This window comes from Pristiophorus japonicus, unplaced genomic scaffold, assembly GCF_044704955.1.
Source record: "Pristiophorus japonicus isolate sPriJap1 unplaced genomic scaffold, sPriJap1.hap1 HAP1_SCAFFOLD_89, whole genome shotgun sequence".
Classification (NCBI taxonomy): Eukaryota; Metazoa; Chordata; class Chondrichthyes; family Pristiophoridae; genus Pristiophorus; species Pristiophorus japonicus.
In genome coordinates this window covers 2,537,245-2,609,333 of record NW_027254813.1, presented here as the reverse complement: position 1 = coordinate 2,609,333, position 72,089 = coordinate 2,537,245, and the positions used below count along the sequence as shown (strand labels likewise).

Genomic DNA, 72,089 nt, shown 5'->3' with positions numbered 1-72,089 from the left:
TAAACCCACGGGGCGATACCAACAGGCGCCTGGCAGCAATCAGCGACAGGAAGATGCAACTTAAGCAGGCCCGGCGAATTCAGTCGGAAGAGTATTAGAATTTTAATCTCCGGGTCGTGGGTTCGAGCCCCATGTTGGGTAAATTACTTTCCTTAAACTTTTATGGTGATTTCACAGGAAAATATAATTAATGAACCCACAATCTTCTTTTGCACAATGAAAGAAATGCGAACTGAGGGAGAGTTGAACATTTGATCATTAGTTCTGTGCTCTGTCAGAACACAAGAACCAGGAGCAGGAGTCGGCGATTTGGAACTTCGAGCCTGCCTTCTTTTGCACTTCAACAAACTATAAGCGTGTTTTTAAATGAGCAGTGCGAGATATTTAGAGGGCACATTCCAATGCTTCACAAAACCATTCCTTTCGCGACAGCCACCCAGGATCGATTCCCGCTTTGAGAAGTAACTTTGATATCATTGTTTGTCATTGAAGTGGGGTCATTTTATTCAGTTCGATGGATGTCCCAAAGCAGTTGAGAGTGGTGTGCAAACAAATGAGTTTGTAATTAAAAACACTGAATGTCCCGAGTGGGATTTGAACCCACATCTCCAGAGGATATTTTGACCTGAGCACAACACCTGAGACCGCTTGACCATCCTGACTGGTAGAAGCTCCACTTGCAAGTTATTACTCTGGAAATTTTCAGACCGGGCACTTGTTCAGTCTTACTGGAAGGCCCAGTGACCGGGACTGCCTCTCCCCCGGGGTTTTACTGAGCCTGTGCTCGGTGTCCGGGGAGATTTGGTCCGGGTCCGAGGGAGCTTGCATTATGTGACAATGCACCCCGGACTGCTCTTGTTCCATTTTATCGCAAATTATTTTTTGGTTCAAAAATAACATCAGAAGTGGGACATGAAACAACATCTCCAGAGAAGATAGTGACTCAAACACAGCACCGCAGAACGCTCGGCCATCATGACTATTCCGTGCTGTGAATGGCCACCTGCAGGTTGATTTTGAACTTTTGTGTCCTGTCACATGTAATAAATGAGGGCAGCAGGCGTATCTCTTCCTGACACCGGGGAAACAGTGAGACAGACATTGCATTGTCCTCAGGTTTAATCACAGCAATATTCGCAGTCAGGAGCTGAAAAGGACGAAGAGCTGAAAAAACACAAGAAAAAAGCTAAGAAATGTCGGCAATTGTGGTAAACCTTTTAATGTGTTTCCTGCTCGTTTCGAGATGCGGCGCTCACAGAGGGAGCACGGATTCAGAAAGTAACTCTTTCATTCAAAATCTTTAAAATAATGACATGCAACTAATTAAACTGTGTGTCGGGTGATGGGGTTTGGTGAAGATTATTTGTTTTATTCCCCATTCATGAACCGACAGCGTTGTTTTGTAGAATTGTTCCTGAGGGACAGTGGAAACTTCAAGAACTGAACTTTAATTATTTAAGGATTTTGAATCATTGATGAAGCTTTCTCCCCTATCTGACTTTACACACTCTGTAAGTTGGAGACTGGTTTAAAATGTTCAGTGCTCATGCGACAAGGAACCTGGGGCGACGTTGGTTCAAATTATTTCACAGCAAAAATAGTCTCCAAAGTAATGTTTCCACCCGGGCTCGAACCAGGGACCTTTTGCGTGTAAGGCAAACGTGATAACCACAACACTACAGTTAAAGCAATCTTATATATATAACCAGACCTTTAACCTCCACAGCTGGCCGATACTTCAGGTGCTGGTTTTACGAGAATAGAATGACGGTGCTATATTTAGAAAGGCTGTGAGTGTGGCAGGAATTGATCTCGTGTTTCCCAGACTTTACACATAGGAACAGGCGATGGCCATTTAGCAGCGAGTGGTTACGATCTGGAATGCACGGCTTGAAAGGGTGGTGGAGGCAGACTCAATCTTATCTTTCAGACTGGAGTTGGATAAGTGTCTGAAGGAAAAACAATTGCAGGGCTACGGGGAAAGGGCAGGTGAGTGGGACTCGCTGAGAGTCGGCACGGGCTTGATGGGCCGAATGGCCTTCCGTGCTGTAACCATTCCATGATTCGATAAGTTAGTGGCACATTTCATAGTGTGGGTGGGAGCACAACATTGCAAAGGGACATGGATTGAGTCGGCAAAACTAAAGGCATCTGATTCAGGAGATTCGCGGGGCACGGAAATTTGGGAGTTTAATGGCTTTGAAAGGAACATTTCTGTTTTGTGCAGTTTCGGTGAGAACTTTTCCATGAAAGCAACATAAATGAAAAGAAATGCAATCGCCCAACGTGGGGCTCGAAGCCAGGAAAATGAGATGAAGAGTCTCATGCTCTATCGACTGAGCTAGCCGGGTTTCAACCCAACGCAGGTTTTTATCGCACATTACAGCCAGGCGACTATTGGCTCCGCCCCAGATGTTTTAACTTGCTGTTGAAGAACTGCCAGGGTCTTCTTGAATAGTGGACCAAGCTCGAGGGGCCGAATTGCCAACTCCGGCCCCTAATCCTTACATGTTTATGTTTACGTCTTTATGCGGAGCTCCTTCAGGGTAAACGAGTCAAAGGAGGACAGCGGAAACGTTACAAGGACACCGTCAAAACCTCCCTGGTAAAGTGCGACATCACTACTGACACCTGGGAGACCCTGGCCGCAGACCGCACGAGGTGGAGAAAGTCCATCCGGGAGGGCGTTGAGCTCTTTGAGTCTCAATGCAAGGAGCATGAAGGGACCAAGCGCAGGCAGCGGAAGGAGCACGCGGCAAACCAGTCCCACCGATCACTTTCCTCGACGTATGTCTGTCCCACCTGTAACACGGTCTGTGGCTCTTGTATCGGACTGTTCAGCCATCAAAGGACATACTTTGGGAGTGGAAACAGGTCCTCCTCGAACCAGAGGAACTGCCTCTGATGGTGTCTGTCATTTGCTTGTGAGGCGAACTTGTTAACCGCTACAATGCGGAAACATCTCCACTTTCAGCACGAGATTACCAGAATTAAACCCAATGGGATCGGGAGAAAAGTTCCTCATATGCTCAGAGCAAAATATATCATATGACAATGGAATTTTATGAATTAATTAATGACGTTTTAATCAATAATTTTTTTTACGCAGGAAATGCATAAAGATGTGTAAAATAGATGAACTATTTTTTTATAAGGTTTTGAATTAATAGTACAATTTCCCTGACCAGAAATCGAAACAAGGCCGCGGCGGTGTGAGCGCCAAATCCTACCCACTCGACCATCAGGGAACCTGGCTTGGACAGACATGCAGTGGTTGTGTCGAGGTTCATATCGAGCAGCTCTGTAATACAGGACTCTGTGCTATCCACGGGCTGTTCCCACGGGGACACACCGAGACAGACATCACCTGCTGCTGGAGGGCCATCAACTCGGTCAAAGATGCTCTTTGGTCTTGCCGAAACTTGCTGGTCTTCCAGAGCAAGGAGATGTCCACGTCTGCGTGTTGCAGACTGGCGCAATCCAATATCCAGGATTACGTGATGAGGGACGCAATTAAAATTGGTGTAGTTGCCGTAAAGGCACGGTGGGGAAGGGCCACAGTTGAAAGCCCTTCTGACACGGTAAACCCCGGGGCAGCAAACAGTATAAAACTCCCCTCGGGCCGTACTTGTGACTTCTTTATTGTGTACATGGAGCACCTTGATCTGCAAACACCTATGTCGTGCCATGTACAATGTAAGGTCTGTTTCTTGATGCACGTTGAAAAAAAGTGTAAATGTACCGTCACCCATTCCATGTACTGTATAGTGACACGTGTGATGTAGTTTGTTGAATGTACGACAAGGTATTGTACCGAAATGTACTGGAACTCGAAAGCAAGGGAATATATCGAATGGAACTGCCGTCAGCACCCAAATGTAGTGTATGGTATTACTGACCGCAGCAAAATGGACTGAACTGCTTTTGAATGTACTGCACTCATTTTTATATGAATAAAGTATTTTTTTAAATAAAAAAAAAATCTCAGCCTGACACCGGGGAAAGAGTGAGACAGACCTTGGAGCAAGGCTCTGGTTATTGCCAAATAGTAAAGGAAATATTAATTCTGGCAGAACAATATTCAAAAAAACAATGACCCTGACGTTTTTTGAACACGCAACCTTCTGATCGGGAGTCAGACACACTACCGTTGCAGCATGCTACCTACATAGTGTGCTCGAGATGTTCGTCTATATGAAGGTTCTGTAATACAAGTGGCTTTAAAATCCCCGCCCATTCCCACCAGGTATCACAAGCAGCGCTCACCTGACAGGCACCGTATGGTTTCTTCTTAAACTTTTCTCTTGCTATCACGGGAATCCATCATTAATTGACCCCTCAACTTCTTTTGCACAATCAAACAAATGCTAACTCAGGAACACTCCATATTTCAATCATTTGTCCTGTGCTTTGCATCTTAACTCGAAAACCATATCCCATTATACTCACTGTATTATAGCTTTCTGGTTCAAAATCTTCATTGCCGATGACACCTCGAATCTGGGGCAACTTTTATCAAATTTAACAGCACCGGGTATTCCTACCGTGCACACAACATACAATCAGTAGTGAAGATAAAATCCCAACATGCGTATTTTCAGATTCAACGCAGTAGCATTTCAAATAAAGTGAAAGAATTTTACACTGAAAGGATTGGCAAGTGTTGCTTGTATTTGTGTCTTTAATTAAACTTTGTGGCGTCTAACTCCCGTTAATGCCACTGCTGCATAAGGAAGGAGGGTTTGACGTTGACCAGACTGCACTGCCCCTGATATTTGTCAGCTCATCATTTATATTCAGTGGTTTCTCGCCCTTTGATGGGCTGCAGTGTAGCGGATATCACGCTGGCCTCATCTTGAGTACTGTTGAGGGGGATGACTCATCAGGGGAGGGAGCAGCATCCAAGTTCGTGACACCGTTGCTGGCTCTACTGCACTGGAGGGCAGGAAAAAGTGTGGGACAGCGATAGTGATTCGATTGTAAGGGGTATAGATAGGCGTTTCTGCGGCCACAACTGAGACTCCAGGATGGTATGTTGCCTCCCTGGTGCAAAGGTCAAGGATGTCTCGGAGCGGGTGCAGGACATTCTGAAAAGGGAGGGTGAACAGCCAGTTGAAGTGGTGCACATTGGTGCCAAAGATTTAGGTAAATTAAACCGATGAGGTCCTACGAGACGAGGTTAAGGAGCTAGGAGCTAAATTAAAAAGTAGGACCTCAAAAGTAGTAATCTCGGGGTTGCTACCAGTGCCACGTGCTAGTCAGAGTAGGAATCGCAGGAGAGCTCAGATGAAGACGTAGCTTAAGCAGTGGAGTGTTTCAAATTCCTGGGGCATTGGAGCCGGTTCTGGGGGAGTTGTGACCAGTACAACCAGATGGTCTGCACCTGGGCAGGTCCGGAACAAATGTCCTAGGGGGAGTGTTTGTTAGTGCTGTTGGGGAGGAGTTAAACTAATATGGCAGGGCGATGGGAACCAATGCAGGGAGACAGAGGAAAAAAAATGGAGACAGAAAGGAGATGAGTAAAAGTGGAGGGCAGAGAAACCCAAGGCAAAAAACAAAAAGGGCCACTGTACATCAATATTCTAAAGGCTCAAAGTGTCATAAAAAGGCAAGCCTGAAAGCTCGGTGCCTCAATGGGAGGAGTATTCATAACGCAGGAGAGGGCTCTGAGCTAGTTAGATTGGGTCAGAGCGCAGGTAAACTGGACCCCAATAAAGAATGAAAAAGGCAGCAGGCAACAGAGCAGAGTAGCACTGGGGTAAGTGTAAAACACAAGGTGATAGGAAGGGACAATATGTATGAATATAGAGGGGCTGCAAGAGGGGTCAAAACTAAAAATCATGGTTTAAAAACTAGTATTAAAAACTCTACCTAAACGCACGCAGCATTCAAAATAAAGTAAATGAGTTGATGGCACAAATCATTACAAATGGGTATGATTTGGTGGTCATTACAGAAACGTGGTTGGAGAGTGGCAAAAACTGGGAATTAAACATACAGAGGTAGCTGACAATTCGGAAAGATAGACAAGAAGGGAAAGGAGGTGGGGTAGCTCTGCAAATAAATGATGATATTAGGGCAGTTGTGAGAGATGATATTGGCTCTATTGAACAAAAGTTTGAATCATTGTGAGTGCAGATTAGAGATAGTAAGGGGAAAAAGTCACTGGTGGGCGTAGTTTATAGGCCCCCAAATAATAACTTGACGGTGGGGTGGGCAATAATCAAGGGAATAATGGAGGCATGTGAAAAAGGAACGGCAGTAATCAAGGGGGATTTTAACTTTCATATCGATTGGTCAAATCAAATCGCACGGGGTAGCCTGGAGGAGGAATGCATAGAATGCATCCGGGATTGTTTCTTCGAACAATATGTTACTGAACCTACAAGGGAGCAAGCTATCTTAGATCTTGTCCTGTGTAATGAGACAGGAATAATAAACGATCTCCTAATTAAAGATCCTCTCGGAATGAGTGTTACAGTATGGTTGAATTTGTAATACAGAATGAGGGTGAGGAATTAGTGTCTCAAACGAGCATACTATGCTTAAACAAAGGGGACGACAGTCGGATGAGGGCAGAGTTGGCTAAAATAGACTGGGAACAGAGACTAAACGGTGACACAATTGAGGAACAGCTGATGAACTCTTAAGGAGCTCTTTCATAGTGCGCAACAAAAATATATTCCAGTGACAAAGAAGGGCAGTAAGAGAAGGGATAAGCTGCCGAGGATAACCAAGGAAATAAAGGGGAGTATCAAATTAAAAACCAATGAGTATTAGGTGGCCAAGGTTAGTGGCAAACTAGAAGATTGGGAAAATTTTAAACGACAGCAAACAATGACTAAGAAAGCAATAAAGAAAGGAAAGATAGATTACGAAATGAAACTTGCGCAAAACATAAAAACAGATAGTAAAAGCTTTTACCGATATATAAAAAGGCAAAGAGTGACGAAAGTAAATGTTGTACCCTCAGAAGATGAGAAGGGGGAGTTAATAATGGGAAATCTGGAAATGGCTGAGACCTTAAACAATTATTTTGCTTCCGTCTTCAAAGTGGAAAACACAAAAACCTTGCCAGAAATTGCTGGTCACAGTAATGTGGGAAGGGAGGACCCTGAGACAATCATTATCACTAGTGGGGTAGTGCTGGACAGGCTAATGGGACTCAAAGTAGACAAGTCCCCTGGTCCTGATGAAATGCATCGAAGGGTATTAAAAGAGATGGCGGAAGTTAAAGCAGATGCATTCGTTATAATCTACCAAAAGTCTCTGGAGTCTGGGGAGGTACCAGCGGATTGGAAAGCAGCTAATGTAACGCCTCTGTTTAAAAAAGGGGGCAGACAAATGGCAGGTAACTATAGGTCGGTTAGTTTAACATCTGTAGTGGGGAAAATGCTTGAAACTATCATTAAGGAAGAAATAGCGGGACATCTAGATAGGAATTATGCAATCAAGCAGACACAGCATGGCTTCATGAAGGGAAATCATGTTGAACTAATTTACTGGAATTCTTTGAGGATATAACGCGCATGGTGGATAGAGGTGTACCGATGGATGTGATGTATTTAGATTTCCAAAAGGCATTCGATAAGGTACCACACAAAAGGTTACTTCAGAAGATAGAGGTACGCGGAGTCAGAGGATATGTATTAGCATGGATAGAGAATTGGCTCGTGAACAGAAAGCAGAGAGTCGGGATGAATAGGTCCCTTTCAGGTTGGAAATCGGTGGTTAGTGGTGTGCCACTGGGATCTGTGCTGGGACCACAACTGTTTGCAATATACATAGATGACCTGGAAGAGGGGGTCAGAGTGTAGTGTAACAAAATTTGCAGATGACACCAAGATTAGTGGGAAAGCGGGTTGTGTAGAGTACACAGAGAGGCGGCAAAGAGATGTGGATGTGTTAAGCGAATGGGCTAAGGTTTGGCAGATGGAATACAATGTCGGAAAGTGTGAGGTCATCCACCTTGGGGAAAAAAACACTAAAAACGAATATGATTTGAATGGGGAGCAATTACAACATGCTGCGGTGCAGAGGGATCTCGGGGTCCTTGTGCATCAATCCCAAAAAGTTAGTTTGTCGGAGCAGCAAGTAATCAGGAAGATGAATGGAATGTTGGCCTTCATTGCAGGAGGGTTGGAGTACAAAAGCAGGGAAGTCCTGCTGCAACTGCATAGGGTATTGGTGAGGCCGCACCTGGAGCACTGCGTACAGTTTTGGTCACCTGACTTAACGAAGAATATACTGGCTTTGGAGGGGTTACAGAGACGATTCACTCGGCAGATTCTGCAGATGAGGGGGTTACCTTATGATGATAGATTGAGTAGACTGGGACTTTACTCGTTGGAGTTCAGAAGGATGAGGGGTGATCTTATAGAAACATTTAAAATAATAAAGGAATAGACAAGATAGAGGCAGAGAGGTTGTTTCCACTGGTAGGAGAGACTAGAACTAGGGGGCACAGCCTCAAATTACGGGGGAGCCAATTTATAATCGAGTTGAGAAGGAATTTCATCTCCCAGAGGGCTGTGAATTTGTGGAATTCTCTCCCAAAAAATCAGTTGAAGCGAGCTCATTGAATGTATTCAAGTCACAGAGAGATATATTTTTAACCACTAAGGGAATTAAGGGATATGGGGAGCGGGCGGGTAAGTGGAGCTCAGTCCACGGCCAGATCAGCCTTGATCTTGTTGAATGGCGGAGCAGGCTCGAGGAGCTCGATGGCCTACTCCTGTTCCTAATTCTTATGTTTCTTTTGTTTCTTATGGAGTAGGCGTCTACTACAACCAAAAACATTTTTGAAAGGCCCTGCATAGTCCACATGGTTGCGTGACCATGGCTTGGTGGGGCAGGACCAGGGGCTAAGGGGGGCTTCCCTGGGAGCATTACCCAGCTGGGCACACGTGTTGCACCTGCGAACACAAAGTTGCAGATCTGCATCTATCCCTGGCCAACAACCGTGTGACCTGGCAATTGCCTTACTCAGGACAATACCCGGGTGTTCATTGTATAGAACTCTGATGAACACCTCTCTGCCCATCTAGTTTCTACGCGGTTTCCACACAGTAGGCAATCGGCTTGAATCGAGAGTTCATCCCTGCGCCTCTGAAATAGTTTAACTTCCTCAGGGCATGCCCTGTACGTGGCTGCCCAGTCCCCATTCAGGACACATTTCTTGACTAGAGACAATAGCTGGTCTCTATTTGTCCAGACTTTAATCTGATGGGCTGCCACGGGTGAGCCTTCGCTTCAGAAAGCTTCAACAACAATGACCATCTCAGCACCATGCTCGGTAGTCCCCTCAGTGGTGGCTAGTGGGAGCCTGCTGAGTGCATCGGCGACGTTTTCGGTGCCCGGTCTGTGCCGAATTGTGCGGTCGTAGGCAGCTAACGTGAGTGCCCACCTCTGTATGCGGGCCGATGCGTTTGCATTTATGGCCTTGTTGTCAGCCAAAAGGGAAGTTAGGGGTTTGTGATCTGTCTCCAGCTCAAATTTCCTGCCAAACAGGTACTGGTGCATTTTCTTTACCGCATATACACATGCGAGCGCCTCCTTTTCTACCATCCCGTAGCCCCTTTCTGCCTGGGACAGAATTCTGGAGGCCTAAGCTACCGGCTGCAACTGACCCTTGGCATTGACATGCTGCAACACACACCCGGCACCATAGGAGGACGAATCGCACGTTAACACAAGTTTATTACATGGGTCATATAGCGTTAACGGATTGTTGGAACATAACAAATTGCGTGCTCTATTAAAAGCCCTTTCCTGGCTGTCCCCCCAGACACATTCTTGATGTTTGCGTAGGAGCACGTGTAGCGGCTCTAGCAGCGTGCTCAATTTGGGAAGAAAGTTACCAAAATAGTTCAGGAGCCCCAGGAACGAACGCAGCTCCGTCATGTTACGGGGTCTGGGTGCTCTCTGGATCGCTTCCGTTTTGGAGGCAGTAGGGCTGATCCCGTCTGCTGCTACCCTCATCCCCAGGAATTCTACCACTGGAGCTAGGAAGACGCACTTCGCCTTCTCCAGTCGCAGCCCTACCCGGTCCATTCTGCGTAGCACCTCCTCCAGGTTGTGGATGTGTTCTTCAGCATCGTAACCCGTGATGAGGATGTCGTCCTGAAAAACCACCGTCCCTGGAATCGATTTGAGGCTTTCCATATTTTGTCGGAAGATCGCGGCAACCGAGCTAATCCCGAACGGACACCCGTTGTGTGACGTGATGGTGATCAGCTTCTTCGACTCACTCGCCAGTTCCTGGGTCATGTAAGCTGAGGTCAGGTCAAATTTGAAAAAAGATTGCCACCAGATAGCGTCGCAAAGAGGTCCTCCGCTCTCCATCACGGGTACTGGTCTTGGAGTTACACCCGATTGATGATGGCTTTGTAATCACCACATATCCTGACCGACCCATCCGCCTTGAGCACCGGCACAATCGGGCTCGCTCAGTCACTGAATTCGATTGGCGAGATGATGCCTTCCCTCAGCAGGCAGTCCAATTCGCCTTCTATCTTTTCTCGCATCACGTACGGCACCGCCCTGACCTTGTGGTGTACCGGTGTCCGGGTTTATGTGAATCACTACATTGGCACCCATGAAATTGCCAATGCCGGGTTGAAATAATGAGTCAAATTCGGCCAGGATGTGTGAGCATGATAGTCACTCCACAGAGGAAATTGCATTGACATCGCCCCATTTCCTGTTCATGACAGAAAGCCAACCTTGTGGGTCACGAATCCAGATGTGGCGGATACTCAGACAGGAATTGAGAGCGAGTTGGATCTTCATTGTTGTCTCTTCGGACACAACGAGAGCCGCAGACAATGGGAGGGTGAAAGCTCTTGTTAATCAGTGTCATTAAAGCTGGCCAACGCTCCAGGGAAGTCGCTGAGTTGTCTGAGCTGAACATATTGTCTGTCAGCTCACTCTCTGCCTGAGGTGTCACTGAGAGAAAGCAAAACAATACGGAAAGACAGACAGGTGCAGATAGGGCGGGTGTATCCTGGATGAGCATCAGCCAAGAATATAAAGGAATGTGCAGTGATTTTAGATAGTGGAGAAAGCATGCTGGCCTTCATCGCGAGAGGATTTGAATATAGGAGCAGGAAGGTCTAACTGCAGTTGTACAGGGCCTCCGTGAGACCACACCTGGAGTATTGTGTACAGCTGTAGACTCCTAATCTGAGGAAGGACATTCTTGCTATGAGGGAGTGCAGCGAAGGTTCACCAGACTGAGTCCAGGGATGGCAGGATTGACATATGAGGAAAGATTGGATCGGCTAGGCTTATACTCTCTGGAATTTTGAAGAATGAGAGGGGATTTCATGAAAACATATAAAATTCTGACGGGATTGTACAGGTTAGATGCTGGAAGAATGTTCCCGATGTTGTGGAAGTCCAGAACCAGGGGACAGATTCTTAGGATAAGGGGTAAGCCAGTTAGGACCGAGAAGAGGAGAATCTTTTTCACTGAGAATTTGAACCTGTGGAATTCGCTGCCACAGAAAATTGTTGAGGCCAGTTGATTGGACTTATTCAAAAGGGAGTTAGATGTGGCCCTTAGGGCTAAAGGGATCAAGGGGTATGGAGAGAAGGCAGTGGTGGGGTACTGAGGTTGAATGATCAGCCATGATCTTATTGAATGGTGGTGCAGGCTAGTACGGCCGAATGGCTTGCTCCTGCACCTATTTTCTATGTTTCTATCTTTAATATGTGACCTACTCCTGGAAAAAGCACGGCCGGTATATGAGGAGTCTCTAACCGCGGAATATGGAATTATTTTTACTGCAATGTTTTGCTTCGATCAATAAATACAGGGTAAGTTAACATGGCACTCTATTTCACACCGATAATATTGTTCTCATTTTCTGTCCTGATTAGATCTCTCGGTGAATGTAGGAGTGCTTGAGAAAATTCCAGCTGTGGACCTACCAGGGATTGTAGACTGAGGAACAACACTAGGTGGAACCAGCCCAGGATTGTGCGAGCACCAAACAGAGAAAACTATTGCTTCAAAGGGCTTCCATACATCGATAGGGGCGAAAAGTAAGAGAGAGTCTCATGGATTCAGATACAATCTTGTCCTGGGGATAGACTGTGGAGAAATGTCAGAGAGAGTCCCATTGACTCAGATACACACTGGTCCTGGGGATGGACTGGGGAGAAATGTCAGAGAGAGTCCCATTGACTCAGCTATACACTGGTCCTGGGGATAGACTGGGGAGAAAGGACAGAGAGAGTCCCATTGACTCAGATAAACACTTGTCCTGGGGATAGTCTGGGGAGAACGTTCAGAGAGAGTCCCATTGACTCAGATCGTTACTGGTCCTGGGGATAGACTGGGGAGAAAGATCAGAGAGAGTCCCATTGACACAGCTATACACTGGTCCTGGTGATAGACTGGGGAGAAAGGTCAGAGAGAATCCCATTGACTCAGATATACTCTGGTCCTGGGGATAGACTGGGGAGAAAGGGCAGAGAGAATCCCATTGACTCAGATACACACTGGTCCTGGGGAAAGACTGGGGAGAAAGGTCAGAGAGAGTCCCATTGACTCAGATAAACACTGGTCCTGGGGATAGACTGGGGAGAAAGGTCAGACAGAGTCCCATTGACTCAGATGCACACTGGTCCTGGGGATAGACTGGGCAGAAAGGTCGGAGAGAGTCCCATTGACTCAGATACACACTGGTCCTGGGGATAGACTGGGGAGAAAGGTCAGAGAGAGTCCCATTGACTCAGATACACACTGGTCCTGGGGGACTGGGGAGAAAGGTCAGGGAGAGTCCCAATCCACGTCACTTTATCAATATTTATCTAATTTTCTGTCTCGCATAATTAGATCTCGGGTAAATGATGGAGTGATAGAGAAAGGTCTACAGCTGGAAGTCAACAGGGGTTGCAGATTGAGGGACAACAACAGGTGAACCATCTATTGCTGAAAACCTTATCTCTGCCTTTGATACCTCGAGACTTGAATATTCCATCATTCTCATGGCCGGCCTCCCTTCTTACACCCTCCGTAAACTTGCACTCATCCAAAACCCTGTCGCTCATTTCCTAACTCCTCAGAAATTAATGCCAGAGAATAACTTCAACTACTGTTTGGAGAAATTCCTGATATAAGACTGAATCGCTTGCATTTCCACAGTGTGGAAAGGACGTTGACAGTTCACGTGCATGAGCGTGTGTCTGCACACGCACAAGTGGAGAATTGTGATTGTAAAATATCAGCTAACTCTACCAATTATATATTTATGTTGTCTTCAGATTGTAAGACACCTAAACATAATGAAACAAATCCATGTTATGTATCCCCTGACTGTGAAGGCACACAATTCATTCTACATTATGTTATCAGTGGGAAATGTCCTCACCCGCTAAAGTGCTCACTCATCATCATCGCAGGGAGTCCGTCAGAATCGAGGAAAACTTGCTTCCACTCTAAAAGTGAATCCTTAGGTAACTGAACAATCTAATATGAGAACCACAATCTCTGTCACAGGTGGGACAGACAGTGGTTGAGAGAAAGGGTGTGTGGGACAGGGTTGCCGCACGCTCTTTCCGCTGCCTGCGCTTGATTTCTGCATGCTCTTAGCGACGAGATACAATTTGCTCAGCGCCCTCCAGGATTCACTTCCTCCACTTCGACTGGTCTTTGGCCAAGGCCTCCCAGGTGTCGGTGGTGATGTTGCATTTCATCAAGGATGCTTTGAGGATATCCTTAAAACGTTTCCTCCATCCACCTTGGGCTCGTTTGCCGTGAAGGAGTTCCGAATGGAGCGCTTGCTTTGGGAGTCTTGTGTCAGGCATGTGAACAATGTAACCCGCCCAGTGGAGTTCATTAGACAGGTGCTGACACCATGAGATCAGGTTAATATATTCCAATAGAAGCAGCAACCAGGTCACATCTCCCTGAACACACGGACAATATCACTGCCCATAGAGACCAGAGGAATTACACCCAGCTATATGTTCTGTATGTGGATAGATATAATATTCATAAAAGGCCATAAATTAATATCCAAACTCAAAAATATTAAACACACATCTGTGAATAAAAATAATACAATACCGCCATTAAATGTCGGAGCAGGCTTGAGGGGTCAGATGGCCTACTCCTATTTCTTATGTTCTTATGCCAGACTATGTAAAACTGAGTAAAGGATCATTTAATTCATCAATGATCACCCGCTCCACATTTCCCTTCTGAATATTCCCTACCTCGGGAATGAGGGTTTGGGCCTGCACTGTGAGTAAATCTCACCAGTGGTCGCTCCCAGTGGGGAGTCTTGGCCGACGGGAGCCCGTCTGGAACTGGGTTGTGGAGATCAGTGGGACTCATTCGATTTCATTGGACAGCTGTCTGTGTCACACCTGATGTGGAGAGTTGATTGTAACACTCGGGAAATGCTCGATCCCAGAGCTAACCGCTGTTGTACTGGTGGGAGAGGAGGTACTGGTTATCATGTTTAACAAGGCAATGTCCTCCTTCCCATTTTAATATTTCCCTCTAACCCTCCTATTAATATTATATTTATTACAGAGCATCACAACCTGGGAACGCCTGTCACCACCATGGCTGAAGGTCCAAACAGGGGAGAAGATCCAACATCTTCAACAAGAATGAGAATGGACACAGCTAGGTTCACATCACCACTCCCAGAGCATGTACAGCATGTGTTATATACGGAGTAAAACTCCCTCTACACTGTCCCAGAAAACACTCCCAGAGCAGGTACAGCATGGGTGATGTATGGAGTAAAGCTCACTCAATGCAGTCAAACCAAACAACTATAGGTTTGTTGCAGCCTGGGTTAAATAGAGTTAAGCTCCCTCGACACCATCCCTTCAACACTCCCACGGCCGGTGCAGCTTGGGTAAGATACAGAGTAAAGCTCCTCTGTAATACACCATCAAATACTCCCAGTACAGGTACAGCATGGATTAGCTATACAGTAAAGCTCCCTCTACACTGTCCCATCAATCACTCCCACGGCTGGTACAGCTCGGCTTAGATACAGTGCAAACCTCCCTGAATACTGTCCCATCAAACACTCCCAGGGCAGGTACAGCAGGGGTTACATACAGATTAAAGCTCCTCTACACTGTCCCATCAAAGACTTCCATGGCAGGTACAGCACCGTTTGGATACAGTATAAAGCACCCTCTGCACTGTCCCATCGAAGACTTCCAGGGCAGGTACAGCACCATTTGGATACAGAATAAAGCTCCCTCTACACTGTTCCATCATACACTCCCATGGCAGGAACTGCTCGGGTTAGGTACAGAGCAAAGCTCTGTCTATACTTTACGATGAATCACTCCCAGATCAGGTATAGCACTGGTTAAATACAGATTAAAGCTCTCTCGACGCTGGCCCATCAAACAATCCGAGGGCACCTACCTCAAGAGTTCCATACATAGTTAGGCTCCCTCTACACTGTCCCAGCGAATACTCTCAGTACAGGTACAACATGGGTTTGATACACAGTATAGTTCCCTCTAAAATATCCCAACAATCACCCCCAGGGCAGGTACAGCAGATGTTAGATGCAGAGTAAAGCTTCCTCTGCATTGCCCATCAATCACTCCCAGTTACGTACAGCACGCTTCAAATACAGAGAAAAACTCCCTCTAAACTGTCCTGTCAAGCTTTCCCAGGACAGGAACAGCACTAGTTAGATACACAGTTAAGCTCCCTCTACACTGTCCCATCAAACACTCCAAGGGTAGTTGCAGCCTGGGTTAGATACAGAGTAAAGTATCCTCTATACTGCCCCATCAAACACTCGGGAAGGTACAACACGCGTTGGATTTAGAGGAAAGCTCCATCTGCACTTTCCCACTAAACAGTCCCAGGGGCAAATACAGGATTGGTTGGACACAGAGTAAAGCTCCCTCTACACTGTCCAATTCCCAGGACAGGTACAGCAAGGGTTAGATACAGAGTAAAGCTCCTTCGACACTGTCCCATCAAACACTCCCAGGGCAGGTACAGCATAGGGTTAGATGCAGAGTAAAGCTCCCTTTATACACTCGCATCAAACATTCCCAAACACATACAGCAGGAGTTACATGCTGAGTGAAGCTCCCTCTATAATGTCCCATTAAACAATCTCAGGCCACCTACCCACAGGTTACATACATAGTAAGGCTCCCTCTAGACTAACCCATCAAATACTCCCAGTGCAGGTATAACACGGGTTAGATACAGAATAAAGCTCCATCTGCATTGTCCCATCAAACACTCCTAGTACAGGTACAACGTGGGTTAAATACAGAATAATGCTGCTCAAAAGTAGTAATCTCAGGATTGCTACCAGTGCCACGTGCTCGCCAGAGTAGGAATAGCAGGATAACGCAGATGAATACGTGGCTTGAGGAGTGGTACAAAAGGGAGGGATTCAAATTCCTGGGACATTGAACCGGTTCTGGGGGAGGTGGGACCAGTACAAACTGGACGGTTTTCACCTGGACAGGACTGGAACAAATGTCATTGGGGGGGAGTGTTTGCTCGTGCTGTTGGGGAGGAGTTAAACTAATATGGCAGGGGGATGGGAACCTATGCAGGGAGACAGAGGGAAGTAGAATGGGGGCAGAAGCAAAATGTAGAAAGATAAAAAGTAAAAGTACAGGGCAGAGAAACCTAAGTCAAAAAGGGCCACATTACAGCAAAATTCTAAAGGGGCAAAGTGTGTTCGAAAGACAAGCCTGAAGCCTCTGTGCCTCAATGCGAGGAGTATTCAGAATAAGGTGGAAGAATTAACTGCGCAGATAGCAGTTAACTGTTTTGATGCAATTGGCATCACGGAGACATGGCTTCAGGGTGACCAAGGCTGGGACCTTAACATCCAGTGGTATTCAACATTTAGGAAGGATAGACAGAAAGGAAAAGGAGGCAGGATGGCATTGTCCAGTAAAGAGGAAATTAATGCAATAGTGAGAAAGGACATTTGCTTCGATGATGTGGAATCGGTATGGGTGGAGCTACGGAACACCAAAAGGCAGAAAACGCTGGAGGGAGTTGTGTACAGACCACCAAACAATAGTAGTGAGGTTGGGGACAGCATCAAACAAGCAATTAGGGATGCATGCAATAAAGGTACAGCAGTTATCATGGGTGACTTTAATCTACATATTTATTGGGCTAACCAAACTGGTAGCAATGCGGTGGAGGAGCATTTCCTGGAGTGTATTAGGGATGGTTTTCTAGACCAATATGTCGAGGAACCAACGAGGGAGCTGGCCATCCTAGCCTGGGTGATATGTAATGAGAAGGGACTAAATAGCAATCTTGTTGTGCGAGGCCCCTTGGGGAAGAGTGACCATAACATGGTAGAATATTTTATTGAGATAGCGAATGACAGTTATTTCAGAAACTAAGGTCCTGAACTTAAGGAAAGGTAACTTCTTTGGTATGAGACGTGAATTGGCTAGAATAGACTGGCAAATGATACTTAAAGGGTTGACGTTGGATAGGCAATGGCAAACATTTAAAGATCACATGGATGAACTTCAGCAATTGTAGATTCCTGTCTGGAGTAAAAATAAAACTGGGAGTGTGGCACAACTGTGGCTAACAAAGGAAATTAAGGATAGTGCTAAATCCAAGGAAGTGGCATATAAATTGGCCAGGAAAAGCAGCAAACCTGTGGACTCGGAGCAATTTAGAATTCAACAGAGGAGGACAAAATGTTTAATTAAGGGGGGGCGGAATAGAGTACGAGAAGAAGAAGCCGGGAACATAAAAATTGGCTCCAAAAGCTTCTACAGATGTGAAGAGAAAAAGATAAGTGAAGACAAACGTAGGTCCCTTGCAGTCGGATTCAGGTGAATTTATAATTGGGAACAAAGAAATCGCAGACCAATTGAACAAATACTTCAGTTCTGTCTTCACGAAGGAAGACACAAATAACCTTCTGGAAGTACGAGGGAACAGAGTGCCTTGTGAGCAGGAGGAACAGAAGGATATCCATATTAGCTTGGACATTGTGTGATGGAAATTGATGGAATTGAAGGCCGATAAATTCCCGGGGCCTAATAGTCTGCAACCCAGAGTACTTAAGGAAGTGGCCCTAGAAATAGTAGATGCATTGGTGATCATTTTCCAGCAGTCTATCGACTCTGGATCAGTTCCTATGAACCGGAGGGTAGCTAATGTAACACCACTTTTTAAAAAAGGAGGGAGAGGGAAAACGGATAATTATAGACTGGTTAGCCTGACATCAGTAGTGGGGAAAATGTTGGAATCAATTATTAAAGATGAATTAGCAGCGCATTTGGAACGCAGTGACAGTATCGGTCCAAGTCATCATGGATTTATGAAGAGGAAATCATGCTTGACAAATCTTCTGTAATTTTTTGTGGATGTAACTAGTAGAGTGGACAAGGAGAACCAGTGGAATTCATGTATTTGTAGTTTCAAAAGGCCTTTGACAAGGTCCCACACAGAGATTGGTGGGCAAAATCAAAGCACATAGTATTGGAGGGAATATACTGACGTGGATAGAGAACTGGTTGGCAGACAGGAAGCAGAGAGTCGGGATGAATGGGTCGTTTTCAAAATGGCAGGCAATGACCAGTGGAGTGCCGCAAGGCTCAGCGCTGGGACCCCAGCTCTTTACAATATACATTAACGATTTAGATGAATGAACTGAGTGTAATATCTCCAAGTTTGCAGATGACACTAAAGTGGGTGGCAGCGTCAGCGGTGAGGGGGATGCTAAAAGACTGCAGGTTGACTTGGACAGGTTAGGTGAGTGGGCAAATGCATGGAAGATGCAGTTTAATGTGGATAAATGTGAGGTTATCCATTTTGGGGGCAAAAACGCGAAGACAGAATATTATCTGAATGGTGGCAGATTAGGAAAAGTGAGGTGCAACGAGACCTGGGTGTCAAGGTTCATCAGACATTGAAAGTTGGCATGCAGGTTCAGCAGGCGATCAAGAAGGCAAATGATATGTTGGCCTTCACAGCTAGGGGATTTGAGTATAGGAGCAGGGAGATCTTAATGCAGTTATACAGGCTCTTGGTGTGGCCTCACCTGGAATATTGTATTCAGCTTTGGTCTCCTAATCTGAGGAAGGACGTTCTTGCTATTGAGGGAGTGCAGCGAATATTCTCCAGACTGATTGCCGGAATGGCAGGACTGCCATATGAGGAGAGATTGGATCACCTGGGCCTTTATACATTAGAATTTAGAAAGATGAGAGGGGATCTCATAGAAACATAAAATATTCTGTCAGGACAGGATAGATGCGGATAGAATGTTTTCAATGTTGGGGAAGTCCAGAACCAGGGGACACAGTCTTAGGATAAGGGGTAGGCCATTTAGGACTGAGATGAGGAGAAACTTCTTCACTCAGTGAGTTGTTAACCTGTGGAATTCCCTGCTGCAGAGAGTTGTTGATGCCAGTTCATTTGATTTATTCAAGATGGAGCTAGATGTGGCCCTTACGGCTAAAGGGATCAAGGGGTATGGAGAGAAAGCAGGAAAGAGGTACTGAGGGAGTGATCAGCCATGATCTTTTTGTATGGTCGTGCAGGCTCGAAGGGCCGAATTTCGATGATTCTATGAATCAAAGGTGATCTTACAGAAACATATAAGATTATGACAGGGCTTGACAAGGTGGTTGCAGAGAGGATGTTTCCACTGATGGGGGAGACTATAACTCAATGGCTTGATATTAGAATAAGGGGCCGCCCATTTAGAACTTAAAAGACGGGTCCCAGTGCCCGGGAGAAGGAACATCCTGAGCAACACATTTTACATCGTCATAGAATCAGAGAATGGTTACAACATGGAAGGAGGCCATTTTGCCCCTCGAGCCCATGCCGGCTGTTTGCAAGAGCTTCAGCTAATCCCACTCTATCTATACTGTGCACACCCCTCATGATTTTGAACACCTCTGTCAAATCTTCTCTCAATCCCTTTGTTTTTAAGAACATCCCAACTTCTCCAGACTATCCACGGAACTGAAGTCCCTCATCCCTGGAATCATTCTCGTAAATCTTTTCTGCACGCTCTCAAAAGGCCTTCGCATACTTACTAAAATGTGGAAGCCAGAATTACTCCAGGTCCAAGACCACGCCAAACTCTGTCGTTGAGCTACCATACATGGACAATATTTGCGTCTGCGAACATACAGAGGCTGAACTCCAAGTCATAGTCGACGTATTTACTGAGGCGTACCAAAGCATGGGCTTTACACTAAACATCTGTAAGTCCGACGTCTTCCACCAGCCTGTCCTCGCCAAATAGCACTCCCGATTCCACCCACCCCCCGCCCCGCAGTCATCAAAATCCATGGCGCGGCCCTGGACAACGTGGACCATTTTCCATACCTCGGGAACCTCTTATCAACAAGAGCAGACATTGATGACAAGATTCAACACCGCCTCCAGTGCCGCCTTCGGCCGCTTGAGGTAAAGAGTGTTTGAAGACCACGCCTTCAAATCTATCGACAAGCTCATGGTCTACAGGGCTGTAGTAATACCCACCCTCAGATACATGGACTATGTACAGTAGACACCTCAAGTTGCTGGGGAAATAACACCAACGAGATCTCCGCACGATCCTACAAATCCCCTGGGAGGACAGACACACCAACGTCGTCGGCCAGGCCAACATCCCCAGCATTGAAGCACGGACCACATTTGATCATCTCCGCTGGGCAGGCCACATTTTTCGCATGCCAGACACGAGATTCCAAAAGCAAGCACTCTAATCAGAACTCCTTCACAGCAACCGAGCCAAAGGTGTGGCAGAGGAAACGTTATAAGAACACCGTCAAAGCCTCCCTGATAAAGTACAACATCCCCACTGACACCTGGGAGTCCCTGGCTAAAGACCGCACTAAGTGTAGGAAGAGCATCCTGGAGGGTGCTGAGCACATCGAGAGTCATCGCCGAGAGCATGCAGAAATCAACTGCAGGCATCAGAAAGAACATGCGGCAAACCTGTGCCACCCACCCATTCCCTCAACGACTATCTGAACCACCTGTGACAGGGACTGTGGCTCTCGTATTGGACTGTTCAGCCACCTAAGGACTCATTTTTAGAGTGGAAGCATGTCTTCCTCGATCCGAGGGACTGCCTATGATGATGATGACGCAGAACTGCTCACAGTACTCCACTTGAGGCCGAACCAGAGTTTTATGCAGGTTCAACATAATATCCACACTTCTGTACTCTATACTGCTATTCATGAAGCCTGGGGTCCCGTAAGTTGTTGTAACTACTTTTTCAACCAGTGCTGCCACCTTCAGTGATTGGTGCACATAAACTCCTGGGTCTCTCTGTTCACGCACCCCTTTAGTTTATATTTCCTCTCCTCTTTCTTCCTCCCAAAATGTATCACTTTTGATCTTTTCTACATTAAATTTCATCTGAAACATCTGCCCATTCCGCAAGCCTGTCTATGTCTTTCTGAAGTCTATCACCATCATCCTCACTTTTCACTGTACTTCCAAGTTTTTTGTGAGCTTTAGATTTGGAAACTGTGCCCTGTACATCCCAGTCAAGGTCATTAATATAGATTTAAAAAAAAAACAGTAGCCCCAATACCAACCCCTGGGGAACACCACTTACTCCAGTCTGAAAAACAACCGTTCACCACCACTCTGTTTGTATCACTTAGCCACTTTCACATCCATGTTGCCACTGTCCCCGTTATTCCATGGGCTTCGTTTTTGTTGGTATTGGTAACACGCCTGGGATCAGTAAACACAAAACCCAGTCTGTTAATCACTTTCAGCTACTGGAGTTAGCATGTGTCTCACAGCATCTCTTCTACCTTCAATATGTGAATAGAGCATCTTGCCTGCAAACCTGGTTTAAGTTTATATCCACTCAGCAAATCTATTTAAGAAAAGCCTGTTGGCCAATGAGACACTGTTAATGTGCCAGTGTGCTACTGGTTTGATTGGCATTTTGCCGGTAATGGACTCCGTAATTGGTCTCCAAGGAAGGATATACTTGCATTGGATGCAGTTCAGAGAAGGTTCACTCGGAAGATGAGGTGGTTGACTTATGAAGATAGCTTGAATAGTTTGGGCCTAAGCACATTGGAGTTCAAAAGAATGAGAGGTGATTTTATCGAAACATAAGATAATGAAGGGGCTTGACAAGGTGGATGCAGTGAGGATATTTCCACTTATATGGGAAACTAAAACTCGGGGACATAGTCTTAGAATAAGGGGCCACCCAATTAAAACTGAGATACGGAATTTCTTCTCTGAGGGTTGTAAATCAATGGAATTCTCTGCCCAGGAGAGCTGTGGAGGCTGGGTCTTTGAATATATTTACGGCGGAGATAGAGAGATATTTGAGCGATAAGTGAGTGAAGACTTTTGGGGAGTGGGCAGGGAAGTGGAACTGAGTCCATGATCAGGTCAGCCATAATCTTATTGAATGGTGGATCAGGCCCGAGGGGCCAAATGGCCTACTCCAGCTTCTATTTCTTATGTTCTCATGTTCTAACTGAACATTTCTCCCAGGGTAACCTTATCTGTAATGAAATATATGCCTTTCAATAAGCCTCAGGTCCTTGCTCATGTCTGCTGCAGATTCCGGAGTTGATGGGATTGACCTATGACGATAGGTTGAGTAGGTTGGGCCTATACGCATTGGAGTTCAGAAGAATGAGGTGATCTCTGTGTGGCCCTGAAGGACCGTGTCCAGTCTGAAGTTCTGTTCCCCCTGTTAGATCCTCCCCACAGATTGTCCTTTCTCAGCTCCAGCCAGGTGATGCTAAACCCTCAGGTGGGAAAGACAAAAATCCACAGCAATGTGTTGAAAGCAACACTAATTTATGTATCTGTATCCCAAATATTAAACCCCTTTCCAGTTACAGGAGTTATTAACGTCAGCGGTACAGGAGTTATAAACCTCAACTATCAAAATGAAGTCAATACAGTCCAGAATGCGATTAGCAGCAGAATCCAACCCCTGCGGTCACTTGTGAACTCGCTGGTGTCTCAGCTGGCTGTCTGACAGAGATAATCCCTTCCCACACTCAGAGCAGGTGAACGGCCTCACCCCAGAGTGAACTCGCTGGTGTTTCAGCAGTTGGGATGATTCAGTGAATCCCTTCCCACAGTCAGACCAGGTGAATGGCCTCTTCCCAGTGTGAACTCGCTGGTGTATCAGCAGGTCGGATGACCGAGTGAAACCCTTCCCACACTCTGAACAGGTGAACGGCCTCTCCCCAGTGCGACCTCGCTGGTGTCTCAGCAGGCTGGATGATGCAGTGTATCCCTTCCCACACTCTGAACAGGTGAACGGTCTCTCCCCAGTGTGATCTCGCTGGTGTGCCAGCAGGTGGGATAACTGAGAGAATCCCTTCCCACAGTTGGAGCAGGTGAATGGCCTTTCCCCAGTGTAACCTCGCTGGTGTCTCAGCAGGTGGGATGATGCAGTGAATCCCTTCCCACAGTCAGAGCAGGTGAACGGTCTCCCCCAGTGTGAACTCGCTGGTGTATCAGCAGGTTGGATAACTGAGTGAATCCCTTCCCACAGTCGGAGCAGGTGAATGGCCTCTCCCCGGTGTGAAATCGCCGATATGTTTCCAGCTGGGACGGGTAGTTGAAACGTTTCCCACAATCCCCACATTTACACGGTTTCTCCCCAGTGTGACTGCACATGTGTCTCTCCAGTTTGGATGATTGGCTGAAGCCTTGTCCACACACAGAGCACGTGAACCGTTTCTCCCCACTGTGAACGGTGCCTTCTGCTTCCTTGGTCAAAAGCTGATAATATTCCAGTCCCGATGTACCAAGTGACAGTCAGACCTTGAGGTGATGTTTGGTTTGAGCTTCCAGTCTACAAATCCTCCCCTTTTAACACCCTGTAAAGTTAATTTCAAACAGGAAAAGTGAGTGTGAGAGAGAAAGCACAAAAACACAAAGGCAGGTTGTGAAATTGAGCTTAATGAATTTGGTCTTTTGTGGGGCCGGCACGAGAAATAAGTGACCATGAAAGCTGCCGGATTGTCGTAAAAACACATCTGGGTAACTGCTGGCCTTCAGGAAGGGGACCCACCTCCCTCGACAGGCCCACATGGGAAATTGTTGGCCTCACTGAGCCCAGTAGTACTGGGGTGAAACCCAGCAGCTTCTCCCCCCTCTCCATCCAGCTCAAACTGATGCAACAAACAGACCCACACAGGAGGCCAGTGAGTGACTTCCACATCCAGCGTCCACCTGATACAGAGCGGCTGGGAATTAATGGGCCTGCTGTATAAATGTAAGTTGTTGTTTTCCTGGTGTGAGGGAGGTGCTGCCCCCGGGGGTTGCTGGTGCCGGGCCCGGTGTCTCTGACTCAGTGCCCGAGTGCCGCACTCGGTGTTGCCCGGGTCCCGAGAGCCGCACTCGGTGTTGCCCGGGTCCCGAGAGCCGCACTCGGTGTTGCCCTGGTCCCGAGAGCCGCAAACGGTGTTGCCCGTGTCCCGAGAGCCGCACTCGGTTTTGCCCGGGGCCCAAGAGCCGCACTCGGTGTTGCCCGGGGCCCGAGAGCCACACTCGGTGTTGCCCGGTGCCCGAGAACTGCACTCGGTGTTGCCTGGGGAGCGAGAGCCGCACTCGATGTTGCCCGGGTCACGAGAGCCGCAATCGCTGTTGCCCGGGTAACGAGAGCCGCAATCGGTGTTGCCCGGGTCCGTCGAGCTGCACTCGGTCTTGCCCGGGGACTGAGAGACGCACTCGGTCTTGCCCGGGGAATGAGAGCCACACTCGGTTAAAAAGGAGGCAGACAAAAAGCAGGAAACTATAGACCAGTTCGCCTAACATCTGTGGTTGGGAAAATGTTGAAGAGTTCATTCTTTAAGAAGCATCAGCACGACATTTGGAAAAGCATAATTCGGTCAGGCAGTCAGCATGGATTTATGAAGGGGAAGTTAAGTTTGACAAATTTGCTGGAATTATTTGAGCATGTAAAGAACAGGGTGGATAAAGTGGGTATGGTGTTTTTCAACTCCCAGAAGGCATTTGACAAGGTGCCACATAAATGGTTACTGCACAAGATAAATATTCACGGGCTGGGGGTAATATATTCGCATGGATAGAGGATTGGCTAACTAACAGAAAACAGAGAAGTGGGGTGAATAGTTCATTCGTGGGTCGGCAATCAGTAACTAGTGGGGTGACGCAGGGATCAGTGCTGGGACCCCAACTATTTACAATCTATATTAACGAATTGGAAGAAGGGACCGACTGTAACGTCGCCAAGTTTGCTGGCGATAGAAAGATGGGAGGAAAGACGGCAGTCGGGAGCAGCGTCGAGAGCTGCGTGGAGAGGTCTATAAAAGGCACAGCAGGGAGTCCGGGGCCCAGCGGCGCCGGCAGTCGGGAGCAGCTTCGAGGAGTTGCGTGGAGAGGCCTATAAAAGGTGTACTTGTGCAGCTACAGGGAGAAGGCAAAAAAGAAGTAGAAAGGAAACAAAAGGTGACGTCACAGCCAAGAGGGTAAGTGATTGGCTGGTGATTAATGAGTAATTTTTCTTTTTGCTCTTCTATATCAGTGAGTAACTTTTAACATTGTTGTTGCCAATTTAAGTGTATCTAAGGGTGAAGTCATGGCAAGAGAGCTCGGTCGGGTGTTATGCTCCTCCTGTACCATGTGGGAACTCAGGGACGACACCAGTGTCCCTGACGACTATATCTGCAGGAAGTGTGTCCACCTCAAGCTCCTGATGGACCGCGTTGCGGAATTGGAGCTGAGTGTGGATTCACTCTGGAGCATCCACGATGCTGAGAATGACGTGAGTATCACGTGTAGCGAGTTGGTCGTACCGCAGGGAAAGGGTCCACAGCCAGATAGGGTATGGAAGACCAACAGGAAGAGCCGTGCAAGGAAGGTAGTGCAGGGGTCCCCTGTGGTAATCCCCCTGCAAAACATATACACCGCTTTGAGGACTGTTGAGGGGGATGACTCATCAGGGGAGGGCAGCAGCAGCCAAGTTCATGGCACCATGGCTGGCTCTGCTGCACAGGAGGGCAATAAAAAGAGTGGGAGAGCAATGGTGAGGGGAATAGTTAGGCGTTTCTGCGGCCGCGACCGAGACTCCAGGATGGTATGTTGCCTCCCTGGTGCAAGGATCAAGGATGTCTCGGCGCGGGTGCAGGACATTCTAAAAAGGGAGGGAGAACAGCCAGTTGTCGTGGTGCACATTGGTACCAATGACATTGGTAAAAAAAAGGAATGAGGTCCTACGAAACGAATTTAAGGAGCTAGGAGCTAAATTAAAAAGTAGGACCTCAAAAGTAGTAATCTCGGGATTGCTACCAGTGCCACGTGATAGTCAGAGTAGGAATCGCAGGATAGCGCAGATGAATACGTGGCTTGAGCAGTGGTGCAGCAGGGAGGGATTCAAATTCCTGGGGCATTGGAACAGGTTCTGGGGGAGGTGGGACCAGTACAAACTGGACGGTCTGCACCTGGGCATGACCGGAACCATTGTCCTAGGGGGAGTGTTTGCTAGTGCTGTTGGGGAAGATTTAAACTAATATGGCATGGGGATGGGAACCAATGCAGGGAGACAGAGGGAAACAAAAAGGAGGCAAAAGCAAAAGACAGAAAGGAGAAGAGGAAAAGTGGAGGGCAGAGAAACCCAAGGCAAAGAACAAAAAGGGCCACTGTACAGCAAAATTCTAAAAGGATAAAGGGTGTTAAAAAAACAAGCCTGAAGGCTTTGTGTCTTAATGCAAGGAGTATCCGCAATAAGATGGATGAATTAACTGTGCAAATAGATGTTAACAAATCTGATGTGATTGGTAATATAGAGACAAGGCTCCAGGATGATCAGGGCTGGGAACTCAATATCCAGTGGTATTCAACATTCAGGAAAGATAGAATAAAAGGAAAAGGAGGTGGGGTAGCATTGCTGGTTAAGGAGCAAATTAAGGCAATAGTTCGGTAGGACATTAGCTTGGATGATGTGGAATCCATATGGGTAGAGATGCAGAATACCAAAGGGCAAAAAACGTTAGTGGGAGTTGTGTACAGACCTCCAAACAGTAGTAGTGATGTTGGGGAGGGCATCAAACATGAAATTCGGGGTGCGTGCAATAAAGGTGCAGCAGTTATAATGGGTGACTTTAATATGCACATAGATTGGGTTAACCAAACTGAAAGCAATACGGTGGAGGAGGATTTCCTGGAGTGCATAAGGGATGGTTTTTTAAACCAATATGTCGAGGAACCAACTAGGGGGGAGGCCATCTTAGACTGGGTGTTGTGTAATGAGAGGGGATTAATTAGCAATCTCGTTGTGTGAGGCCCCTTGGTGAAGAATGACCATAATATGGTGGAATTCTGCATTAGGATGGAGAATGAAACAGTTAATTCAGAGACTATGGTCCAGAACTTAAAGAAGGGTAACTTTGAAGGTATGAGGCGTGAATTGGCTAGGAGAGATTGGCGAATGATACTGAAGGGGTTGACTGGGGATGGGCAATGGCAGACATTTAGAGACCGCATGGATGAACTACAACAATTGTACATTCCTGTCTGGCGTAAAAATAAAAAAGGGAAGGTGGCTCAACCGTGGCTATCAAGGGAAATCAGGGATAGCATTAAAGCCAAGGAAGTGGCATACAAATTGGCCAGAAATAGCAGCGAACCCAGGGATTGGGAGAAATTTAGAACTCAGCAGAGGAGGGCAAAGGGTTTGATTAGGGCAGGGAAAATGGAATAGGAGAAGAAGCTTGCAGGGAATATTAAGACGGATTGCAAAAGTTTCTATCGACATGTAAAGAGAAAAAGGTTAGTAAAGACAAACGTAGGTCCCCTGCAGTCAGAATCAGGGGAAGTTATAACTGGGAACAAAGAAATGGCGGACCAATTGAACAAGTACTTTGGGTTGGTACTCACTGAGGAGGACACAAACAACCTTCCGGATATAAAAGTGGTCGGAGGGTCTAGTAAGTAGGAGGAACTGAGGGAAATCCTTATTAGTCGGAAATTCTTTTGGGGTAATTGATGGGATTGAAGGCCGATTATTCCCCAGGGCCTGATGGACTGCATCCCAGAGTACTTAGGGAGGTGGCCTTGGAAATAGTGGATGCATTGACAGTCATCTTCCAACATGCCATTGATTCTGGATCAGTTCATATGGAGTTGAGGGTAGCCAATGTAACCCCATTTTTTAAAAAAGGAGGGAGAGAGAATACAGCGAATTATAGACCGGTCAGCCTGACATCGGTAGTGGGTAAAATGATGGAATCAATTATTAAGGATGTCATAGCAATGCATTTGGAAAGAGGTAATATGATAGGTCCAAGTCAGCATGGATTTGTGAAATGAAATCATGCTTGACAAATCTTCTGGAATTTTTTGAGGATGTTTCCAGTAGAGTGGACTAGGGAGAACTAGTTGATGTGGTATATTTTCACTTGCAGAAGTCTTTCGACAAGGTCCCACACAAGAGATTAATGTGCAAAGTTAAAGCACATGGGATTGGGGGTAGTGTGCTGACATGGATTGAGAACTGGTTGTCAGACAGGAAGCAAAGAGTAGGAGTAAATGGGGACTTTTCAGAATGGCAGGCAGTGACTAGTGGGGTACCGCAAGGTTGTGTGCTGGGGCCCCAGCTGTTTACACTGTACATTAATGATTTTGACGAGGGGATTAAATGTAGTATCTCCAAATTTGCGGATGACACTAAGTTGGGTGGCAGTGTGAGCTGCGAAAAAGATGCTATGAGGCTGCAGAGCGACTTGGATAGATTAGGCGAGTGGGCAAATTCATGCCAGATGAAGTATAATGTGGATAAATGTGAGGTTATCCACTTTGGTGGTAAAAACAGAGAGACAGACTATTATCTGAATGGTGACAGATTAGGAAAAGGGGAGGTTCAAAGAGACCTGGGTGTCATGGTACATCAGTCATTGAAGGTTGGCATGCAGGTACAGCAGCCGGTTAAGAAAGCAAATGGCATGTTGTCCTTCATAGCGAGGTGATTTGAGTGCAGGGGCAGGGAGGTGTTGCTACAATTGTACGGGGCCTTGGTGAGACCACACCTGGAGTATTGTGTACAGTTTTGGTCTCCTAACCTGTTGCTATTGAGGGAGTGCAGCGAAGGTTCACCAGACTGATTCACGGGATGGCGGGACCGACCTATCAAGAAAGATTGGATCAACTGGGCTTGTATTCACTGGAGATCAGAAGAATGAGAGGGGACCTCATAGAAACGTTTAAAATTCTGTCGGGGTTAGACAGGTTAGATGCAGGAAGAATGTTCCCAATGTTGGGGAAGTCCAGAACCAGGGGACACCATCTAAGGATAAGGGGGAAGCCATGTAGGACCGAGATGAGGAGGAATTTCTTCACCCAGAGAGTGGTGAACCTGTGGAATTCTCTACCACAGAAAGTTGTTGAGGCCAATTCACTAAATATATTCAAAAAGGAGTTAGATGAAGTCCTTACTACTAGGGGAATCAAGGGGTATGGTGAGAAAGCAGGAATGGGGTACTGAAGTTGCATGTTCAGCCATGAACTCATTGAATGGCGGTGCAGGCTAGAAGGGCCGAATGGCCTGCTCCTGCACCTATTTTCTATGTTTCTATGTTAATATGACACAAATAATCTGTAAAAGGACACAGACAGGCTAAGTCAGTGGGCAAACATTTGGCAGATGGAGTATAATGTTGGAAAGTGTGAGGTCATGCATTATGGCAGAAAAAAAATCAAGGAGCAAGTTATTATTTAAATGGAGAAACATTGCAAAGTGCTGCAGTACAGCGGGACTTGGGGGTACTTGTGCATGAAACACAAAAGGTTAATATGCAGGTACAGCAGGTGATCAGGAAGGCCAACTGAATCTTGGCCTTATTGCAAAGGGGCTGGAGTATAAAAGCAGGGAAGTCTTGCAACAGGTATACAAGTTATTGGTGAGGCCACACCTGGAATACTGCGTGCAGTTTTGGTTTCCATATTTATGAAAGGATATACTTGCTTTGGAGGAAGTTGAGAGAAGTTTCACTAGGTTGATTCCGGAGATGAGGGGTTGACTTATGAGAAAAGATTGAGGAGGTTTGGCCTCGACTCATTGAATTCAGAAGAACGAATGAGAGGTGATTTATCGAAATGTATAAGATAATGAGGGGGCTTGACACGGTGGTAGCAGAGAGGATGTTTTCACTGATAGGGGAGACGAGAACTCGGGGACATAATCTTGGAGTCAGGGGCCCCCATGTAAAACTGAGGTGAAGAGGAATTTCTTCTCTCAGAGGGTTATAAACCTGTGGAATGCGCTGCCTCAGAGACCTGTGGAAGCTGGGACATTGAATATATTTAAGACAGAGATAGACATTGTCTTAACTGATCAGGGAATAAGGGGTTATGGGGAGCGGGCAGGGAAGTGGTCCTGAGTCCATGATCGGATCAGCCATGATCGTATTAAATGGTGGAGCAGGATCGAGGGTCCATATGCCTACTCCTGCTCCTATTTCTTCTGTTCTTATTTTCTTATATAGTTGGTGCCTTGTATGGGAGTGTGGATTTGATTCTGTATCTGTCCATCTCTGACATGTGGATGAGGATTTTACTCTGCATGTTCGTTTCTGACACGAGAGCGTGGATTTTATACTGCACCTGTCAATTTCTGGTAATTGCCTGTGGGTTTCATTCTGTATCAAAAGGGCCATATTACAACATAATTCTAAAAGGACAAAGAGTGTTTAAAAAAACAAGCCCGAAACTCTGAGTCTCAAAGCGAGAAGCATTTGTAATAAGGTGGACGAATTAACTGCACAGATAGCTGTTAACTGATATGATGCAATTGGGATTACTGAGACATGGCTCCAGGGTAACCAAGGCTGGGAACACAACATCCAGGCGTATTCAATATTCAGGAAGGATTGCCAGAAAGGAAAAGGAGGTGGGGTAGTGTTAATGGTTAAAGAGGAGGTTAACGCAATAGTAAGGAAGGACATTGGCTGGGATAATGTGGAATCTATATGGGTAGAGCTGCGAAACACCAAGATTAGAGGGACTAATTGATGTCCTGTTTCTGACTGCTCCATATTTGATCGTGGCGGAGGAGCGGTGTGAGATCGGGGCTCAGGAGAGGCGAGGGCCCAGGGACAGCACGGGCCAGCCCACACTGCGATCTATGGTTAGTCGGCACATGTGTACACACTAGGTCCATGCAGCAGAGCTTGGTCCGTGGTCGCCTTGGGTAATCCTTGCCTCTGGACCAAGACCGAGCTCTGTAAAGCCCGTGTGGTGGCAGGTGTGCAACGGTCACCCCACGTTAAAACAATCCACCCACAGGCATCTTCCACCCTTCAGGATGTAGTTCGGGACCAAGATTGTCATGTCCCTCATCGAAACACCTGTGAACTCATCCCATTTTAGTGTGGAAACAAATCATCCTCGATCCGAGGGACTGCCTAATACTGTACTATTAACAAAATGCAGTATCTCACAGCCCTGTTACATTGGCTGGTTTCTCTGTACAGTTCTGTACACACTCAAACTCTACACAGTGTCTCTCACTCCGTCCTGTTTCCAGCCCTGACGGTGCAGAAAGACCCTCTCAAAGCTACACGTTCCGGCTGCTTTCAGTTGAGTTGTGAGAGATTATTAAAGGATCCTGCATCTCCGCCGCGCTTCTCAACAGCAGCTCGAAGCCGCAAACAACCCATCGACTAATCGCTCGTCCACAGCTCCACAGTGAGTGAGGCCGGGACTGTCATGTATGCAACCAGCATTGTAACCCACGTATAATCTGACCTAAGTTGTACACTGTGAGAACAACGACCACTTGGTGGTGAACTTGTTCGCGACATTCCTAACCTGAACCTTCAGGTACAAAAGGGGAAGCTCCACCCACTTCCATCACTTGAGTGCTAAGAAATAAAAGACAGGTCACAGACTGACCTTCCCTGAAGCATGGGCCTCGTGTGCATTTACACTCTATAGTAAGGACTTATCAATGGCGACGAGAAACTGGGATTTGAACCACACGAGCAAGGCCAAGAGCAGAACCGACAAGAGGTTCTATGTGAAGCAATGGTTGGGACAGAGATGCAACATTGTTAAAGCATCACACAGTTCTCCAGGCAGCCAAGGGCAGTCAGGCATGACCCAATATATAGCCAAACCCAGAGGGGGAGTTCGACAGAGAAGATGGCAAGCTGAATAGCGATTCACGTCATTGCAAGGGACAATGCGGCCAGTAATGGGGCCATCAACACCTGTTAATCGTGCACTCAAGGACAATCACGGGGCAGACAGTGACGATCGACTGGCAAGAGACCTTTTGTTTCCAACAGCAGCTCATGTTGGAGGCATGGAGGCACACACTCAGCCAGAGTTTGCAGAGATGAGCAAAGTACATGCAGAAATTGCAGAAATGAACAGTGGGGGAAATCGCTAGAAGCTGAAGTTCATCGAGTTCATGTGGAGCACGTATAAAGTTCATACCCCAGGACGCCAGCGATAATGATGAAAGTGCTCCTCAATGGCATCCCAGTATCAGTGGAGCTAGACACGTGGGCCAGCCAGTCCCTGATGGGTATCAAATAGTTCGAAAAGTTGTGTGCGTCCAAGGCCAGGTGGCCAAAATTATTGCCGATTGACGCACAGCTACGAACGTACACAAAGGATATCATTCTGGTGCTAGGCAGCGCCACAGTAGTCGTGACCCACAAGTTCGCTTGCTGTCATGAACTGGAAATGGGGCGATGTCAATGCAATTTCCTCTGTGGAGCGAGTATCATGCTCACAGATCCTGAACAAATTTGACTCATTATTTCAACCCGGCATTGGCACTTTCATGGGGGCCAAGGTAGTGATTCACATGAACCCGGACGCCATGCCAGTACACCACAAGGTCAGGGCAGAGCCGTGCGTGATGCGGGAAACGATAGAAGGCGAATTGGACCGCCTGCTAAGGGAAGGCATCATCTCGCCAGACGAATTCAGTGACTGGGCGAGCCCGATTGTGCCGGTGCTCAAGGCGGATAGGTCGGTCAGGATATGTGGTGATTAGAAGGCCACCATCAATCGGGTGTCATTCCAAGACCAGTACCCGCTACTGAGAGCGGAGGACCTCTTTGCGATGCTATCCGGTGGCAATCTTTTTTCAATATTAGACCTGACCTCAGCTTACATGACCCAGGAGCTGGCGAGTGAGTCGAAGAAGCTGACCACCATCACGACACACAAGGGGTTGTTTGAGTACAACAGATGTCCGTTCGGGATTCGTCGGTTGCCGCGATCTTACAATGAAATATGGAAAGCCTCCTCAAGTCGATTCGACGGACGGTGGTTTTTCAAGACGACATCCTCATCACGGGTTACGATACTGAAGAACACCTCCACAACCTGGAGGAGGTGCTACGCAGAGTGGACCGGATAGGGCTGCGACTGAAAAAGGCGAAGTGCGTCTTCATAACTCCAGAGGTAGAATTCCTGGCGAGAAGGGTAGCAGCAGACGGGATCAGCTCTACTGCCTCCAAAACGGAAGCGATCCAGAGAGCACCCAGACCCCGTAACACGACGGAGCTGCATTCGTTCCTGGGGCTCCTGAACTATTTTGGTAACTTTCTTCCCAAATTGAGCAAGCTGCTAGAGCCGCTACACGTGCTCCTACGCAAAGATCACGAATGTGTCTGGGGGGACAGCCAGAAAAGGACTTTTAATAGAGCTCGCAATTTGTTATGTTCCAACACTCTGTTAACGCTATATGACCCATGTAAGAAACTTGTGTTAACGTGCGATGCGTCGTCCGATTGTGTCGGGTGTGTGTTGCAGCATGTAAATGCCAAGTGTCAGTTACAGCCGGTTGCTTAGGCCTCCAGAAGTCTGTCCCAGGCAGAAAGGGGCTACGGGATGGTAGAAAAGGAGGCGCTCGCATGTGTATATGCAGTAAAGAAAATGCACCAATACCTGTTTGGCAGGAAATTTGAGCTGGAGACAGATCACAAACCCCTAACGTCCCTTTTGGCAGACAAAAAGGCCATAAGTGCAAATGCATCGGCCCGCATACAGAGGTGGGCACTCACTTTAGCCGCCTATGACTACACAATTCGGCACAGACCGGGCACCGAAAACTGCGCCGATGCACTCAGCAGGCTCCCACTCGCCACCACTGAGGGGGCTACCGAGCATGGTGCTGAGATGGTCATGGCTGTTGAAGCTTTCGGAAGTGAAGGCTCACCCGTGACAGCCCGTCAGATTAAAGTCTGGACAAATAGAGACCCGCTATTGTCTCCAGTCAAGAAATGTGTCCTGAATGGGGACTGGGCAGCCACGTACAGGGCATGTCGTGAGGAAGTTAAACTATTTCACAGGCGCAGGGATGAACTCTCGATTCAGGCCGATTGCCTACTGTTGGGAAGCCGCGTAGAAACCAGATGGGCAGAGAGGTGTTCATCAGAGAACTCCACAATGAGCACCCGGGCATTGTCATGAGGAAGGCAATTGACAAGTCACACATTTGGTGTACAGGGAAAGACGCAGATCTGGAACTTTGCGTTCGCAGGTGCAACACGTTTGCCCAGTTGGGTAATGCGCCCAGGGAAGCCCCCACTAGCACATGGTCCTGGCCCACCAAGCCTTGGGCACGCATCCATGAGGACTACGCAGGTCCTTTAAAAAATGTTTTTTTGGTTGTAGTAGACGCCTGCTCCATAAGAAACATAAGAAACATAAGAATTAGGAACAGGAGTATACCATCTACCCCCTCGAGCCTGCTCCGCCATTCAACAAGATCATGGCTGATCTGGCCGTGGACTCAGCTCCACTTACCCACCCGCACCCCGTAACCCTTATTTCCCTTAGTGGTTTAACATCTATCTATCTGTGACTTGAATACATTCAATGATCTCGCCTCAACTGCTTCCTTGGGCAGATAATCCCACAGATTCACAAACCTCTGGGAGAATAAATTGCTTCTCAACTCGGTTTTAAATTGGCTCCCCCGTATTTTGAGGCTGTGCCCCCTAGTTCTAGTCTCCCCTACCAGTGGAAACAACATCCCTGCCTCTATCTTGTCTATCCCTTTCATTATTTTAAATGTTTCTATGAGATCATCCCTCATCCTTCTGAACTCCACCGAGTAAAGACCCAGTCTCCTCAATCTATCATCATAAGGTAACGCCCTCATCTGCGGAATCAGCCGAGTGAATCGTCTCTGTATCCCCTCCAAAGCCAGTATATCCTTCCTTAAGTAAGGTGACCAAAACTGCACGCAGTACTCCAGGTGCGACCTCACCAATACCCTATACAGTTGCAGCAGGACCTCCCTGCTTTTGTACTCCATCCCTCTCGCAACGAAGGCGAACATTCCATTCACCTTCCTGATTACCTGCTGCACCTGCAAACTAACTTTTGGGGATTGATGCACAAGGACCCCGAGATCCCTCTGCACCGCAGCATGTTATAATTGCTCCCCATTCAAATCATATTCGTTTTTAGTGTTTCTTTTTCCCAAGGTGGATGACCTCACACTTTCCGACATTGTATTTCATCTGCCAAACCTTAGCCCATTCGCTTAACCTATACAAATCTCTTTGCAGCCTCTCTGTGTCCTCTACACAACCCGCTTTCCCACTAATCTTTGTATCATCTGCAAATTCTTTTACACTACACTCTGTCCCCTCTTCCAGGTCATCTATGTATATTGCAAACAGTTGTGGTCCCAGCACCGATCCCTGTGGCACACCACTAACCACGGATTTCCAAACTGAAAAGCACCCATTTATCCCGACTCTCTGCTTTCTGTTCGCCAGCCAAATCTCGATCCATGCTAATACATATCCTCTGACTCCGCGTAGCTCTATCTTCGGAAGTAACCTTTTGTGTGGTACCTTATCGAATGCCTTTTGGAAATCTAAATACACCACATCCATCGGTACACCTCTATCCACCATGCTCGTTATATCCTCAAAGAATTCCAGTATATTAGTTAAACATGATTTCCCCTTCATGAATCCAAGCTATCTGCTTGATTGCACTAAGCCTATCGAGATGTCCCGCTATTTCTTCCTTAATGATAGTTTCAAACATTTTCCCACCTACAGATGTTAAACTAACCGGCCTATAGTTACCTGCATTTTGTCTGCCCGCTTTTGTAAAGAGAGGCGTTACATTAGCTGCTTTCCAATCCGCTGGTACCTCCCCAGAGTCCAGAGGATTTTGGAAGATTATAACGAATGCATCTGCTATAACTTCCGCCACCTCTTTTAATACCCTGGGATGCATTTCTTCAGGACCAGGGAACTTGTCTACCTTGAGTCCCATTAGCCTGTCCAGCACTACCCGCCTAGTGATAGTCATTGTCTCAAGTTCCTCCCTTCCCACATTCCTGTGACCAGCAGTTTCTGGCATAGTTTGTGTGTCTTCCACTGTGAAGACCGAAGCAAAATAATTGTTTAAGATCTCAGCCATTTCCACATTTCCCATTATTAAATCCCCCTTCTCATCTTCTGAGGGACCAACATTTACTTTAGTCACTCTTTGCCGTTTTATATATCGGTAAAAGCTTTTACTATCTGTTTTTATGTTTTGCGCAATTCTAATTTCGTAATCTATCTTTCCTTTCCTTATTACTTTCTTAGTCATTGTTTGCTTTCGTTTAAAATTTTCCCAATCTTCTAGTTTCCCACTAACCTTGGCCACCTTATACGCATTGGTTTTTAATTTGATACTCTCATTTATTTCCTTTGTTATCCACAGCAAGTTATCCCTTCTCTTACTGCCCTTCTTTTTCACTGGAATATATTTTTGTTGTGCACTATGAAAGAGCTCCTTAAAAGTCCTCTGCTGTACCTCAATTGTGCCACCGTTTATTCTGTGTTCCCAGTCTACTTTCACCAACTCTGCCCTCATCCCACTGTAGTCCCCTTTGTTTAAGCATTGTATGCTCGTTTGAGACACTACTTCCTCACCCTCAATCTATATTACAAATTCAACCATGCTGTGATCACTCCTTCTGAGAGGATCTTTTACTAGGAAATCGTTCATTATTCCTGTCTCATTGCACAGGACCAGTCTAAGATAGCTTGCTCCCTTGTAGGTTCTGTAACATATTGTTCTCAGAAACAATCCTGTATGCATTCTATGAATTCCTCCTCCAGGCTACCCCGTGCGATTTGATTTGACCAATCAATATGTAGGTTAAAATCCACCATGATTACTGCCGTTCCTTTTTCACATGCCTCCATTATTCCCTTGATTATTGCCCACCCCACCGTCAAGTTATTATTTGGGCGCCGATAAACTACGCCCACCAGTGACTTTTTCCCCTTACTATCTCTAATCTCCACCCACAATGATTCAACATTTTGTTCATTAGAGCCAATATCATCTCTCACAAATGCACTGATGTCATCCTTTATTAACAGAGCTACGCCACCTCCTTTCCCTTCTTGTCTATCTTTCCGAATTGTCAGCTACCCCTGCATGTTTAATTCTCAGTCTTCGCCACCCTGCAACCACGTTTCTGTAATGGCCACCAAATCATACCCATTTGTCATGATTTGTGCCGTCAACTCATTAACTTTATTTTGAATGCTGCGTGCGTTTAGATAAAGTATTTAATACTAGTTTTTAATCGATGATTTTTAGTTTTGACCCCTCCTGCAGCCCCTTTATATTCATACATATTGTCCCTTCCTATTACCTTGTGGTTTACACTTACCCCAGTGCTCCTCTGCTCTGTTGCCTCCTGCCTTTTGCATTCTTTCTTGGGGTCCTTTTTATCTGCGCTCTCACCCACCCTAACTAGCTCAGAGCCCTCTCCGGCGTTCTGAATACTCCTCGCATTGAGGCACCGAGCTTTCAGGCTTGCCTTTTTATTCCACTTTGACCCTTTAGAATATTGATGTACAGTGGCCATTTTTGGTTTTTGCCTTGGGTTTCTCTGCCCTCCACTTTTACTCATCTCCTTTCTGTCTTTTGTATCTGTCTCCATTTTGTTTCCCTCTGTCTCCCTGCATTGGTTCCCATCCCCCTGCCATATTAGTTTAACTCCTCCCCAACAGCACTATCAAACACTCCCCCCTAAGGACTTTGGTTCAGGACCTGCCTCGGTACAGACCGTCTGGTTTGTACTGGTCCGACCTCCCCCAGAACCGGTTCCAATGCCCCAGGAATTTGAATCCCTCCCTGCTGCACCACTGCTCAAGCCACGGATTCATCTGAGCTATCCTGCGATTCCGACTCTGACTAGCACGTGGCATTGGTAGCAATCCCGAGATTACTACTTTTGAGGTCCTACTTTTTAATTCAGCTTCTAGCTCCTTAAATTCATCTCGTAGGACCTCATCCATTTTTTTATCTAAATCTTTGGTACCAATGTGCACCATGACAACTGGCTGATCTCCCTCCCTTTTCAGAATGTCCTGCACCCGCTCCGAGACATCCTTGACCCTTGCACCAGGGAGGCAACATACCATCCTGGAGTCTCGGTTGCGGCCGAAGAAACGCCTATCTATTCCCCTTTAAATCGAATCCCCTATCACTATCGCTGTCCCAATCTTTTTCCTGCCCTTCTGTGCAGCAGAGCCAGCCACGGTGCCATGAACTTGGCTGCTGCTGCACTCCCTTGATGAGTCTGCCCCCTCAACAGTCCTCAATGTGAGGCCAACGTGATATCCGCTACACTGCAGCCCATCAAAGGGCGAGAAACCACTGAATATAAAGGATGAGCTCACAAATATCAGGAGCAGTGCAGACTGGTCAATGTCAAACCCTCCTTTCTTATTCAGCAGTGGCATGAATGGGAGTCAGACGCCACAAAATTTGATTAAATACACAAATACAAGCAACACTTGCAAATCTTTTCAGTGTAAAATTCTTTCACTTTATTTGAAATGCAACAGCGTTGAATCTGAAAATACGCATGTTGGGATTTTATCTTTACTACTGATTGTATGTTGTGTGCACGGTAGGAATAACCGGTGCTGTTAAATTTCATAAAATTTGCCCAGATTCGTGGTGTCATCGGCAATGAGGATTTTGAACCAGAAAGCTATAATACAGTGAGTAAAATGGGATATGGTTTTCGAGTTAAGATGCAAAGCACAGGACAAATGATTGAAGTATGGACTGTTCCTGAGTAAGCATTTGTTTGATTGTGTAAAAGAAGGTGAGGGGTTAATTAATGATGGTTTCCCGTGAAAGCAAGAGAAAAGTTTAAGAAGAAACCATACGGTGCCTGTCAGGTGAGCGCTGTTTGTGATACCTGGTGGGAATGGACCGAGATTTTAAAGCCCATTGCATTACAGAACCTTCATAGAGGCGAACATCTCCAGCTCACTGTGTAGGTCTCATGGTGCAATGGTAGCGTGTCTGACTCCAAATCCGAAAATTGCTTGTTCAAATCACGTCGTGGTCACTGCTCTTTCGGATATTGTTCTTCCAGAATTAATATTTCCTTTGCTGTTTGGCAAAAACCAGACCCTTGCTCCAAGGGCTGTCTCATTGTTTCCAAGGTGTCAGGCGGAGAATTATTTTTATTTAAAAAAATACTTTATCCAAACCAGGTTCCCTGATGGTCTAGTGGTTAGGATTTAGTGCTTTTAACGCCACAGCACGGGTTCGATTCCCGGTCAGGGAAATTTTACTTTTAATTCAAAACCTTATAAAAAAATAGTTCATCTATTTTACACATCTTTATGCATCTCCTGTGTAAAAAAAAAATGAAGCATTGATTTAAACATCGTTAATTAATACATACAATTCTATTGTCATATGATATATTTTGCTCTGAGCATATGAGGAACTTTTCTCCCGATCCCATTGGGTTTAATTTTGGTAATCTGGTGCTGAAAGTGGAGATGTTTCCGCAGTGTACCGCAAATCATAGACACCATCAGAGGCAGTCTCTCGGGATCGAGGAGGACTTCCTTCCATCCCAAAGTGAGTCCTTTGATGGCTGAACATTCCGATACGAGAGCCACAGACCCTGTTACAGGTGGGACAGACATACGTCGAGGGAAGGGGTCGGTGGGACTGGTTTGCCGTGTGCTCCTTCCGCTGCCTGCGCTTGGTCTCTTCATGCTCCTTGCGTCTAGAGTCAAAGAGCTCAACGCCCTCCCAGAAGGACTTTCTCCACATCGGGCGGTCTGCGGCCAGGGCCTCCCAGGTGTCAGTGGTGATGTCGCACTTTACCAGGGAGGCTTTGAGGGTGTCCTTATAATGTTTCCCCTGTCCTCCTTTGGCTCGTTTACCCTGAAAGGAGCTCCGCATAAAGACGTAAACATAAACACGTAAGGATGAGGGGCCGGAGTTGGCCATTCGGCCCCTCCAACCTGGTCCACCATTCAAGAAGATCCTGGCAGTTCTTCAAAAGCAAGTTTGAACATCTGGGGCGGAGACAACAGGCGCCTGGCTGCAATGAGTGATAAAAACCTGCGTTGAATGGAAGCCTGGCTAGCTCAGTCGGTAGAGCATGAGACTCTTAATCTCAGGGTCGTGGGTTCGAGACCAACGTTGGGCGATTTCTTTTCATTTAATGTTGCTTCAATGGAAAACCTCTGACCGAAACGGCACAAAACAAAAATGTTGCTTTCAAAGTCATTAAACTCCGAAATTTCCACGCCCCGCGAATCTCCTAAATCAGATGCCTCTAGTTTTGGCGACTCAATCCATGTCCCTTTGCAATGTTGTGCTCCCAGCCACACTATAAAATGTGCCACAAACTGATCGAATCATGGAATGGTTACAGCACGGAAGACCATTCGGCCCATCGAACCCGTGCCGACCCTCAGCGAGTCCCACTCCCCGCCCTTTCCCCGTAGCCCTGCAATTGTTTTTCCTTCAGACACTTATCCAACTCCCGTCTGAAAGATAAGATTGAGTCTGCCTCCACCGCCCTTTCAAGCCGTGCATTCCAGATCCTAACCACTCGCTGCTAAATGGCCATCTCCTGTTCCTATGTATGAAGTCTGGGAAACACGAGATCAATTCCTGCCACGCTCACAGCCTTCCGAAATACAGCACCGTCATTCTCTTCTCGTAAAACCAGCTCCTGAAGTATCGGCCAGCTGTGTAGGTTAAAGCTCTGGTTATATTCCTAAGGTTGCTTTAGACGCAGTGTTTCTGTAGTGTAGTGGTTATCATATTCATCTCACACGTGAACGAGCCCCGGTTCGAGCCCCCGTGGAAATTATATTTTGGAGAATACTTTTGCTGTGAAATAAATTTAACAAAAGTCGCCCCAGGTTCCTTGTCGCATGAGCACTGAACATTTTAAACCAGTCTCCAACATACGGAGTGAGTAAATCAGATAGGGGAGAAAACTTCATCAATGATTCAAAATCCTTAAATAATTAAAGTTCAGTTATTGAAGTTTCCACTGTCCCTCAGTAACAATTCTACAAAACAACGCTGTCGGTTAATGAATGGTGCATAAGACAAATAATCTTCACCCATCCCCATCCCCCGGCACACAGTTTAATTAGTTGCATGTCATTATTTTAAAGATTTTGAATGGAAGAATTATTTTCTGAATTCGTACTCCCTCCGTGAGCGCCGCATCACGAAACGAGCAGGAAACACATTAAAGAGTTTACCACAATTGCTGACATTTCTTTGCTTTTTTCTTGTGTTTTTTCAGCTATTCGTCCTTTTCAGCTCCTGACTGCGGATATTGCTGTGATTAAACCTGAACACAATGCAATGTCTGTCTCACTGTTTCCCCGGTGTCAGGCAGAGATACGCCTTCTGCCCTCATTTGTTGCATGTGACAGAACACAAAAGTTCAAAATCAACCTGCAGGTGGCCACCCACAGCAGTGAATAGGCAGGATGGCCGAGCGGTATGCGGTGCTGTGTTTAGATCACTGTCTCCTCTGGAGATATTATTTTTGCACCAAAAACTAATGTGCGATAAAATGGAACAAGAGCAATCCGGGGTGCATTGTCACATGATGTAAGCTACCTCGGACCCGGATCAAAGTTCCCCGGACACCGTGCACAATCTCAGGAAAACAACCGGGGAGAGGATATCCCGGCAACTGGGCCTTCCAGTAACACTGAACAAGTGCCCGGTCTGAAACTTTCCAGAGTAATAACTTGTAACTGGAGCTTCTAGCAGTGCGGATGGCCAAGCGGTCTAAGGTGCTGTGTTCAGGTCACAGTCTCCTCTGGAGATGTGGGTCAAATCCCACTCCTGACATTCAGTGTTTTTAATTGCAAACTCATTTGTTTGGACACCACTCTCAAGTGCTTTGGGACATCCATCGAACTTTATAAAATGACCCCACTTCAATTGCAAACAATGATATCGAAGTTACTTCTCAAACCGGGAATCGATCCTGGGTGGCTGTAACGAAAGGAATGGTTTTGTGAAGCATTGAAATGTGCCCGATAAATATCTCGCACTGCTCATTTAAAAACACGGTTATAATTTGTTTCATTGCAAAAGAAGGCAGGCTCGAAGGGCCAAACGGCAGACTCCTGCTCCTGGTTCTTGTGTTCTTATACAGAGCACAGAACATATGATCAAATGATCAACTCTCCCTCAGTTCGCATTTTGTTCATTGTGCAAAAGAAGATTATGGGTTCATTAATGATGTTTTCCTGTGAAAGCACCATAAAAGTTTAAGGACAATAATTCACCCAACATGGGGCTCAAACCCACGACCCGGAGATTAAAAGCCTAATACTTTACCGACTGAACTAGCCGGGCCTGCTTAAGGTGCATCTTCCTGTCGCTGATTGCTGCCAGGCGCCTGTTGGTATCGCCCCGTGGCTTTATCTCGAGCTTTATCTCGAGCTTCAAACCACGATACCGGTACTCCTGAATTTCAAGGCTTGTACGGAGATCAATCATCAAAAGCCGTGTCATTAAGCACAGCTGGGCCGTCAATTTTCTGATCGCAAAGTGCTTTCAATCCTTGTCAATATCTCTTGTCTATTTGCCGATGTTACCCGATTCCGACGGTTTCTCTGGCTCTTTAATCTGTGTGTGGTCACCTGCATGTTGATTCTCGATGAATGCCTGTGTTTGTGTATTCTACAACAATAGAAAATGTTTCTTATATATTTCTTACATTCTCTCCAATGCCTTGATATCCTTCCTAAATTGTGGTGCTCAGAACTGTAAACAGTTCTCCAACTGAGGCCTAAACCGGGAGTGAAAAGGTATGGTACAACTTCTTCGCTGGTGTCCTCTATTTCACTTCATATAAAGCCAAGGGCCCTGTATTCTTTTTAAACAACTTAGTAACTTATCTACCCAGCTTCAAAGATTTATGTGATTAAATCACTCAATCCTTCTGCTTCTCTTTTAACACAATACCATTTAGTTTATGTTTTCTCATATCACCTCCCTTTGTTTCCCAGACCTTACACACAGGTACAGGAGGAGGCCCATTCAGCCCCTCGAGCCTGTAGCACAGGAACAGGAGGAGGCCCATTCAGCCCCTCGAGCCTGATACGCAGGAACAGGAGGAGGCCCATTTAGCCCCTCGAGCCTGTAACACAGGAACAGGAGGAGGCTATTCAGCCGCTCGTGCCTGTTACACAGGAACAGGAGGAGGCCCATACAGCCTCTCGAGCCTGTTACACAGAAACAGGAGGAGATCCATTCAGGCCCTCGAGCCTGTTACACAGGAACAGGAGGAGGCCATTCAGCCGCTCCAACCTGTTACACAGGAACAGGAGGAGGCCATTCAGCCCCTCGAGCCGGTTCCGCCATTCAATGAGATCATGGCTGATCTGTGAGCAAACTCCATATGCCCGCCTGTCGACAATCTTCCTTAATACCTTTGATCAAAATGCGATGTAAAATGAACAACTGACCTAGCACGAACTGCCCTTTGCAGAAGGGAGTTCCAAACCTCTCCCACCATGTGTGTGTTGGAATGATTCCGAATTTCACTCCTGAAACGTCTGTCTCTAATATTTAGACTATGGCCCCTAGTCTGGGACTCCCCAACCAGCGGGAATCATTTCTCTCTATCTACTATATCTCTTCCCTTATTATCTTTGAAAATTTTGATCAAATCAATGCTCGACCCTCTAATTTCCAGTCGGTGTAATCTCATATCTTAATTTAAACCTTGGAATCCAGGTTTCATTCTGGGAAACCGACACAGTGCTCCCTCCAACGCCAATATAGTCTTCCTAAGGCAAGGCCAGTGAAAACTGAATCAAGGGACGGGTCTTACTAGATTTAATCTGATGGTTTCCAGCAGGCATTTGGTAAGGTCCCACACATCATCATCATCATCATCATAGGCGGGTCCTCGAACGAGGAAGGCTTCCTTCCACATGGGTTCACACGTGTTTCAATGAAGGACCCGATGTTCCAGTTCTGAACTCCAATCAAAGGGTGGAAGATGCCTGTGGGTGGATTGTTTTAACGTGGTGTGACCGTTGGACACCAGCCACCACACGGGCTTGACAGAGCGAGGTCTTGGTCCAGTGGCAAGGGTTAACCAGGACAGCTGGAGTCCTGCTCTGCTGCACGTCATCAAAACACAGGTCGCTGTTTTGTGCGTGGGCAGGCAGGAACATCGGCGGGACCCAGGTACAGCGGAGGAGCGGGAAGGTCAGTGTGGAGGAACGGTGAGAGGTCGTGGTGGAGGAGCGGTGAGAGATCGTGGTGGAGGAACGGTGATAGTTCGTGGTGGAGGAACGGCGAGAGATCGTGGTGGATGAACGGTGAGAGATCGTGGCGGAGGAGTGACGAGAGATCGTGGTGGACGAACTGTGAGAGATCGTGGTGGAGGAGCGGTGAGAGATTGTGACGGAGGTGCGGCGAAGGTTAAATACAAGGGATGTTGGCAGAAATCAAAGTTGAGGCAACGAATGTGTTGTATATCTGTAAAGCATGCACTCCCATGTTCCACCATCAGGGAGCTCATCCCCTGAAGTCCCAAGGGCTCCCAACACCCCTTGAGAGCACTGTATTTAAGCCGGTCCCTAAGGCCAGTTTCTCACTCTAGAGTGTCTTATTAAAGACTGAGGTCACTGTTACTTTAACGTCCCTGTGTGCAGCCTCATCTGTGTTAGGAACACAATAACTGCCGTCGAGAATACGAATCCAACACAAAGATGCAGCAAACTGTAGGCATCCTGGAGAAGTTCTCGGACGGTGAGGACTGGGAAGTCTATGTCGAACGGCTAGACCAGTACTTTGTAGCCAACGAGCTGGACGGAGAAGGAAGTGCTGCAAAAAAGGAGAGTGGTCCTCCTCACAGTCTGTGGGGCTCAGACCTACAGCCTCATGAAGAATGTTCTGGCTCTGGTGAAACCCAAAGGTAAGTCGTATGAGGAGGTGAGTACACTGGTTCGGGACCATCTTTACCCGAGAGAGAGCGTGCTATGGCGAGGTATCGGTTCTATACGTGCCAGCGAACTGAAGATCAGGAAGTGGCGAGCTACCTCGCCGAGCTAAGGCGACTTGCAGGATAATGTGAGTTTGATGGCTACCTGGAGCAAATGCTCAGAGAATTTTTTGTACTGGGCATTGGCCACGAGACCATCCTACGAAAACTTTTGGCTGTAGAGACACCGATCGTCAGTAAGGCCATTGCGATAACAGAGGTATTTATGTCCACTAGTGAAAACACCAAACAAATCTCTCAGCACACAAGTGCTTGCAATGTTCATAAATTAACTGTAACTGTGTTTGTGAGCAGAAATGTACACGGCAGAACCCACGAATCTGCAACTGCCTGCAGGCGTCAGGTGACCCAGATGACTCAGAGTCCCCAACAAAGGATGAGTGCAAGGCAATTCACACCTTGTTGGTGTTGTGCAGGCTTCCATTCAGCCTATTCATGCCGCTTCAAAGGGTATGTTTGCAAGAGCTGTGGAACAATTGGGCATCTCCAACGAGCTTGCGAATGAGCTGAAAGCTCTGCAAAACCTGCTAACCACCATGTGGCAGAGCAAGATCGGTCCATGGTGGATCAAAGCAATTTCGAGCCTCAGAGAGAGGAGGCAGATGCTGAAGTACACGGGGTGCACACATTTTCGACGAAATGTCCACCTATAACGCTAAATGTAAAATTGAATGGCTTACCCGTAACCATGGAACTGGACACTGGCGCTAGCCAGTCCATCGTGAGTAAAAAGATGTTTGAGAGACTGTGGTGCAGTCACGCATTCAGACCAGCCCGAAGCCCCATCCACACGAACCTGAGAGTGTACACCAAAGAGCTTATCACTGTCCTGGGCAGCGCCATGGTCAAGGTCACCTACGAGGGCACGGTGCACGAACTGCCACTCTGGATTGTCCCGGGAGATGGCCCAACACTGCTTGGAAGGAGCTGGCTGGGCAAAATCCGCTGGAACTGGGATACCATCCGAACGCTATCACATGTCGATGAGGCATTATGTACCCAGGTTCTGAACAAATTTCCTTCCCTTTCTGAGCCAGGCATTGGAAACCTTTCCGGTGCGAATGTGCGGACCCACTTGGTCCCAGAGGCACGACCCATTCACCACAAGGCGCGAGCGGTACCTCATATGATGAGGAGAGAGTGGAAATCGAGCTGAACAGGCTGAAACGCGAGGACATCATCTCCCCAGTGGAATTCAGCGAGTGGGCCAGCCCGATTGTTCCAGTACTCAAAAGTGATGGCACGGTCAGAGTTTGCGGTGATTATAAAGTAACTATTAATCGTTTCTCGCTACAGGACCAATACCCGCTACCTAAGACTGACGACCTATTTGGCGCGCTGGCAGGAGGCAAGGCGTTCACCAAGCTTGAGCTGACTTCGGCCTACATGACGCGGGAGCTGGAGGAGTCTTTGAAGGGCCTCACCTGCACCAACGTGCAAAAGTGACTGTTCAGCGACAACAGATGCCCGTTTGGAATTCGGTCGTCTGCAGCGATCTTCCAGGGAAACATGGAGAGCCTACTCAAGTCGGTACCACACACGATGGTCTTTCAGGATGACATATTGGTTATGGGTCTGGACACCGTCGAACACATACAAAACCTGGAGGAGGTCCTCCAGCGACTGGATCGCGTAGGGCTGCGGCTGAAGAGGTCGAAATGCGTCTTCATGGCAACAGAAGTGGATATTTTGGGGAGAAAGATCACGGCGGACAGCATTCGGCCACAGACGCCAAGACAGAGGCTATCATGTACGCGCCCAGGCCACAGAACGTCACGGAGCTGCGGTCATTCCTGGGACTCCTCAACTATTTTGGTAACTTCCTACAGGAGTTAAGCATTTTTAAAGCCCCTACATGTGTTATTGCACAAAGGTTAGAACTGGGTATGGGGAAAAAAAGCAAGTAATTGCTTTTGACAAAGCCAGCAACCTTTTATGCTTCAACAAGCTGCTTGTATTGTATAACCCGTGTAAAAGACTTGTGCTAGCATGTGACGCGTCGTCGTACGGAGTCGGGTGTGTATTACAACAAGCTAACATTGTAGGGAAGTTGCAACCTGTAGCCTATGCTTCCAGGAGCTTGTCTAAGGCCGAGCGGGCCTACAGCATGATTGAGAAAGAGGCATTACCGTGTGTGTTCGGGGTAAAGAAAATGCATCAGTTCCTGTTTGGCCTCAAATTTGAGCTGGAAACCGATCACATGCCCCTCACATGCCTGTTCGCTGAAAACAAGGGGATAAATACTAATGCCTCAGTCCGCATACAAAGGTGGGCACTCACGTTCTCAGCGTATAACTAGACCATCCGCCACAGGCCAGGCACTGAGAACTGTGCGGATGCTCTGTCGGCTACCATTGCCCACCACGGGGGTGGAAATGGCGCAACCTGCAAACTTGTTGATGGTGGCGCAGCCCTCTGACTTGTTGATGGTCATGGAAGCATTTGAAAATGATAAATCACCTGTCACGGCCCGCCAGATTAGGACATGGACGAGCAAAGATCCTCTGCTGTCCCGAATAACAAACTGTGTATTGCATGGAAGCTGGGCTAGCATCCCCGTTGAAATACAAGAGCCAATCAAGCCGTTCCAGCGGCGAAAGGACGAGCTGTCCAGTCAGGCAGACTGCCTGTTGTGGGGTAACCGCGTAGTGCTACGAAAAAAGGGCAGGGAGACGTTCATCTCGGATCTCCACAGCACACACCCGGGTATAGTAATGATGAAAGCGTTAGCGAGATACCACATGTGCTGGCCCAGTAACGACTCTGACTTAGAGTCCTGTGTACGGCAATGCAGTGTATGTGCTCAGTTGAGCAACGCGTCCAGAGAGGCACCACTAAGTTTGTGGTCCTGGCCCTCCAGACCAGGGTCGAGGATCCATGTCAACTATGCAGGCCCATTTCTTGGTAAAATGTTCCTGGTGGTGGTGGATGCTTTTTCAAAATTGATTGAATGAGAAATAATGTCGGGAAGCACTGCCACCGCCACCATTGAAAGCCTGAGGGCCATGTTTGCCACCCACGGCCTGCCTGACATACTGGTCAGTGACAACGGGCCTTGTTTCACCAGTGCCATATTTAAAGAATTCATGACCCGTAATGGGATCAAACATATCACCTCGACCCCGTTTAAACCAGCCTCCAATGGGCAGGCAGAGCGGGCAGTACAAACAATCAAACAGAGCCTTAAATGAGTCACAGAAGGCTCACTCCTAACCCGCCTGTCCCGAGTACTGCTCAGCTATAGCACGAGACCCCACTCGCTCACAGGGGTGCCCCCGGCTGAGCTACACATGAAAAGGACACTTAAAAGCAGACTCTCGCTGGTCCACCCCAACCTGCATGATCAGGTAGAGAGCAGGCGTCAGCAACAAAATGTAAATGATGGTCGCGCCACTGTGTCACGGGAAATTGATCTGAATAACCTGTTGTATGTGCTAAACTATGGAAATGTTCCCAAGTGGATCGCGGGCACGGTGAAAGCTAAAGAAGGGAGTCGGGTGTTTGTCGTCAAACTAGACAATCGACAAATTTGCAGAAAGCACCTGGACCAAACAAGGCTGCGGTTCTCAGATTGCCCTGAACAACCTACAGCAGACACCACCTTTTTCGAACCCGCAACACACACCCAAAGGATCAACGACACCACCACGGATCGGAAATCGAACCCATCACACCCAACAGACCAGCAAGGCCAGACTCACCCAGCAGCCCTGTAGGGCCAACAACACGCCAGCTCAGCGAGGGCACAGCCAACGCACCAGAACAGACATTTGTACCGAGGCGGTCCACCAGGGAAAGAAAGGCTCCCGACCGCCTCACCTTGTAAATAGTTTTCACTTTGACTTTGGCGGGTGAGTGATGTTGTGTCTCTGTAAAGCATGCACTCCCAAGTTTCACCACCAGGGAGCGCATCCCCTGAAGTTCCAAGTGATCCCAAGAGACTGTTGGATGCTCTCGTTACAAGTTATTACTGTGGAAAGTTTCAGGCCGGGCACTTGTTCAGTGTTGCTGGAAGGCCCAGTCATCGGGATATCCTCTACCCGGGGTTTTCCTGAGCCTGTTCTCGGTGTACGGGGAGCTTTGGTCCGGGTCCGAGATAGCTTGTATCTTGTGACAATGTACCCCGGACTGCTTTGTTCCATTTTATCGTCCACAAGTTTTCATTTCAAAAATGTTTCCGCCAACAGGCGCTCAATCCCTTCTCTGCAAAACGTTCCTTTCACAAACACGTCTCTGACTGGAACTGCACCAAACAACAATGTTCCTTTCAAAGTCATTAAACTCCCCAATTTACACGTCCGCAATTTTAAGGACAAGGACTGAAAGCGCATTGCGATCAGAAAATTGCCGGACCCCCTGTGGTTAATAACAGAGATTTTGATGGTTGATCTCCGTACACAACTTGGAATTCAGGAGAACCTGTTTCGTGGTTTGAAGTTCGAGATAAACCCACGGGGCGTAGCCATCAGGCGCGTGGCAGCAATCAGCGACAGGAAGATGCAACTGAAGCAGGCCCGGCTATCACCGGCATTACCATCGCCGAATCCCCCGCCATCAACAGCCTGGGATCACCATTGACCAGTAACTGAAGGGGATTCACAGGAGTAATTTTGAGAAGCCCGGCTAGCTCAGTCCGTAGAACATGAGGCTCTTAATCTCAGGGTCCTGTGTTCGAGCCCCACATCGGGTGAATTATTTTCCTTAAACTTTTATGTTGCTTTCACGGGAATTAATCTTCTTTTGCACAATGAAAGAAATGCTAACTGTTTTGGTCTCCTTATTTAAGGAGCGATATACTTACATTGTAGGCAGTTCAGACAAGGTTCACGAGGATGCAGGAAGAATGTTCCCGATGACAAGTTGTCAAAAATAATTAAAGTCTGTGAGATACTCAACCATTATTTCAATAATTAATCCACCCACAAGATTTGAGATACAACAAGGATCCATAGCTTTGCCAAGACCAGCCAGCTCACTTGGTCGAACATAAAACTCTTAATCTCAGGGTTGGGGGTTTGAGCCCCACGTTGGGTAAATAGCTTTTGTTGCAAGCCAGTAATGACATGGACTCTTTCACTAATCCACCCCAACTTACAGTAACAGAGTCCCGCCTAAAGAATGAGGAATTGTGGGTGACTGCATGTTGATCAACAGAGAACTTCCTCCTCTCCGATTCCAATAAGGCTCACCCTCCCACGATCACCTCTCGACAGGACAGGCTGCTGTCCAGATCGATTATACAGAGGCTTGGAATACAAGAGCAGGGAGGTTATTCTTGAACTGTTAGGCCACAGCTAGAGTACTGCATGCAGTTCTGGTCACCACTTAACAGCAAGTACGTGATTGCACTGGAGAGGGTACAGAGTAGGTTTATGAGGATGTTGCCGGGACTGGAGAATTTTAGCTCTGAGCAGAGATTGGATAGGCTGGGTTTGTTTTCCTTGGAACAGGTGATGCTGAGGGGAGAGGATTGAGGTGTATAAAATTATGAAGGGCCTGGATAGAGTGGACAGGAAGGACCTGTTTCCCTTAGAAGAGGGGTCAACAACCAGGGGGCACAGATTTAAAGTAATTGGTCGAAGGTTTAGAGGGAATTTGAGGGGAAATCACTGGAACTCACTGCGTGAAAGGGTGATCGAGGCAGAAACACTCAGCACATTTAAAAAGTACTTGGATGTGCACCTGAAGTGCCGTAACCTACAGGGCTACGGACCGAGAGCTGGAAAGTGGGATTGGGCTGGGGAGCTGTTTGTCGGCTGGCACAGACACGATGGACCGAATGGCCTCCTTCCGTGCTGTAAATTTCTCTGATTCCATGACGAGCAATTAACATTTTAAACCAGTCTCCTAAAACACAGAGTGAGTAAAGTCAGATAGGGGATAAAAATCCCTCAAGGGACACACAGGGTAAGATAAAGGAAAAAGGGAAGCTGAGGACAGATAGCGAGAACTCGACACTGCAGAAACTCGAGAGGAGTATAAAAAGAGCAGGGGTGCAGGATCAGAACAGCCACGATATTCTTGTATGGTGGAGCAGGCTCGAGGGGCCGAATGGCCGACTCCTGCTCCTTAAGTACTTATGTTAATTGTTGAATCATTGCCCATTGCACGCACTTTACTTGAGGTGTCTGATTCAGAATGTTCATTGTAACATGTAATGAACATGTAACAGTGTAATATCTCCAAGTTGGCAGATGACACTAAACTGGGTGGCGGTGTGAGCTGTGAGGGGGACGCTAAGAGGCTGCAGGGGGACTTGGACAGGTTAGGCGAGTGGGCAAATGCATGGCAGATGCACTATAATGTGGATAAATGTGAGGTTATCCAGTTTGGGGGCAAAAACACGAGGGCAGAATATTATCTGAATGGCGGCAGATTAGGAAAAGGGGCAGTGCAACGAGACCTGGTTGTCATGGTTCATCAGTCATTGAAAGCTGGCATGCAGGTACAGCAGGCGATGAAGAAGGCAAATGGTATGTTGGCATTCATAGCGAGGGGATTTGAGTATAGGAGCAGGGAGGTCTTACTGCAGTTGTGCAGGGCCTTGGTGAGGCCCCACCTGGAATATTGTGTTCAGTTTTGGTCTCCTAATCTGAGGAAGGACGTTCTTGCTATTGAGGGAGTGCAACAAAGGTTCACCAGACTGATTCCCGGGATGGCAGGACTGACATATGAGGAGAGACTGGATCAACTCGGCCTGTATTCACTGGAGTTTAGGGGATCTCATAGAAACATTTAAAATTTGGATGGGACGGGACAGGTTCGATGCAGGAAGAATGTTCCCGATGTTGGGGAAGTCCAGAACCTGGGGACACAGTCTAAGGACAAGGGGCAAGCCGGACTGACATATGAGGAGAGACTGGATCAACTGGGTCTTTATACATTGAAATTTAGAAGGATGAGCGGCGATCTCATAGAAACATTTAAAATTCTGATGGGACTGGTTAGTGCCAACTTTAGCTCAGCCGTTACTTCGTAAAACCAACTTTGTGAAAATTTTGAATTTGTCTTAATGTAGTCGCTGCCTGGTGTTTTTGTTGTCATTTTCAATCTCCTTCTTTCACACTGAAACAAATGGCAACCCTATTTGTAAATTAGGAATGCGAGATTTTTAGAGAGCATATTTAAATGCTTCACAAAAACATTCTGATCACGACAGCTACCGGGGTACGATTTCCCAGTTAAAGAAGTAATTTTGCTACCACCGTTTTTCATTAAAGTGAAGTAATTTAATTAAATTACACAGATGACCCAAAGCACTTCAGAGTGGTGTCAAAACAAATGAGTTGGTAATTAGAAATAAGGAATGTCAGAAGTTGGATTTGAGTTTCTGGGATGGAGTATGAATAACCCTCTGTGCACTGGAACTGGGAAGGGTGAAAAATGAATGAGTTGATTCCGGGTTTGAAATCCGGCTTTTATCTGCTGGTATTAACCGATAACATTGTTTAGCAGATTGGAAGAAATGCTAACATGATCACTGACGGACAGTCGAAACTTCAACAACTCAATTTTAATAATTTGTGAAACTTGAATCATTGAGGAAGTTTTATTCCTTTTCTGATTATACACACTCCGTATTTTCGGAGACTGGTTTTAAATGTTCAATGCTCATCATGGAATCAGAGAAGTTTACAGCACGGAAGGAGGCCATTGTCACATGAACAATGAACATTTAAAACCAGTTTTTGTTTCAGAAACAATGTTTCCACTCGGGCTTGAACCGGGAACCTTTCGTGTGTGAGGCGAATGTGATAACCGCCACACTACAGAAACTGGTGCCTCATTCTGTGCCCAGAGAGAAATGTTCATCAACAAGCTGAAATACTCAATCCCTCTCTGCAAAAAGTTCCTTTCACAACATCTCTCTGACCGGAACTGCACCAAACAAAAATATTCCTTTCAAGGGTGCAAATTATTTTCGTTTAACTTTTATTTTGCTTTCATGGTATAACATCCTTAAGGAATCGATAATCTTCTTTTGCACAATGAAAGAAATGCTAACTGACGGAAAGTCAATCGGTCAATAATTGGTTCTGTGCTCTGCATGTTGGTAATTTAGCCAAGGTGATCCAAAGATCGGTGGGAAAGCAAGTTGTGAGGAAGACACAAACAATCTACAAAGCGATATCGATAGGCTCAGTGACTGGGCAGTAATTTGTCAGATGGAGTATAATGTGGGAAATATGAGGTTATCCACTGTGGTCGGGATAATAGTCAGGCCATCCTGACTATTGAGTGCTGTGTGTGGCCACCTGCAGGTTGATTTTGAACTTTTGTGTCCTGTTATGTGAAATAAATGAGGGCAGCAGGCGTATCTCTGCCTGACACCGGGAAAATAGTGAGACAGACCTTTTAACAAGCGTCTGGTTATTGCCAAAAAGCAATGGAAATATTAATTCTGGAAAACAAATGTCTGAAAGAACAGTGACCCCGGCCAGATTGGAACACAAAACCTTCGGATTTACCGTCAGACACACTACCGTTGCGCCACGAGGCCGACACAGTGCGGTGGAGATGTTCGTCGAAATGAAGGTTCTGCAATACAAGGGGCTTGGAAATCAGGAGAACCAGTTTCGAGGTTTGAATTTCGAGATAAATCCATGGTGCAGAGCCAACAGATCCCTGGCAGCGTTCAGTGACAGGCAGATGCAACTTAAGCAATCCTGACTAGCTCAGTCGGTAGAGTCTGAGACTGTTAATCTCAGGGTTGTGAGTTCAAACCACACGTTGGACGAATTATTTTCCTTACACTTTTTTGGTGCTTTCACAGGAAAACATCATTAATGAACCCATAATCTTCTTTTGCACAATGAAAGAAATGCGAACTGAGGGAGAGTTGATCATTTAATCATTAAATCTGTGCTCTGTATAAGAACGCAAAAACCAGGAGCAGGAGTCGGCCATTTGACCCTTCGAGCCTGCCTTCTTTTGCATTGAAACAAATTTTAACCGTGTTTTTAAATGAGCAGTGCGAGATATTGAGAGAGCACATTTCAATGCTTCACAAAACCATTCCTTTCGCGACAGCCACCCAGGATCGATTCCCGGTTTGAGAAGTAACTTTGATATGACTGTTTGTCATTGAAATGGCGTCATTTTATTAAGTTCGATGGATGTCCCAAAGCACTTCAGAGTGGTGTCCAAACAAATGAGTTTGTAATTAAAAACACTGAATGTCAGGATTGGGTTTTGAAACCACGCCTCCAGAGGAGACAGTGACCTGAACCAACGCCTTAGATCGCTCGGCCATCCTGACTGTTGGATGCTCCAGTTGCAAGTTATTACACTGGAAAGTTTCAAAATGGGCACTTGGTCAGTGTAGCTGGAAGGCCCAGTGACCGGGATATCCTCTCCCCCGGGGTTTTCCTGAGCCTGTGCTCGATGTACGGCTAGCTTTGACACGGGTCCGAAGCAGCTTACATGTGTAGGCTGCTTGCTGGCTTCAGGTGGTCTCTTACCAGTGTGATCAATTCTTCAAACGACTTGCTTGCTGGTTTCTCGTGTGCCAGCAGGTCCTTCATTGAAGCGTATGTTGTCGAGCCACAGCTGGTCAAGAGATGGGCTCTTCTCTTGTCTGCCTTATTGTCGCCTAACCAGTCTTTGGTTACAAAGCTTTGCTGGAGCCTTTCTATAAAGTCCTCCCAATTATTTCCAGCATTGTATTTTTCATCTGAGCCGTTGGTCGCCATTCTGTGGATTCTGTAATCCCGTAACTCGTCGCCACTGAAAAGTCCTGACCCTGTAATACAAACTCACACGAGGCACATACTGAAGTCAAGTTCACTCTGGACCTGCACCTTTATTACACAGCTCTCGAATGCCACACTTGCCTGAGACCTATCCTTATATACCTAACTGGGAAAGGTATCCAGTGTCTCCTGCAAATGCACCCCTGGTGGTAAGGTAAGTTTGTGGTTACATTTCATCTCTGGTTACAGTCATGTATGGCATGGTAAGGTACAGTTATGTACAGTAGTGTGAGATACATGACAGTATTGGTATTTATGGTGTTTACAGCAATTATTAATCGTCTCACAGACCTCAATTATTTTTATGCGATGAATTGATCGAGGATTGAACCCAGGTTAGTGCGCCAGAACTTAACCCCTCGACCACCAGGGAACAGTTACAATACATGTCGATATACTTATATATATTTATATATGACCCTGAATATCAACGGCTACCTACCTAGACCTCGTGTTGCAACGGTAGTGTGTCTAACTTTGAGTGAGAGAAATTGTTCCACAGTGGCACCCATCTCATCTTTTGTTCACATTTAATCACTAGAAACTGAGACAGGGGAATAAATAGAGAAACCAAAGCACAGGGTTATAGACAAGAGGAAGCGAGAAGGGGAAAAATACTGTCCCCACCCAGAACGAATGCAGAAACCCCTCTGCTGCGCTCGGGGTTACCACCCACAGCCTGGATACACTAACGTCCCAACAGCTCATTGACTGTCGGAGTGGGACTGTGCGGTGCTTCAGAGGACAGCTCGAAAAAGCAAAGTCACTGATTCCGTCTCATGTGCTCCTCCAATCAAGAAGAGCAACACACTAAAAATGCTCCAATAATGGTTACACCTTATCCTCAGATTTGTTAAACAGTTGGCTCGTTGGTCTAGGGGTATGATTCTTCTTTCGGGGTTGATACTTGAAATTTGCGAGAGGTCCCGGTTTCAAATCCTGGACGAGCCCTCAATTTACCCAAGAATTTTGAAATTGCATCGAACTTTTGCAAAGAAGGTCTTGCATTTCTTCAACACTTTTCAGGAACTCATGACGCCCCAAAGCGCTTTATAGCCATTGAGTTCTGTTTGAAGTGTTGAAGTGTTGTATTGTGGGGAAAGATGTGCCCAAGTCACCCCACACGAAACGCAACTCTCTGCGAAGGAGTTCATTGCAAATAATCAGGTGCCTCAGGGACTTGGATTTTCTGTGAATGAGTTTTGCTTGTACCTGCGTTCAAGCTTGAAACAGTAACTGGGCTTCCATCTCACGGGAGCAGTGTGTAGCGGTTAGTGAGTAGGTGACCTGGTTGATGTGCGCCGCTTTCAATCTTTTAAATTTCACCAAACAAAGAAACGGTGAATCCAACTGTCCCTGTAAGCGACGGATTGAAGGGATCGCTGCTCCAAACAGAGCTGGAACACGCACAGTGCAGGAATAGGGTCCGCAACATTAAATGTCAAAGTTATTAAGCAGGCAATAATTAAACATACACTTAACAGTACTTACAGCCAAACCATGCGAATGTTAGCCGAAGAACTCAAAGACGTTACAGTTCCCAGCTCGGTGTACAAATTGATCAAACATTAATCGGATTCTAAACTATCTGTTCCAAATGGCACATTTTATATCTTTTCCTTAGCCCTGCTTCGTGACAATTTAAACTTTTAATAGTATTACCGAACACAAGTGCCCAACTTCTGATGGAAGGTCATTAACCTGAAACGTTAACTCTGTTTCTCTCTCCACAGATGCTGCGTGACCTGCTCAGTGTTTCCAGCATTTACTCTTTTTATTCTCCAAAATATAATCAGAATATCACTTCCCTCGTCATCTAACTACACTCCTTCCTGATATGTAGCCTTGTCCTACAAACCAGACTCCTTTCGGATGATTCAGGCATTCATTGGAATTATAACTTCTTAATGATAACAATTATATGAAGTATGTAACGATGTAATACTAGCCACCAGAGCGCGCGACTGTTGGAGTACTAATGGTCACCTGCCCACACGAACAGGGCCAGTATAAAAGGTTGGCTGCCATTTAGTTCAGGCACACTGCAGTTGTAATAAAGACGACTAAGATCACACTAAATTTAGCTCTCAGAACTCAGCCTCGGGGAGTCCTTCTATGCACAACAATTGGCGACGAGTAACAGAATTCGAATTTTCACGCAACCATGGCTGCTGTTGGAATATTAGAGAGATCCAAAGAGGATGATGATTGGGAAGCCTTCGTCGAGCAGCTCGACCTGTACTTTGTGGCCAACGAGCTGGAAGGAGACACGAACGTGGCCGATCAGAGGGCGGTTCTCCTCACCATCTGTCGGCCTAAAATATACAGCCTCATCAAGAATCTGCTCACACCGACAAAACCAAAGGAGAAGGAATATTCAGCGTTGTGCACACTGGTTTGGGACTACCTAAAGCCGAAGGAGAATATCCTCATGGCCAGATATCGTTTTAACACGCACCATCGCTCCGGGGACCAGGACCTGGCGGATTATGTCACTGACCTGAGACACCTCGCGGGACTTTGCTATTTTGGAGCTGCGTTGGGGCAAATGCTGTAGGACTTTTACGTGCTGGGCATCAGCCACGAGGTCATTCTTCGAAAGCTGCTGCCTGCTGAAACCCGAGACCAGAGCAGGGCCATCGCGATCGCCCAGGCATGCATGGCCAAGGACGATAACACCAAACAGATATATTCTCAACATCAAAGCTCATCGGCAAGTACTGTGCATAAAATGATGTCGCTAGCAGGCCGAAATGCATATGGCAACGTCTATACGTCTGTGGCTGCAAGACCTGTGATGACTCAGAGTCGGCCATCGGGGATCGATGTTAATCTATTAGCAACGTGTTGGTGCTGCGGGGATAATCCTCGGGCCCATCAATATCGATTCAAGCACTACGTGTGCAAAGGCTGCACAACGATGGGGTACCTCCAGTGAATGTGCAAACGTGCTGTGACATACCACGTGGCAGAGGATGATCGATCCGGCACGGATTATGCAGCACAGGCAACTCAACCCGAGGAACAAGGACTCCCAGGTGCCGGTGGGGATGTTGCATTTTATCAGGGAGGCTTTGAGGGTGGGGCCGAAACGTTTCCTCTGCCGACCTCGGGCTCGCTTACCGTGTCGGAGTTCTGAGTAGAGCGTTTGCTCAGAGAGTCTCGTGTTGGGCATGTGGACAATGTAGCAAGCCCAACGGAGCTGGCCGAGTGTGGTCAGTGCTTCAATGCTGGGGCTGTTGGCCTGATCGAGAAAACTGATGTTGGTGCGTCTGTCCTCCCAGGGGATTTGCAGGATCTTGCGGAGACAGCCCTGGTGTTATTTCTCCAGTGATTTGAGATGTCTGCTGTATATAGTCCATGTCTCGGATCCATACCGCGGGGCAGTTATCACCACCGCCCTGCACACCATAAGCTTGGTGCCAGATTTGAGGTCCTGGTCTTCAAACACTCTCCTCCTCAGGTGATCGAAGGCTGTGCTGGCACACTGGAGGCGGTGTTGGACCTCGTCTTCGATGTCTGCCCTTGCTGATAGTAGGTTCCCGAGGCGTGGAAAATGGACCACGCTGTCGAAGGCCACACTTACAGCCTTCTTAAATATAGCACCCTCATTCTATTCTCTTGAAACAAGTTCCTGAATTCTCGGCTAGCTGTGTAGGTTACAGCTGTGGTTTTATCCTGTGATAAATTCTATCATCGTGTTTCCGAAGTGTAGTAGTTATCACATTCGCCTCACACACGAAAGGTCCCCGGTCCGAAACCGGGCGGAAAGATCTTGAAAACTTGAAAATGGGCCGAATGGCTGACTCCTGTTCCTATCTCTTGCGTTCTTATGATCTCTTGACCTTTCACAGGAGAACAAACTCTCCTCTGAACATGCATGAGAAAGCTCCAGAAAATATTTCCGTCCGAGGTGCTTTCGCGTGTGAGGCGAACGTGTTAACCGTTACACTGCGGAAACATCTCCACTTTCAGCACCAGATGACCAAAATTAAACCCAATGAGATCGGGATAAAAGTTCCTCACATGCTCAGGGCAAAATATATGATTGATGGTCCACAAAAGAATGAACAAACTTCAGCACGAGGTCAGACGGAAATGTAAAGCGAGCACGTGGACTGCTGAATTGCACTTTTAAGGAGTTGGTGATGACAAAACAAATGGGTTCCGCTTTCAGATCAGAAACGTCACAAGTGGGATTCGAACCCTCACCTTCAGAGAAAACTGCATTTTGAATACAGTACCTTAGACCGCTCGGCTATCCTGACTATGCAGTGCTTTATGTGGCCATCTGCAGGTTGATTTTGAACTTTTGTGTCATGTCACATGAAATAAATAAGGGCAGCAGGCGTATCTCTGCCTGACACCGGGGAAACAGTGAGACAGACATTGCAGCAAGGGTCTGGTTGTTGTCAAACAGCAAATGAAATATTAATTCTGGAAGAAAAATATCCAAAAAAACACTGAACCTAACGTGATTTGAACACGCAACTTTCTAATTTCGAGTCAGACACACTACCGTTGCAACATGAGACCTACACAGTGAGCTGGAGATGTTCGTCTATATGAAGGTTCTGCAATACAAGGGGCTTTAAAATCCCCGCCCATTCCCACCAGGTATCACAAACAGCGCTCACCGGACAGTCACCGAATGGTTTGCTCGAAAACTTTTCTCTTGCTTTCACGGGAAACCATCATTAATTAACCACTCACCTTCTTTTGCACAATCAAACAAATGCTAACTCAGGGTCATTCCATACTTCAATCATTTGGCCTGTGCTTTACATCTTAACTCGAAAGCCATATCCCATTTTACTCACTGTACTTTAGCTTTCTGCTTCAATGTCTTCAGGGATCTGGGGCAACTTTTATCAAATTTAGCAGCACCGGTTTTTCCTATCGTGCACACAAAATAAAATCACTCGTGAAGATAAAATCCCACCGTGCGTATTTTCAGATTCAATGCTGTCGGATTTCAAATAAAGTGAAAGAATTTTACACTGAAAAGATTTGCAAGTGTTACTTGTATTTGTGTCTATAATTAAACTTTGTGGCTTCTGACTCCCGTTCATGCCACTGCTGAATAAGAAAGGAGGGTTTGACGTTGTGGTGATCACGTTTGCTTCACACGCGGAAAGTCCCTGGTTCAATCCCAGGCAGAAAAATTATGTTTAAACTTGCTGTGGATGAACAATCGGAGGCAAGTTTCGTCTTCCTGCAAATGCTGCCTGGCCTGCTGTGATTTCCAGCATTTGCTGTTTTTATTTGCTATTTATTCTCCTGGCAAAAGGGCTCCCTCATTCATTTATTGCTCTTTATTTCACCAATAAATAGATAACTTTGAGTGAGAGAAAACGGATCCACCGGGGACCTTTTGCGTGTGAGGCCAACGTGATATCCGCTACACTGCAGCCCATCAAAGGGCGAGAAACCACTGAATATAAAGGCTGAGCTGACAAATATCAGGGGCAGTGCAGTCTGTTCAATGTCAAACCCTCCTTTCTTATTCAGCAGTGGCATGAACGGGAGTCAGACGCCACAAAGTTTAATTAAAGACACAAATACAAGTAACACTTGCAAATCTTTTCAGTGTAAAATGCTTTCACTTTATTTCAAATGCTACTGCGTTTAATCTGAAAATACACACGGCTGTATTTTATCTTCACTACTGATTGTATTTTGTGTGCAGGGTAGGAATAATCGGTGCTGATAAATTTGATAAAAGTTGCCCCAGATTCGTGGTGTCATCGGCAATGAACACTTTCAACCAGAAAGCTAAAATACATTGTGTAAAATGGGTTAACATGCATAAGAACATAAGATCATGAGAAATAGGAGCAGGAGTGGGCCATACGGCCCCTCGAGCCTGCTCCACAATTTAATACAATCATGGCTGATCTGATAATGGACTCAGGTCCATTTGCCTGCCCGCTCCCCAAAGCACAGGCCAAATGATTGAAGTATGGAGTGTCCCTGAGTTAGCATTTGTTTGATTGTGTAAAGAAGGTGAGGGGTTAATTAATGATGGTTTCCCGTGAAAGCAAGAGAAAAGTTTTCGAACAAACCATCCGGTGACTGTCAGCTGAGCGCTGCTTTTGATACCTGGTGGGAATGGGCAGGGATTTTAAAGCCCCTTGTATTGCAGAACCTTCATATAGATGAACATCTCCAGCTCACTGTGTAGGCCTCGTGGTGCAACGATAGTGTGTCTGACTCCAAATCAACAGGTTGTGGGTTGAAATCATGTTAGGGTATTGCTCTTTTGGATATGGTTCTTCCAGAATTAATATTTCCTTTGCTGTTTGGCAATAACCAGACCCTTGCTCGAAGGTCTATCTCACTGGTTCCCCGTTGTCAGGCAGAGATACGCCTGCAGCCCTCATTTATTTCATGTGACAGGACACAAAAGTTCAAAATCAACCTGCAGGTGGCCACACACAGCGCTGAATAGTCAGGATGGCCGGGCGGTCGAAGGTGCTGTGTTAAGGTCACTGTCTCCTCTACACGTGTGTTCAGCTTGAATTCCAATTCTAAATATAATTATCATTAAACAGAACACATTTGTTTGACACCACGGCCAACTCCTTCAAAGTGGGATTCAGCAGTTCAGCTGCTCGCTTAACATTTCCGTCTGACCTGGTGCTGGAGTTTGTTAAAGAGAGTCAGTGCAGAAGATTCAACCTTTCACCTTATTCCTGAGCACCACCTTCTTACCTCAGGCCAGAAAGTCTCAAGCCGTACATTCCTGATCCTAACCACTCGCTGCTAAATGGCCAGCTCCTGTTCCGATGTGTAAAGTCTGGGAAACACGAGATCAATTCCTACCACACTCACAGCCTTCCTAAATATAGCACCGTCATTCTATTCTCGTAAAACCAGCTCCTGAAGTATCGGCCAGCTGTGTAGGTTAAAGCTCTGGTTATGTTCCTCGCATTGTGTCAATTGTAGTGTTTCCGTAGTGTAGTGGTTATCACATTCGCTTAACACGTGAAAAGTCCCCGCATCGCAACCGGGCGTGAACATTGATCAATTAAAGATTAGAAAAAATGAAATAATTGACATTAATGGTTCAATATTAACAAAGTTGGTTTTTGTTTCTGCTTCATGATTAAAAATAATAAACACCAGAAGTGGCATTTGGACCCTTGTCTTCAAGATAGATTTTGAACTGAACATAGCACCTTCGACCGCTCGGCCATCCTGACTACTCACTGCTGTGTGTGGCCACCTGCAGATTGATTTGACATTTTGTGTCCTGTGACAAGAAATAATTGAGGGCAGCAGGTGTATCTCTGCCTGACACCGGGGAAACAGTGAGACAGACCTTCGAGCAAGGGTCTGGTGATTGTCAAACAGCAAATGAAATATTAATTCTGGAAGAAAAATATCCAAAAAAACACTGACCCAAAGTGATTTGAATACGCAACCTTCGGATCAGGAGTCAGACACACTACCGTTGCACCATGAGACCTACACAGTGAACTGGAGATTTTTGTCTATATGAAGGTTCTGCAATACAAGGGGCTTTAAAATCCCCACCCATTCCCACCAGGTATCACAAATAGCGCTCACCGGACAGTCACCGTATGGTTTATTCGAAAAATGTTCTCTTGCTTTCACTGGAAACCATCATTAATTAACCCCTCAACTACTTTTGCACAATCAAACAAATGCTAACTCAGGGACATTCCATACTTCAATCATTTGGCCTGTGCTTTGCATCTCAACTCGAAAACCATATCCCATTTTACTCACTGTATTTTAGCTTTCTGGTTCAAAGTCTTCAGGTATCTGGGGCAACTTTTATCAAATTTAGCAGCACCGGTTTTTCCTATCGTGCACACAAAATAAAATGAGTCGTGAAGATAAAATCCCACCGTGCGTATTTTCAGATTCAATGCTGTCGGATTTCAAATAAAGTGAAAGAATTTTACAGTGAAAAGATTTGCAAGTGTTACTTGTATTTGTGTCTTTAATTAAACTTTGTGGCGTCTGACTCGCGTTCATGCCACTGCTGAATAAGAAAGGAGCGTTTGACGTTGACCAGCTCATCCTTTATATTCAGTGGTTTCTCACCCTTTGATGGGCTGCAGTGCAGCGGATATCACGTTGGCCTCACACGCAAAAGGTCCCCGGTGGATCCGTTTTCTCTCAGTCAAAGTTATCTATTTATTGAAGTGAAATAAAGAGCAATTAAGGAATAAGGGAGCCCTTTTACCAGGAGAAAAAATAGCAAATGCTGGAAATCTCAGCAGGTCAGGCAGCATTTGCCAGGAGACGAAACTCGGATTGAACCAGGGGCCTTCCCCGTGTAAAGCAAACGTGATAACCACTACACTACAGAAACCTCTGGTACATTAACCCCAACAGAGGGGAGGTGACGAGTGAGCTCCGTCTGTGCTGATCGGCATTGTGTGTTGGCTCACCTAAAACAACTTCTGTCCTGCACTGAATGTTCTCAATCCTTCTCCTCCGCTGCCCTTTACAGAAATGTCAGGGATCACCCAGCCACCGTGTTCACTTCCACATCCTCACAGTGGGGCCACAGAGGCTCCGACCTTTCTCTCCGCGATCAGCGAACTCACCCAGTTTACAAAATTAAACCCGGAATACATGCCCGGAAAAGTCAGATAGTCTGTAAGCTCGGTCTATCACAGAAAGTATCGGTATTCATGGTGGTTACAGCAATTATTAATCGTCTCACAGACCTCAATTATTTTTATGCGATGAATTGATCGAGGATTGAAACCAGGTTAGTCCACCGGGTCTTTATCGCTCGACCACCAGGGAACTGTTACGATATATGTCGATATATTTATATATATTTATATATGACCCTGAATATCAACAGCTACCTACCTAGACCTCGTGCTGCCCACCGTAGTGTGTCTAACTTTGAGTGAGAGAAATTGTTCCACAGTGAGACCCATTTCATCTTTTGTTCCCTTTTAAACACTAGAAACTGAGACAGGGGAATAAATAGAGAAACAAAAGCACAGGGTTATAGACAAGAGGAAGAGAGAAGGGGAAAGATACTGTCCCCACCCAGAACTAATGCAGAAACCCCTCTGCTGTGCTTGGGGTGACCACACACAGCCTGGATACACTAACGTCCCAACAGCTCATTGACTGTCGGAGTTGGACCGTGCGGTGCTTCAGAAGACAGGTCGAAAAAGCAAAGTCACTGATTCCATCTCATGTGCTCCTCCGATCAAGAATAGCAACACACTAAAAATGTTTCAATAATGGTTACACCTTATCTCCACGTTTATCGAGCAGTTGGCTCGTTGGTCTAGGTGTATGATTCTCGCTTCGGGGTTATTGCTTGAAATTTGCGAGACGTCCCGGGTTCAAATCCCGGACGATCGCTCAGTTTACCCAGAAATTTTGAAATTGCATCAAACTTTTGCAAAGAAGGACTTGCATTTCTACAATACCTTTCAGTAACTCATGACGCCCCAAAGCGCTTTGCATCCGTTGAGTTGTGTTTGAAGTGTTATCGTGTGGGGAAAGATGTGCCCAAATCACCCCACATGAACCGCAACTCGTTGCGAAGGAGTTTGGTGCAAAAAATCAGGTGCCTCAGGGACTTGGACTTTCTATGAATGAGTTCTGCTTGAACCTGCGTTCAAGCTTGTAACAGTAACTCTGCATCCATCTCACGGGAGCAGCGTGTAGCGGTTAGTGAGTAGGTGACCAGGTAGATGTGTGCCGCATTCAATCTTTTAAATTTCACCAAACAGAGAAATGGTGAATCCAACTGTCCCTGTAAGCGACGGATTGAAGGGATCGGTGCTCCAAACAGAGCTGGAACACACGCAGTGCAGGAATAGGGTCCGCAACATTAAATGTCAGAGTTATTAAGCAGACAATAATGAAACATACACTTAATAGTACTTACACCAAAACCTTGCGAATGTTAGCCGAAGAACTCAAACACGTTGCAGTTTTCAGCTCGGTGTACAAATTGATCAAACATTAATCGGATTCAAACTATCTGTTCCAAATGCCACATTTTATATCTTTACCTTACCCCTGCTTTGTGACAATTGAAACTTTTAATAGTATTACCTAACACAACTGCCCAACTTCTGATGGAAGGTCATTAACCTGAAACGCTAACTATGTTTCTCTCTCCACAGATGCTGCCTGGCCTGCTCAGTGTTTCCAGTATTTAGTCTTTTTATTCTCCAAACTTATCATCAGAGTATCACTTCCCTTGTCATCTAACTACACTCCTTCCTGATATGTAGCCTTGTCCTACAAACCAGGCTCCTTTCTGATGATGCAGGCATTCATTGGAATTATAACTTCTTAACGATAACAATTATGTGAAGTATGTAACTATGTCATACTTGCCACCAGAGGGCGTGACTGGTGGAGTCCTAATGGTCACCTGCCCTCACCTGCAGGGCCAGTATAAAAGGTTGGCTGCCATGTTGTTCAGGCACTCTGGAGTTGTAATAAAGATGACTAAGATCACACTAAGTTTAGCTCACAGTACTCAGCCTCCTGGTGTTCTACTTTTCACAACAATTGGCGACGATTAACAGAATACAAACCTTCACACAACCATGGCTGCTGTTGGAATATTAGAGAGATTCATAGAGAGTGAAATAAACGAGGGCTGCAGGCGGATCTCTGCCTGACACCGGGGAAACAGGGAGACAGACCTTGGAGCAAAGGGATATGGATGGAGTCCGCAAAACTTGAGGCATCTGATTCAGGAGAGTCGCAGGGCGTGGAAATTCGGGAGTTTAATGACGTTGAAAGGAACATTTTTGTTTTGTGACGTTTTGTTCAGAGAAATGTTTGTGAAAGGAATTTTTTGCAGAAAGGGATGCAGCATTTATCCATTTGCCTTAGCACTTGTTTCTGGGTGTCAGGATCACATTTCGTTTCAATGTTATTCTTCCAGAATTAATATTTCATTTGATGTTTGACAATAACCAGACCCTTGCTCCAAGGTCTGTCTCACTCTTTCCCCGGTGTCAGGCAGAGATCCGCCTGCTGCCCTGATTTATTTCATGTGACAGGACACAAAAGTTCAAAATCAACGTGCAGGTGGCCACACACAGCACTGAATAGTAATGATGGCCGAGTGGTCTAAGGTGATGTGTTCAGGTCACTATAGATAGTGTTCGAATCCTATTGCAGACATTTCTTATATTTCATCATTCGGCAGAACCCATTTGCTTTGTCACCACCAACTCCTTAAAAGTGCGATTCAGCAGTCCACCTGCTCTCTTAACATTTCCGTCTGACCTGGTGCTGAAATTTGTTCATTCTTTTGTAGAACGACAATTATTTATTTTGCCCTGAGCATGTGAGGAACTTATCTCCCGATCTCATTGGGTTTAATTTTGTTAATCTTGCGCTGAAAGTGGAGATGTTTCCGCAGTGTAACGGTTAATACCTTCTAGTTTTTTAGTTCATGCTCAACTTTCTCCTTGAGTGCATATGGTACGGAACGGGGCTGTAGTTAACCAATCTAGCGTCCTTCTGTACCCTGACACTCGCCTTGAAGCCTTGCATCGGACTGTCCGTTTCGCAGAACACCTTTGGATACTTCTTGATAACCTCATCCGTTGATGAAAATCTTGCTTCCACACAGAAAATCTGACTACAATCCAGGTTCAGTGAGCTTAATCAATTACTTCCTTGTAAGGCAGAGTTGTCTCTTTTCACTACTATTCGAGGCAAGTTCTGAAATTAATCTTTATATTTCACCGATCGGTACAGTGATATGACCAAGCACAGGAATTTACTCTCCCGAGTCGCCTCGCTGCTCTATCTTGGGTTTCTCCAGTTGGAAATCATGCATCTCTGTGGATTTTGATGCTTTCCGAATCACTGTCCGTTAAAGTATTGCTCCTGATGATGTGTAACTCTAACATCTCATCGTCCTGTTGTTGGTCTTCCATACTATGTCGTCTCTTGGGATTTGCTACTCATAGCTTTGAACGCTGTACTCATAGCTTTGAAAATAGGTTTACCCTTCAGTCGGCATGCCTTCGCAAGATGCCCAGTCTTTCTGTCGAAGAAACACTCTTCCTTCACGTGTGGAGAACATTGAGCAATGTGTTGTCCCAGGCACCTACAGCATGACTTCTACGCTTTGCTAGAATTTCCAGTTTCTGAGGCTTTTGGCTCCCTTGTTATACCTTCAAATGCTCTGATAATGACTCCACGAGACAATGTGTCGTTCTTTAACTGTAGTGACCTGAGTCCTTTATTGATAACCACAGAGTGAGGATCACACCTGGTGGCCTGCCTTTTATACTAGGCCAGGCACACCTGTGCAGGTAAGCTACAAGTCTCCCACTGCAGTGCACTCTGGTGGCACACCTTGTAATAGTACAAGCAGTAACCATGTAGAACACATGACAGGTGTCACTGTGGAACCGTTTCTCTCACTCAAAGTTAGACGCACTACCGTGGGCGCCACGAGGTCTAGGTAGGTAGCCATTGACATTCAGGTTCATATATAAATATATATAAATATATCGACATGCATCGTACCTGTTCCCTGGTGGTCGAGGGGTTAAGACCCGGCGCACTAACCTGGTTTCAATCCTCGATCAATTCATCGCAGAAAAATAATTGTGGTCTGTGAGACGCTTAATAATTGCTGTAATCACCATGAATACAAATACTCTCTGTGATAGACCGAGATTACAGACTATCTGGCTTCTCCTGTACTTTGCCTGGCACGTGTTTGGGGTTTAATTTTGTAAACTGGGTGAGTTCGCTGATTGCGGGGAGACGGTAGGAGCCTTGTGGCCCCACTGTGAGGATGTGGAAATGAACACGGTGGCTGGGTGATCCGTGACATTTCTGTAAAGGGCAGCGGAGGAGAAGGATTGAGAATTCTCAGTGTGGGACAGAATTTGTTTCAGGAGAGCCAACACATTCCCGATCAGCACAGAGGGAGCTCACTGGTCAGCTCCTCGCTGAGGGGGATGTTGTGCCAGAGGTTTCTGTAGTGTAGTTGTTATCACGTTTGCTTTACATGCAAAAGGTCCCAAGTTCAATCCCAGACAGAAACATTATTTTTAAACTTGCTGTGGATGAACAATCGGAGGCGAGTTTCGTCTCCCTGCAAATGCTGCCTGACTTGCTGAGATTTCCAGCATTTGCTGTTTTTATTTGCTATTTATTCTCCTGGCAAAAGGGCTCCCTTATTCATTAATTGCTGTTTATTTCACCAATAAATAGATAACTTTGAGTGAGAGAAAATGGATCCACGGGAACCTTTTGCGTGTGAGGCCAAAGTGATATCAGCTACACTTCAGCCCATCAAAGGCGAGAAACCACTGAATATAAAGGATGAGCTGACAAATATCAGGGGCAGTGCAGTCTGGGCAATGTCAAACCCTCCTCTCTTATTCAGCTGTGGCATGAACGGGAGTCAGAGGCCACAAAGTTTAATTAAAGACACAAATACAGGTAACACTTGCATATTTTTTCGTGTAAAATTCTTTCACTTTATTTGAAATGCTACTGCGTTAAATCTGAAAATACACACGGTGGGATTTTATCTTCACTACTGATTGTATTTTGTGTGCACGGTAGGAATAATCGGTGCTGATAAATTTGATAAAATTTGCACCAGATTCCTGGTGTCATCGGCAATGAACACTTTGAACCAGAAAGCTAAAATACAGTGAGTAAAATGGGTTAACATCCATAAGAACATATGAAATAGGAGCAGGAGTGGGCCATTCGGCCCCTCGATCCTGCTCCGCCATTTGATACGATCATGGCTGATCTGATCATGGACTCAGTTCCACTTCCCTGGCCGCTCCCCAAAGCACAGGCCAAATGATTGAAGTATGGAGTGTCCCTGAGTTAGCATTTGTTTGATTGTGCAAAAGAAGGTGAAGGGTTAATTAATGATGCTTTCCTGTGAAAGCAAGATAAAAGTTTTCGAACAAACCATCCAGTGACTGTCAGGTGAGCGCTGCTTGTGATACCTGGTGGGAATGGGCTGGGATTTTAAAGTCCCTTGTATTGCAGAACCCTCATATAGGCGAACATCCCTTAACGACTGTGTAGACCTTGTGGTGCAACGGTAGTGCGCCTGACTCTAGATCAACGAGTTGCGTGCTTAAATCATGTCGTGGTCACTGCTCTTTTAGCAATTGCTGTTTCACAATAACCAGTCACTTGCTGCAATGTCTGTCTCACTGGTTAGTAGTGGTCGGGTTGGGGACAGCATCAAAGAAGAAAGAAGGGATGTGTGCAGTGGTGGTACAGCATTTATCATGGGTAATTTTATCTACATCGTGATTGAGCTAAACACATGGTAGTGATGTGTTGGAGGAGGATTTCATGGAGTGTATTATGGATGGTTTTCTCAACCCAGAAGAGATCTGGCCATTCTTGACTGGGTGATGTGTAATGAGAAGGGGCTAATTATCAATCTTGTTGTGCGAGGACCCTTGGGGACGAGTAAAATAATATGGTAGAATTCTTCATTAAGATGGAGAGTGTCACAGTTATTTCAGAAACTTGGGTCCTGAACTTAAGGAAAGGTAACTTTGACGGTATGAGGTGTGAATTGGCTAGAATAGACTGGCCAAGGATACTTAAAGGGTTGATGGTGGATAGGCAATGGCAAACATTTAAAGATCACACGGGTGACTTCAGCAATTGCACATCCCTGTCTGGAGTAAAAATAGAACGGAGAACGTTGCTCAACCGTGGCTAACAAGGGAAATTAAGTATAGTGTTAAAACCAAGGAAGAGGAAAATAAATTGGCCAGAAAGAGGAACAAACCTGAGAACTGGGAGAAATTTTGAATTCAACAGAGGAGGACTAAGGGTTTCATGAGGAGGGGGAAAATAGATTTTGAGAGGAAGCTTGCTTGGAATATAACAACTGACTGCAAAAGCTTCTGTAAACATGTGAAGAGAAAAAGATTAGTGAAGACAACTGTAGGTCCCTTGCAGTCGGATTCAGGTGAAATTATATTGGGGAACAAAGAAATGGCAGACCAATTGACCAAATACTTCAGTTCCATCTTCACGAAGGAAGACACGAATAACCTTCCAAAAGTACTCGGGGATCGAGGGACGAGTGAGAAGGAGTAACTGAAGGATATCCTTATGAGGTGGGAAATTGATGGGATTGAAGGATGATAAATCCCCGGGGCCTGATAGTCTGCATCCAAGAGTACTTAAGGAAGTCGCCCTAGAAATAGTGGATGCATTGGTGATTTTTTTCCAACAGTCTATTGACTCGGGATCAGTTCCTATGGACAAGAGGGTAGCTAATGTAAAAATACTTTTTAAGAAGGGAGGGAGAGAGAAAACGGTTAATTATACACCGGTTAGCCTGAATCAGTCGTGGGGAAAATGTTGGAATCAATTATTAAGGATGAAATAGCAACGCATTTGGAAAGCAGTGACAGGATCGGTCCAAGTCAGCATGGATTTATGAAAGGGAAATCATGCTTGACAAATCTTCTGGAATTTTTGAGGCTGTAACTAGTAGAGTGGACAAGGGAGAACCAGTGGATGTGGTATATTTGGACTTTCAAAAGGTTGTTGACAAGGGTCCACACAAGAGATTGCTGTGCAAAATCAAAGCACATGGTATTGGGGGTAATATACTGACGTGGACAGCAAACTGGTTGGCAGACAGAAAGCAGAGAGTTGGGATAAAAGGGTCCTTTTCAGAATGGCAGGCAGTGACTAGTGGAGTGCCGCACGGCTCAGTGCTGGGACCCCAGCTCTTTACAATATACATCAATGATTTGGATGAAGGAATTGAGTGTAATATCTCCAGGTTTGCAGATGAAACAAAACTGGGTGGCGGTGTGAGCTGTGAGGGGGACGCTAAGAGACTGCAGGGTGACTTAGACAGATTAGGTGAGTGGGTAAATTCATGGCAGATGCAGTATAATGTAGATAAATGTGAGGTTATCCACTTTGAGGGCAAAAACATGAAGACAGAATATTATCTGAATGGTGGCAGATTAGGAAAAGGGGAGGTGCAATGAGACCTGGTTGTCATGGTTCATCAGTCACTGAAAGTTGGCATACAGGTACAGCAGGCAGGAAAAAGGTAAATCGTATGTTGGCCTTTATAGCTAGGTGATTTGAGTATAGGAGCAAGGATTTCTTATTGCAGTTGTACAGGGCCTTGGTGAGGCCTCAACTGGAATATTGTTTTCAATTCTGGTCTCCTAATCTGAGGAAGGACGTTCTTGCTATTGAGGGAGTGGAGCGAAGGTTCACCAGACTGATTCCCGGGATGCCTTGACTGACATATGAGGAGAGACTGGATCAACTGGGCCTTTATACATTGGAGTTTAGAAGGATGAGAGGGGATCTCATCGAAACATATCAGATTCTGATGGGACAGGACTGGTTAGATGTGGGTAGATTGATCCCGATGCTGGGGAAGTTGGAGCAGGCTCGAGGGGCTCGATGGCCCACTCCGGTTCCGAATTCTTATGTTATTATAGCAATTGATTAACATTGAAACGAAATGTGACCTGACACCCAGAAAGAAGTGTTGAGGCAGAAGGTTAAATGCTGCATCCCTTTCTGCAAAAAATTCCTTTCACAAACATTTTGTGAACGAAACGGCACAAAACAAAAATGTTCCTTTTAAAGTCATTAAACTCCCGAATTTCCGTGCCCCCTGAATCTACTGAATTAGATGCCTCTAGTTTTGCCGACTCAATCCATGTCCCTTTGCAATGTTCTGCTTCCACCCACACTATGAACTGCGCTACTAACTTATCGAATCATGGAATGGTTACAGCACGGACGGCCATTAGGCCCGTCGAGACCGTACCGACTCTCAGCGAGTCCCACTCCCCCGCCCTTTCCCCGGAGCCCTGCAATTGTTTTTCCTTCAGACACTTATCCAACTCCCATCAGAAAGATAAGATTGCATCTGTCTCCACCGCCCTTTCAAGCCGTGCATCCCAGATCCTAACCACTCGCTCCTGTTCCTATGTGTAAAGTCTGGGAAACACGAGATCAATTCCTGCCACACTCACAGCCTTCC

At 46.3% G+C, this 72,089-nt stretch overlaps 1 protein-coding gene and 3 non-coding genes across 4 annotated transcripts; 2 read left to right on the top strand and 2 right to left on the bottom strand.

The window, feature by feature from the left end:
• Positions 1 to 1,613: 1,613 nt before the first annotated feature.
• On the bottom strand, positions 1,614 to 1,689 carry trnav-uac (transfer RNA valine (anticodon UAC)). Its single transcript has one exon. It is a non-coding gene; the product is annotated as a tRNA-Val (tRNA).
• A 21,272-nt stretch (positions 1,690 to 22,961) lies between these two features.
• On the bottom strand, positions 22,962 to 42,805 carry LOC139257623 (uncharacterized PPE family protein PPE21-like). The gene is made up of 3 exons (XM_070874561.1): positions 42,629 to 42,805; positions 24,334 to 24,735; positions 22,962 to 23,060 (listed from the first exon to the last, which is right to left on the bottom strand). Exons 1-3 carry the CDS (start codon positions 42,803 to 42,805, stop codon positions 22,962 to 22,964), a joined length of 678 nt encoding a protein of 225 aa, XP_070730662.1.
• Positions 39,501 to 39,572, top strand: trnak-uuu (transfer RNA lysine (anticodon UUU)). The gene has a single exon. It is a non-coding gene; the product is annotated as a tRNA-Lys (tRNA).
• trnak-cuu (transfer RNA lysine (anticodon CUU)) lies at positions 40,382 to 40,454 on the top strand. The gene has a single exon. It is a non-coding gene; the product is annotated as a tRNA-Lys (tRNA).
• Positions 42,806 to 72,089: the final 29,284 nt, after the last annotated feature.

Excerpts from the sequence above, each read along its gene's own strand:
- LOC139257623 (XM_070874561.1), bottom strand. The coding sequence starts at position 42,805 with ATGACACGGCTTTTGATGATTGATCTCCGTACAAGCCTTGAAATTCAG. Across the intron at positions 24,736-42,628 it reads AGGCCCGGCTAGTTCAGTCG|TGTGGCTCTCATTCCCCGGG; the intron begins GTAAAGTATTAG and ends TTTTTAACCGAG. Across the intron at positions 23,061-24,333 it reads ACACCGAGTGCGGCACTCGG|CGAGTTCACTCTGGGGTGAG; the intron begins GCACTGAGTCAG and ends CTGAAACACCAG.